Source organism: Lepisma saccharinum, chromosome 27 (genome assembly GCF_977018435.1).
Source record: "Lepisma saccharinum chromosome 27, izLepSacc3.1, whole genome shotgun sequence".
In the NCBI taxonomy this organism is placed as follows: domain Eukaryota; kingdom Metazoa; phylum Arthropoda; class Insecta; order Zygentoma; family Lepismatidae; genus Lepisma; species Lepisma saccharinum.
In genome coordinates, this window is record NC_139255.1 from 34,462,679 (window position 1) to 34,534,767 (window position 72,089).

Sequence of the window (72,089 nt, forward strand, 5' to 3'; positions counted from 1 at the left end):
CAACAAAAAACTGCTAATTGGATCGTATTATCGCCCACATAAGAACTCTCCTATTTCCATCCTTGAAGCCTGCAGGGATTCGGTATTAGCAGCAATGACAAGTGGTGATATTATGTTATTTAGTGATTTCAACCTGTCCATCAATTGGGAAAGCCCAAATACGGGAACTATAAACTGCCAAAATGATCAGTGGTTTATTGATACGTTCATTCACGGAATAGGGTTAAACCAGTTCAACTTGCATAAAACATGTGGTGACAGCAACCTTGACTATGTACTGGCAACCCTGCCTAATATGCAGGTAACTACAGGAAAAAAATCTAACTTCTGACCATGCCTCACTTGACATCACAACGCACCTGCCTACCATGAAGAAAGACCAGGAATCCGTCAAGCAGAACCAACCCCCCCCCCCCTCCCCACACACACACACCACCTATGGCGAAAAGCTCCCCCACTTAAATGCTGTCTGTCCTCACACACTATCTTCAATCAAAACATCCCCCGAGGAAGTAAAATATTTTCTTGCTTCATTGCCCCTCCACCGGTCCCTAGGTCCAGATGAAATCCCCACAATATTCCTACGTAAAACGGCCGACTCCTTGGCTCTTCCTCTGTCTTCCTTACTCAACAAATGTTTCTCTAAGGGTGTGTTTCCGAAAAACTTCAAACGGGCCAACATTGTGCCCATTCACAAAACTAGAGATAAAAAATGTGTAAAATCCTATAGACCAATCTCACTTCTATCACCACTATCAATTATTTGTGAAAAATCATCAAAAACAAGTTACTTCAGGTTACGTCACCACATATCAACACAGCACAACATGGTTTTCTTCCAGGCAGTTCTTGCCTAACAAATATTTCCTTCTTACTTTCGCATGCTGCCAGAGCTATTGATAATAACTCCCAACTTGACACTATATATTTGGACATTTCGAAAGCCTTTGACAAAATTAATCATAAATTATCATCCATGGCAAATTTCTCTCTTTACTCCAGGACTATCTCCATGAGCGTGAACAACGTGTTGTTCTTTCAGGTACCTCTTCTAACTTTCTTCCCGTTTTGTCTGGAGTTCCCCAGGGGACTGCCTTAGGGCCGCTCCTATTCCTTCTGTACATGGATGACCTCCCTGAAAAACTGTCCTCCCTCCCTATCAATATACTTTTGTTTGCGGATGACTGTAAACTCTTTAAGGAGATCTCATCGCATCATGACATGATGATTCTTCAAAATGCTCTCACAGAACTTGTTAAGTGATGTCGTCAGTGGAATTTAGAACTAAACCCTCAGAAATGCTCTTTCCTTACTTATTCCCTAAAAAAGAACAAAGTGCTGTCTACTTATTCTATTGACAACAATCCAATCCAAAACATTTCCACCCAAAAAGACCTAGGTATTATAATGGATGAAAAACTCACTTTTAATTATCATATAGCTACCACTAAAAAAGCCATGCGCCTTCTCAGTCTTCTATACAGATTTAGCGAAATTCAAAACCCATCTTCTCTTGCTTTATTCTTTAAATCTTTCATCTCGCCCATCCTTGAATACTGTTCCCCAATTTGGACAATGGCCTCAAAAACCAATCTCACCAGAATAGATTCTGTTCTCAGTTTCTTTCTTGCAATTGTTTGCCATAGAATACCTTCCTTTCGACATGTATCCAAATCAGACACCATGGCTGCTCTGAATATTCACACTCCATCCTTTCGTCGTGATCTAGCTGACATGAAATTTTTATACAAGATAATAAATGGCAAAATCAGAACAGATCTCGTAATCAGTAAATTCACACTTAGGGTACCCCAAAAGCAAATGCGCAACCTGCAACTCTTCCACAACCCAACCACTAGGCTATCCATTGCACAATGCTCCTTGTTTTACAGGCTCCTAGAAATCTACAACAAACTTCCCCTGAATGTAGATATTTTCCTTCCAGAACGTAATTTTTGTATATTACTGACCAAGAACATGTAAATCTATCCCATCTTGTTATTGTTTTTATCTTTTGTTATCTTGTGTTACTACTTTATGTTGTTTCAGTGTAAAATGGCCAAATAAGACTGTATCTGAAACTCTTGAGTAAATAAATAAATAAATAACAAAAGACTGATCTAGACCTACTGCGGACATGGATGAATTCTGCTATCAGATTTTAGCCAACAAATTGACTTGTGTTGTGTTTCATCGCATTGTGTCACGTGTTGGATCTGGTGTGCGGCTGTCCTAAGGCATCTGCTAAAGTATATATGTGCAAATTTGGTAAATAATAGTTACACTTTCATTGTTTGTATGTTGATATAGTGCATGGGACCATTGGGTGACAGAAATCGAAATAATAATTATTTTTACAGCTGCCAGTAACCAGGTTGCACTTGAAGAAACCAATGAGGAAGAGGAAGAATCTTCGAAGAATGAAAGCACCAATCATGGAGAAGATGGCCCCGGTAATTTGAAAGAGGAAGACAAGAAAGATGAGAATGAAGGTGAAGAAGACATGCCTAACTCTCACCTGACAAGAGGCAGCTCGTCGTCAGGTGACAGTGCGAATGGGAATAGCAACAATGACTCTTCTCCTTGCACGTCCGATACTGGATGATACAAATTGTGTCGCCCAACCATAATCAAACCAAAGAAATTGTTGTAGGTGTTGTGGCGGATGGTACCAAAGGTTGTGTAAGTAAAAGATTCTCAGGGAGTTGCATCTAATGTGTATTAAGTGTTTGTATGTTTATTGGAAGATCCGTTTAATCTAGCTGTTTGTTACATGTTTTTAAAGATGTATAGTTTACGTGTAAGTTTTAAATTGTGTTTATTGATCACATCGTTAGTGTTGTGAATCTCGGATCTCCTGATTGGCTCATGATGAACTTATCATCAATTTCTTCTTTCAGAAATTTCTACCATTCCTGGTTACTAATTCTAATGAAACTGAATAATTCAATTTAGTTAAAATATTTTCTCCAAGATGAACTTTCACCTGGAATCTTATGAAGACAAATCTGTCCCTCTACATAAAAGAGAATCCATCTCCAGTGGAAACTCACATTTAAAATTTGTAGTCAAAATATAAATATATAGCCTTATTTTGACTGACCAAACTTTTACATTAAAAAGGCCTATGTAGAAATTTATTAGGACCACAATTCTGTGATAATGTTAACATATAGTGCTCATATTTCTTTCACATAGTTTGGCCATGCATTTTTACACCTTGTAATGAAGTGCCACTCGTTGGTATTATTGTGTATGTCACAATTACTAGTCATGTTATATTAAAGCTGTGATGAGATTTTGTGTTAGGTAGATATGACTAGTTTCAACATGATACATGATATATATATATAAAAAGAATCTTATATTTTGAATAAAAACATTAGGTAGGCTATAAGATGTATGCATGTGTATAAACTTTGTATAGGGTGTTTTTTTAGAGTGATAGAACTTTGAATTGAAATAAAACACAAAAAAATAAGTTTGAAGCCAATTGTGTTTTCATTTGAAAGATAAGTTTGACATTTACTTTTTGAAAATAATTTCTGACATATGTCCACCACGACTAGCTGTGATGAACCGGATTCGATCAGTCCAATTTTGAACCACTTTTTCAAACCAATAAGTTGCTGACCAAGGCAGTTTATTAAGGTAAAAACACTTAACACGTAACGTTTCGACCCTGTATCAGGGTCTTCCTCAGACGAAGAACTAAACTAAAAAAAAAAAAAAAAAAAAAAAAAAAAAAAAAAAAAAAAAAAAAAGTTAGTTTAGTTCTTCGTCTGAGGAAGACCCTGATACAGGGTCGAAACGTTACGTGTTAAGTGTTTTTACCTTAATAAACTGCCTTGGTCAGCAACTTATTGGTTTCAATATGGAAACAAGGCTTAATTATATTACACTTTTTCAAGTAATTGGGGACGTGTGTCGTTAATAACACGAGTTATGTTGGCTTCCAAAGCATCAATTGTTGCTGGTTTATCAGCATAAACCAGAGACTTTAGATATCCCAAAGAAAATAATCCAGTGGCGTTAGGTCCCATGATCTTGTGAGGCCAATTCACCGACAGCACCGATATTTCCGAAGTGCTCTATACGTTTGGCGAACAGAACATTGATTTTGGAAATATATTTCCACAATTTGTAAACGTTGTTGCGGCGTCAGTCTTTCCATGATCATTTGCTAATGCTCACTGATATGAAATGACAAAACAACATGTCATCAAAACAAAACAAATGACAGCTATCCCTATCGAAAATTCTATCACTCTTAAAAAAACACCCTTTACATTAATTAATAATTTTGCAATTGAATATTCCATTATATATTTCTTTCCGCCTTATTAAAGAATTACAGTCAAAATTACATACTTATTCACATCAACTCATTGAAAGATGCATGAGGATAACTCAGAAAATATGTGCACACACTTAAGTTTCAATCAAGATAATTATTGAAACTAGATTTCAATTTCAAAAGAATGTAACACTGCATGCTTGTTTTGTAAAAAAAAAAAAATTGTGTACTATGAAAGAGATGTGAAATTGGGGATTCCTTGTCATAGAATTTGTGATTGTAACGAAAGCCATATTGCATAAGTGCTGACAAAAATTTAGACAAGAGTAGAGTCCTTCATTATATCAACATTATGTATTCAGTTTCCAAATTATTTCAGATAAATGCCATAACAACTTGAATATTTCATAGATTTAGTTGAATATTATGCAAAACATGGAAATAGCCTTAGAATGTACAAGTAACAAGCTACAAAAGTTAGAATTTTTTTTACACAGTATGCATCATGTATACATGGTGTCCATGTACATTCTTCTAGCATGTGGAAATGGCATTACATGTACACTCCTGTTCACATAAAGTGTACAGTTTAAATGTGTGCCACTTTATCTCAACAAGAGTGTACATAAGCAACGATCACTAGCTCAGTTATTTAAAAAGATTATAAAAATTACACTGGTCGACATTTTTAGATAAAAGTTCGAATATTTTCAAATCAGTAGGTTTTTCAGGAAGTATTTTGAATGCTGACACAAAAATAACATCCATTTTTTCCCATCACGTCAGGATTTTTCACAATTTCACAATCAAAATTCTGATATTCGCCATTGCATTACACCTAAGACTCTACTTTACTTCCTTTTCCTAAGGAATACATGTCATATATCGTTGGAAAGCTTATTGTATAAGGAATTCAACAACGTAAATCCCAAAGCAAGGAAAAATTACCTGGAGGAGGAAATCGATAAAAACCGATGTTGTCCGGATATGCGTAATTGAACGTACTGAAGAAATTTTTAGGGGTGAAATGAGTGCTAATGGAGCCTAACCTAACCTCATAGGCATACCTCGTCCCCGTGAATGGTTCGTGGGGCTACCCGTGCATGGTTTTTGGAGCTAACTTGAATGGTTTGTGGGGCTAACGTGAATGGTTCGTGGGCTACCCATGAGTGGTTGGTGGGGCTATCGTGAACAGAAAGTGTAAAAAGAAATAGGTACTTACCCGAAGAGCACTGCAAGCACTGTTTTGAACGATGCACTAAATTATTACTGGGGATAAACGTATTTTACACTATCTACAAGTTTTTGGAACCTGTTCTTCTTCATGCACCATACACACACAGAATGCAAATGAGCAAAGCACACACATTCACAATGAGGGCACAAAGACAAGCCTGCAGTGTTGTTAACTCCCATCGGTTACCACCAAAAGGTAATAAGGATGTAAAGTAGAGTCTAGCCTTATACCTATTACAGAACTCAAGAAAATAAATTTATACAAGAAAAATTTTGTTTTTTTCCAAATCAATAGGTCATTATGGAAGTATTTTGAATGCTGATCATGCAAATGGCATCCATTTTTCCCATCACGTCGGGCTTTTTCACTAATTTCACAATCAAAATTCTTTTTTTTTAAGCAAAAAATGCAGGCTTGACCAGGATTCAAACCCGGGTCTCTGGCATACCGTGCCATTGCTCTACCACTGAGCTACCGAGCTGGCCTGGCATCACCTGATTTTTCACTGTCGCTGTTTTAGCAAAATGACATCAGTTTCTTCCCATCACTTCAGGAATTTTCCCTATGTTAGGATTTTTCTGCACGTCACTAAGTTCAATCTGCCCACCATATTTTATATCATTGAGTATTGGGCATTTTGTAAAGGAAATTTTCATGAGGGATTTAAAAAATAAAACTATGTAACCGAAGTCCATACAATCTTCATGCCAATATGTTACGTGAATGTGTATGCAATTCTACATGCATTTATCTTTCAAAATTGAAGGATTTGTATTCTAGAAACCCCAATATTTTACCACCATCTATTAGGGAAATTATGGAACTACATATTTTATTTTGAAATTAAGGCAGTTAATATATTGCTGTATTCTGAAAAAAACTAGACACTATGGGTAAAAATGGATTTCATTTTTGGAATCCGCATGCTGAAATTATTCAGAGGCAACACTCATATGCAAGACCAAAACCCATGTCGACCAGTGTTATCTGCACTTCATATTGAATTGGCTCAGGATTCAAATTAAAAATCAGCCCTCAGTAATAAAAGTTAACATGAATTCACTTCTAATTTAAATATACACTAACTGCATTTTACATGTAAAAATGTAATTTATTCATCTACGAATTTCATTGACTCAAGTATATAGTTGATATGCATCCAGGATAGTCTCATATCCAGAACGGGACATCTTATGCATATCCAGGTTGGGATATCCCATAGACGTCCCATGGATATCGAGAGCTGGATATGCATGGAACGTCCATGGGATATCCACAATATCCATGGAAGTGATCTGAACATTGTGGATATTCTCTGGACATCCCTTGAAGGTGTGTGCTGTACGGGTAGGCCCATATCTAAATGTCCTACTTAAAAAAAATCTTGAAAAATTTTTTGGAGGAAAGTGTGACAATGTAAAATTTAAAATTGTAAGAATATAACTCAGATTTTTAACCTTGCGTTAGGCATGGCATTTTCTGTAACATGTATCGACACATGGGCTATACCTGTTCCACATCCCTATAACTATCTTTTAGGTAAGAAATACATTGTGAATTATACTGCGCATGCATGTTGAACATTCTATCTTTGTCTTCCATCTTAGATCGGCTGCAATTTTCTGCTTCACTTTCTATAAATGATGTAATATTATAACGTGAGTCGCATGCTTGGGAACCGAAGCAGTGTCATGGTTACTTTTGTGTTCACTTTTGTCATTAACACATACGTGTCCTACCCTTCCTCACTAACCACTTCATATAACATCTGAATCTGCTGCGTTCTCTTTCTCACTTTGATATTTTTTCTTGTTACGTATTTAGCCCCCAAGCATGCAACAGAACACCATGGCTGAGCTTAGAACAAAGATAAAGAAAGAAATATTTAGCTACACAAAAACACCCATGTGCAGTATAGTTAGGGTGACCATAATATTTTGACCCAAAAATTGGACATCACAAGGAGACAGTCTACCTCCTTTCCTGAAAAATTGGTTAGGTCTAATTATAATTTTATTGTTACTAAGGAATTATTATTATTATTTATTGAATGATGTATTACATAAATGATACATCATAAACAATAAATGATCTCTCGTTATCAAAGGTATTAATTATTATAATTAGGGCCTGGGACTTTGGCTTCGGATCTATTATTGGGGGTGAGATCTTTACATATCTGATGAAAATCAGCCGAAATAGACAAACTTGACAAAGCATATTTTGACATATTTCACCAATTTCACGTTTTTACAACATATTTCTTCAATTTTGTTGTAGTAAGACATATTTCTGCATAATTTCGTAATTCTCTCGCACATAATCGGTTATTTCATAAAAAAAAGAGAATTATGACAGAAAATGTTTTTGAGATTATTTGAAACTAGCTGATTACCCGGCATTGCCCAGGTATTTATTTATCCCAATCTGTATGAGACAGGAAAATAATGAATTGAAGACTAAAATTAGTAAATGCTGTAAGTGCCACAATAAATTCAAACAGTTTTCATTAAACTGTGAAATGTGCCATGCTTTATAATGTGGTAAACGTGAAATGTGGCTGGTAGCCCTCTAAGTAGTTCAAAGGGGGTGTAAGGAGCACTAGTGTGCACATTCTTACGGGCTGATGTGCGGTATGATGTGATTTCCCAACACTTTCGCTTTTGGCACTTACAACGTTTACCACTTTTAGTCCTCAATTCTAACTATAATGTATAATGTAACTAATTTTAAATGTGATCGTGAATGTCACCAATTAGCTTAGAGACTCCAAAAACTATGGATTCGACACTAATCTAGGTCATTTGTGGCATTTTATTTTTCACCCCTCTCACCCCCCATGCCGATAGGTGATGAACTTGGAGATGAACCGCATTGGGGGTGTCACGAAAACTATGGATTCCATTCGCAACACAGCCTGAATGTTAGACAACCCGAGAAACACTATCGTTGTGCAGATTGCATAGAGTCACGGATCTCTGTTTGTGCGGAATTTAATATCAGTGGTTCTCAATTATTTTTACGTCACCCCTTCTCACCGGGGTGCCAGGGGTGTCTTACCCCCCACAATATTTATTTCCAGATTGCAAGTGACATGTGTACCAAGTTTGGTTGAAGTTGCTCCAGGCGCTCGAGAGTTATGCCGGAACAAACAAATACACGCACATACATTCATTTTTATATATACCTAGGTATATATATATATATAGATTACTACTTTGATAGATAAAATAATAGTTTGATATTCAACATGCCCAGTTTTTGAATGTCGCACTAGTGGCACATTGGAAGTGAAAAGTAAACAATAATTTTGAAACTTATATTAGCCTCCCATAATTGCTGGTTTTTAACCTTCAGCATGTTTTGCTTATTGCTCTTAGGTAATAATACAGGGCGAGCAAAAAGTTAAAAGACTGAAAGTTTAAAAAATCATTTTCAAAGTTTGATTCCGTTCCGTAGGACCAAACATGTATGGCTTGTTTGGACAACCCTTGAGAAGGGGAGGAGCCTATTTTGAAAGCAAGGCTGGCATTGTAACTGCAGCAGTGGCTGTTTGTTGACTGCGCAGTGCAAGATGGTTTTTAATCGCAAGAAGCGTGTTGCTTTGTTGGAGGCTTACTTTGAGCTGAAGACCTATACTTTGTGCATTTATTTTCATTATTATCTTTTTTTTTAATATCACACTAAGATATAATAATAGTAATAATAACAATAAACAGCAAATTTCAGGAACAAGACGTATTATTGAATACAGGAAGATACATCCTACATTGTGCATATTTCAATCTGTTGAATTTATAATTTATAAGTATAAATAATAGTTATGAAGAAAAATTCTCTTTTCGCGCACAGTGTACAAAATATATAAATTAATTGTTTATTTATTGTAATCAAGTTTATATTGAGATTATATCGGACACCTGTTCTTCAGACTATATATCAAACAAATATATCTAATATCTACAGACCTCTGAAAAACTTTGGTTACAGGCCCTGTGTATATTTTATGCTTCAGGCCCCACAGCCACCATGGCCCAGCCCTGACTTTCTGGCATTATTTGAGGAACCCCCTCCAGTTCTGCCACACATGGGTAAATTACACATGCTTGCAAACCAATAGAGAACCTAAAGCATGGTGTATAGAGTGATCACAAACAAAACAACCTTTGGCCAAAATACTTCACTCACCTTCCCCTTCATCCATTCAACTCGTGCCATAAGGAAGCATGCCCCCTCCACCCGGGAGGATGATGCACAGGAATCACGGGTTTGCGCAGGTTCTTTTGCGTATAGTTCAACTATACAATCAACTTTTTTGTATTATCAGTCTCTAAAGTGAAGGATAACCAAAGTGACACAAATGCTGTGCTTTTTTTAAAAAATCATATGCTACTTATCCCATCCAAGCTACGCTACTATTGTTCTTTCACTTACCATTGTTTCATATCTTGTTACGAATGAAATATTCAGAAATATCACATTTTCTACATTCAGTTTAGGCACAAAAACTGATTCAGAAATAGCTTACTCTCTACATTCAGTTTAGGCATAAAAACTGATTCAGAAATATCTTACTCTCTACAGTCAGTTTAGGCATAAAAAGTGATTCAGAAATATCTTACTCTCTACATTCAGTTTAGGCACAAAAACTGATTCAGAAATATCTTACTCTATACATTCAGTTTAGGCATAAAAACTAATTCAGAAATATATTACACTATACATTCAGTTTAGGCACAAAAACTGATCCAAAAATTTCTTACTCTTTACATTCAGTTTAGGCACAAAAAGTGATTCAGAAATATCTTACTCTCTACATTCAGTTTAGGCATAAAAACTGATTCAGAAATAGCTTACTCTCTACATTCAGTTTAGGCATAAAAACTGATTCAGAAATATCTTACTCTCTACAGTCAGTTTAGGCATAAAAAGTGATTCAGAAATATCTTACTCTCTACATTCAGTTTAGGCACAAAAACTGATTCAGAAATATCTTACTCTATACATTCAGTTTAGGCATAAAAACTAATTCAGAAATATATTACACTATACATTCAGTTTAGGCACAAAAACTGATCCAAAAATTTCTTACTCTTTACATTCAGTTTAGGCACAAAAAGTGATTCAGAAATATCTTACTCTCTACATTCAGTTTAGGCACAAAAACTGATTCAGAAATATATTACTCTCTACATTCAGTTTAGGCACAAAAACTGATTCAGAAATATCTTACTCTATACATTCAGTTTAGGCATAAAAACTAATTCAGAAATATATTACACTATACATTCAGTTTAGGCACAAAAACTGATCCAAAAATTTCTTACTCTTTACATTCAGTTTAGGCACAAAAAGTGATTCAGAAATATCTTACTCTCTACATTCAGTTTAGGCATAAAAACTGATTCAGAAATAGCTTATTCTCTACATTCAGTTTAGGCATAAAAACTGATTCAGAAATATCTTACTCTCTACAGTCAGTTTAGGCATAAAAAGTGATTCAGAAATATCTTACTCTCTACATTCAGTTTAGGCACAAAAACTGATTCAGAAATATCTTACTCTATACATTCAGTTTAGGCATAAAAACTAATTCAGAAATATATTACACTATACATTCAGTTTAGGCACAAAAACTGATCCAAAAATTTCTTACTCTTTACATTCAGTTTAGGCATAAAAACTGATTCAGAAATAGCTTACTCTCTACATTCAGTTTAGGCATAAAAACTGATTCAGAAATATCTTACTCTCTACAGTCAGTTTAGGCATAAAAAGTGATTCAGAAATATCTTACTCTCTACATTCAGTTTAGGCACAAAAACTGATTCAGAAATATCTTACTCTATACATTCAGTTTAGGCATAAAAACTAATTCAGAAATATATTACACTATACATTCAGTTTAGGCACAAAAACTGATCCAAAAATTTCTTACTCTTTACATTCAGTTTAGGCACAAAAAGTGATTCAGAAATATCTTACTCTCTACATTCAGTTTAGGCATAAAAACTGATTCAGAAATAGCTTACTCTCTACATTCAGTTTAGGCATAAAAACTGATTCAGAAATATCTTACTCTCTACAGTCAGTTTAGGCATAAAAAGTGATTCAGAAATATCTTACTCTCTACATTCAGTTTAGGCACAAAAACTGATTCAGAAATATCTTACTCTATACATTCAGTTTAGGCATAAAAACTAATTCAGAAATATATTACACTATACATTCAGTTTAGGCACAAAAACTGATCCAAAAATTTCTTACTCTTTACATTCAGTTTAGGCATAAAAACTGATTCAGAAATAGCTTACTCTCTACATTCAGTTTAGGCATAAAAACTGATTCAGAAATATCTTACTCTCTACAGTCAGTTTAGGCATAAAAAGTGATTCAGAAATATCTTACTCTCTACATTCAGTTTAGGCACAAAAACTGATTCAGAAATATCTTACTCTATACATTCAGTTTAGGCATAAAAACTAATTCAGAAATATATTACACTATACATTCAGTTTAGGCACAAAAACTGATCCAAAAATTTCTTACTCTTTACATTCAGTTTAGGCACAAAAAGTGATTCAGAAATATCTTACTCTCTACATTCAGTTTAGGCACAAAAACTGATTCAGAAATATCTTACTCTATACATTCAGTTTAGGCATAAAAACTAATTCAGAAATATATTACACTATACATTCAGTTTAGGCACAAAAACTGATCCAAAAATTTCTTACTCTTTACATTCAGTTTAGGCACAAAAAGTGATTCAGAAATATCTTACTCTCTACATTCAGTTTAGGCATAAAAACTGATTCAGAAATATATTACTCTCTACATTCAGTTTAGGCACAAAAACTGATCCAGAAATTTCTTACTCTCTACATTCAGTTTAGGCACAAAAACTGATTCAGAAATATCTTACTCTCTACATTCAGTTTAGGCATAAAAACTGATTCAGAAATATCTTACTCTCTACATTCAGTTTAGGCATAAAAACTAATTCAGAAATATATTACTCTATACATTCAGTTTAGGCACAAAAACTGATCCAAAAATTTCTTACTTTCTACATTCAGTTTAGGCACAAAAAGTGATTCAGAAATATCTTACTCTCTACATTCAGTTTAGGCATAAAAACTGATTCAGAAATATCTTACTCCCTACATTCAGTTTAGGCATAAAAACTAATTCAGAAATATATTACTCTATACATTCAGTTGAGGCACAAAAACTGATCCAAAAATTTCTTACTTTCTACATTCAGTTTAGGCACAAAAAGTGATTCAGAAATATCTTACTCTCTACATTCAGTTTAGGCACAAAAACTACTCAGCTTGGTGAAAATAGCATTGTAGATGCACCAAGGCGTTTGAAACCCTGGGATGGGAGCTGTGGTGCTAGTGTTGCTAGGCTAAGTTTCGGGGAAGTCTGTAGTTTGCATATTTTCCGAGGTTTCAGAAAGCTACTGCAGAATAGCACACAATTATCGGAAAAGTTTGGAAATTTTCCCCTATTAACACATTATGGCAGACAGTTTTGTCAGAGTTCTTCCTTAAAATAATAAAATTAGGAAAAGACATTCTAGCTTTTACACAAAGATGGGCATTTTAAAGCAAGGTATGGTTGTGATCGTGAAAAAATCTTTTAATCAAGTGCACAAGTTGCTCAAGAATCATTGATTCTTCAATATGCTTCCAAGTGTTTCTTCAGTAAGATATAGAGAACCCCTTGATTTTATTGAAGTGTTTCACATTAGTTTTGACAATCATCAGATTGTAGATTCTTTTAAATATATGTAACACCTATCTTCTGTTTTGAAATTATTTCCTGTTATTATCGTATTCATGAAAGTGCATGAATCGTAATATGTATATGTACAATTTGCTGGTGGTGATATAGGTTGTTCATTTATTGTATTAAGCTTATGTTATAATCTTGTACTGGTATAGAATTCAGATTCATGTGTTTTGCAAAATATTAGGGATGGGCCGATATGAAATTTTGGCTGATACCGATACAGTACCGATATAAAATTTACCGATACCGATAACCGATATTCTACCGATCCAATATAAAATTAGAAATTGTCCTTGAAGACCCTGAAATTTTCATTGATCTCCGTAATAAATGTGCGTTTCGAGCTGATTGCAATGCAAAAGAAGTTGAATATTGAGACATTTACTTTTTCAGAGAGTAGGGCATGGAGATTATCCACAAAAATTACAACAAAATGGCAGAATTTTGCACTAAATTATAAGATATTTATCAATATATTGGATCGGTAAAATAATCGGTAATTTTACCGATACAGCGATATGCCTATATCGGCCAATACTGATAGAGTACCGATTAATCGGTCCCATCCCTACAAAATATACAGGTCTTTGCTGTTGGCCATAAGAACAAATTTTGTTTAAATGCTTTTTCCCAGAGATTAAACTAATGTTTTAGAATTTCAGGGTTGAAAAAAGGTCAGAAATGTCTGTATTTTTTTTTCATTACTGCATTTTGGGGTACATGATAACTCTTCGATGAAAATTTATCACATTAGGAAAGCTACTGAGGAAAATTATTATGCAAGTCAACATGGCACAGCTTGTGCTAGGATAGACTCTCAAATAGCATAGTGGTAATGTCATCACCTTGTTATCAAGATTACCAACTTGTTACCAAGTTTGATACCTGGAGGAGGCACATAGTGGTTCAGATCACACTTTAAACTAGGTCCAGTCCTGATGGGTCTATCTGTGCATAATGTGGACTTGAAGAAAAAAGCCTTATGATAGAAAGAGCAAATTAAGTTTGTTTTAGATTTTTTTATGTCATGTTCAGTGTTTGTATTTACGTGCTCATTTTTGAGATTTAGTAGTACATACCAAAAACTTGATCACATGGAAAATAAAAGTTTGCAAAGTTAAGTGCACTTTATATTCAGACAGGACAATCTACAGTTTTAAGCGAGATCAAAAACATTATGCAATGTGCCTCCAGCAGGAATAGAACCTGGGACCCCTTGATTACAGCATTACCACTACTCCATCAGGGAAGTCTGCATGACGTGGCACCCAAAACATACAAAAGAGCCTAATTAACCCCATGTGGTACAGTATATGTGGAGACTACATATACCTGGGGCACTCAAAAATATTCATGTATTGACTTGTTCTTGCCCTAATACCTAGATATGGAGAACTGAAAAGGTTGTACTGTTATGAATGTATTTCAAGCAATTAAATCCCAGCTAAATGAAATAAAAGTAAAGATCATGTGATAAAGGTAAAGTGCTTCCGTGTGCTTTGCACCACGCCATGAAGACATATAGGGGGTGTGGAGTTAGGGCCCCACACTTTCATGATCTCAGCAGAAGCTAGGGGTGATGTGATCAGCACCACACCCCTGGCTGCCTTTACCCCCCAGAGTTTCCTCCAGTTACCCACTTTATACGACGTTGGGTGGGTGCCGGAGCTGCTTGAACAGGTGGAAAAAATCCCTGTTCTTCCCTGCTGGGAATCAAACCTGGGCCTCTCGCATGATAGTCAGATGCCCTAACGCTACCGTGGCTCTTATCATGTGGCATTCATGAATTGAACATAGTGTGTTCATAGGTCTAAATGCATACATGCAATATCCCAGGTTATTTGTAGTAATAATATATTGGATTCAGTGGCGCAATTTAATTTACTTTACTAGTACAAAATGCCAAGCAACAAGATATTCATTCCACGAGAAGATTATTATTGATGTTATGGGAATTTAGATGTCTTAAGATATTACATTAAGAAACATGCTTATGTATCCGCGTACATGTGGTAAGCACGTTTCATGTGTATTTAAAAGTACAGGGTATCTATAAAAGGACTCCTGGGTTTTGAAGCTAAATATTTTATTAAAAACTGAAACTCTGGGAAAAAGTAAATACATATTTTTGAAGGTAATGTTATCAAGTTTTGTTTACAATTTAGTAAATTCCAATGTGTGCCCTGTTTGTAGCACGGCACATACCAAACAATAATAGACTTCTTGCCACGATCCTGGCCAGCATGTCTGGGGTGATAGTTGCCACAGATGTGATAATTCTTTGCCTTAGATGGTTGACATCTTGAATTTTCTCCGCATAAACCATGTTCTTCACATGTCCCCATAGGAAAAAGTCTAAGGGAGTAAGGTCCGGAATTCTTGGAGGCCATGGAATAGGCCCTTTCCTTCCAATTCACACTTCCATTTTCTTTAAACGCCTTAAGCCATTGACAAATGGTTTTGTCCGAAGGCTAAACACCGCCATTCTCGCGCCGTTCCACTGAACTGCACTGTCTGTGTTTGGCTCGGCTAAGCCACTTCAAGGTCAACACTGCGCATTGTTGCGAAGCTTTGTTGGAATAAACTCCAAACGGCGTGAATAAAACTTGATGAGCTACTGATTTCAAAGTAATTAACTAATCTCAGTTATCTAATACCGTTTGCGCACTATGATTGTTTAAAACCCCAGGAGTTCTTTTATAGATACCCTGTATTATGATTTCTTTACAGGGATTTCTAAGATGATTTAGTTCATCATATCTTGAAGTACCACTGAGACACATTTTTCAAAACAGTTATTTCTTACACCATGGTCTTAATATTTAGCCGAACAATGATGAATTCTTTTAGAATTGTAATACAATTTTTTCTTGCAATTGTCATACTGAATTTGCAAGTGTTGAGCTCAATGAATGACAGACAATATATTTTTGTCACGGAAACAATTATTACCAGTCATGATGCCAGCACAAAAACTGTTGGAAGGCAATCATCTTAGTATACCCATAATATTCATTGGGTATTTGGACTAAAAGAACATTTATTGGTCTATCTTTACTCCTTTACCGGTGCAAACTAAGGCTGTCTCTTGCCCCACTCTCATTGGTAGTGTCAGTGATTATTATTAGCAAAGAGGAAACCTGCCAGAAAATAGGGCTATGTGTAGAGCAGTTAATCTGAATGTACCGTGCGTCCATTTCGATCTGCAGCCGAGAGATCGGGAGAAGTGTGGCGGGCGGCGCTGACGGAGAAGCCGACATTTGCAGCCTGTAATGCCCGCTTATTTTTATAGACATATGCAGACATTTATATAAATATTGCAAAACGATCACTAACCTGTGTTATAACACGCAAAAGTTCTTCTGTAATTCATCCAAGTTCTGCTCTTATATACACAAATAAATACGCTATAGAAACTATGTTAAGAGCCACAGATAAAAAAGCATTTTAATCATGGTTTTGATCAGTAACGTCCTGCTTAAGTTTATATCCTTGAAAGAGTTTTGTGGCGATGGGAATCGTTTGGAGGTTTCGAATGTGCAACACTGTATCAGGATTACACTGCAGACGAAACCGATAAAAGTGAATGGTTTTCGTGAGCTTCCTCGCAATCCGAAATATCCGAGCTCGAGTTTTTTGTTCCTTCGCGACTAGATGAAGACAGAGTTGTAAATATAGTGGCGAGCAATGTAAACCAAGAGCATGTTAATTTCGTACTGTGCGCAAGAGTGTTATTCTTGGTTACTTGCAGTTACTTGTTTGTGTTATTGTAGTGTGTATGTGTGACGTGTCAGTGAGACGATTGGAATGCCAGCCGCAAGATTCACGTTAGAACAAAGATTTTTTATGTATGACACGTACCTACGTGAAAACAAACTCGTGTAGAGACGTGTGTAGGTAATTTGTACAGAAATTCCCATGCGTTTCAACTCCACACAGAGATACGGTTAGATATCTTGTCCTTAAATTACGAGAAACTGTATCGTTAAATTTTAAAACACCTAAGCAAAAACGACGGATTCTAACCGAAGCAAAACTCGATGATATTGGTGCAGCGTTAGAACGTTCTCCAAACAAACCTCTACGCCGTGTTTCACAAGAGGTGGGCGTGTCAAAATCATCGGCACATACAGTCACTAAGCTACTAAAATTAATACCATACTCTTATAACACAGGTTAGTGCTCGTTTTGCAATATTTATATAAATGTCTGCATATGTCCATAAAAATAATCGGGCATTTCAGGCCGCAAATGTCGGCATCTCCGTCAGTGCCGCCCGCCACGCTTCTCCCGATCTCTCGGCTGCAGATCGAAATGGACGCACGGTACTTAGAAAACTTATTGAAAATTTATATGAACATGCTACATCTCCCTGAGGGCAGAAGTTGATTTGGTAGAACATTCACATGGAATACAAGCTACCCAGGTTCAAGCCACAGGTTTCATGTTACTTTTCAATAAGTTATAAAATATATTAATGTTGAGATCATCACTTTTTTTTACCATAAAGGTATTTGATATTTGCAAGATTTAGCATACATGACATGTGCATAATTTGAAGTACATTTTTGTGAGACATGGTTCCATCATATGTTTCTCAAATAATGAATTGCATGCTCACACATCTAGGGTAAGGGTACATATATTATAGAGTGAAAGAGTGATGTGTTTTCATAGTGCTTCCACTCTTGCATGAAACAAAATGAAGCAGAAGTCAAAATTTGAACAACATTTTTGCATCTAGTATGTAGTTCTTGGACCAATAATGACCTTCTTTCAAACGTAAATATATGGTATATCAAAAGTGGAAATAGTGCTTGCTTAGCTTAGCATTCTGCATTTGTGTACTTATCACTGTTGATAGCAGTCTGTTCATTTCTAAGAATTGTACGTAACATCTTGAAATATTGATGTGTTTTACCATGTCATAACCTTGTAATGAATTGTTACCAACCTTTAGAATAGCAGATTTAAGAAAAAAGTATGATGGTGTTGAACAATGATGGTTATTAAGATTTTTTTTTTTTTTTTTTTTAATTTGAGTTGAAAATCACATTATTATGAACAAAGACATAATTTTTCAGCAAACATGTTTTCTTGAGAGCTAGAAGTACACATACTAGTTCATTGTAGAAATATGTAAGTTAATTCATAATTCATGTTGCCTTATTCTGCTGAGCACTTTCATTTTTATTACAAACAAAGACATAGATATTAATTTTTCAATTATGAGTTTGATAATATGCCAGATTTCAATGTATTTGTTTTGTTATAATGCAATCTAATGAAGACAGAATACATTACATGGATGTACGTATATAAAATATGGAATTATATATAGTATCATGAAATTGAGTGTCAACAAATTTTTGCCTAGGTGATGAGGAGGTCATGTGGTTAAACTATGTCCAGGATTTTCTGATAGAAATATATATATTTTGTACATGTTGAAGTTGCAGTGATGTATAGTGTATATGTAGTTTAAAAAAAATAATAAAAATATCAAAATTACCTCGCTTGTTTATTATTTGTGTTCTGTTTTTCTCACACTCTATGTTTGTGTTTATTTGTTTATTTTTTCATAAGCAGATATATTTAATGTCCTCCTCCGTGGCAGTGTGGTCTAAGGCACTGTGCTTTCGGCTCCGACTGCAGGACAGAATGGGTTCAGTCTCTGGGTTCTCGGTCTGTGTATAGGACCGGTGGCAACCCACCATCGTGAGGAAATTGGGGCGCTACAAGTGAGTAGCGTAACCCAGTCATAAAAATCTATAACAGCTGGGGGTTCGACGTGTTGACCCCACCTCACTCCATTACTGGTTGAAGAACTCCACACCTCTAATGGCCGTGTGCACGAAAAAAGATCAAATTTTAAACTCGGATCAGGAAAGGATCATTGGAAAATTCCATTGCAGGAAGACGGTTCAACACTTGATCGCGATCTAGGAACATCAAAACGAGTTTATCTTCTGATCGGCCATTCGCCACCGTTTTGGTGGCTGATCCTGGTTCACGATACTGACGCTTCGACTGCAGGCAGTTGTTTTTTAATATAAAAAGAGCGGAAAGTGATATCGAGGGCGTGCAAACGCTAGAGATGTTGGATGTAAATGCTGATAATTCGAGAACTATGTAAACTAAAAACTGCCAAAATAGTAATAATAATTTGTGGTTCTGTGATGCAAAGTCGTAATGTTTCTAAATACTGTACTTTCTATCCCAGAACACAAAACATATATATGATTGTATAAATTTACGAAAATACATGTTACTGGCTGTTGGAGAATTATCTCTAAAAACTAACCACGATATATCTTTTTATATATTCTTGTATTCGCAAATAACAGAACTTTTCTCTTGCTCATTTTTGCTATGCATTTGTTTCTATATAACCAATTGCTTATATTGTGTATATCCAATGCTTTAAGAAACCTGCACTCCCATTGGTCAGTTCATATCGGGTGCGGTGCCTAGTTGCCGCCATCTTTGCGTGGAAGCTTACTTCCGCCAGTGTTCGTGCAGAAGTCACTCCGGCAACAGCCGAAAGTCACCGCGTTGCGAATATTCATCAAAAACGTAAGCCTAACGTGGCTACGTTTCATTCGGCATATGAGTGAAGTGCAGTGATATTTAGTTCAGTTTCACAGGAACATTACAGTGCTGATATCATTCAGTGAAGAACTAGTGACGTGTTATTGTAAAACCGGCTTCCAATTTCATATAAACAGTTTACTGAGGCAGGAGTGCAGGACAGTGTAATTACGTGTCATGTGTACATATTTATTATTAATATAACGTTATAGTTTTAGTAAGTGCCTTCATTTTCTTTACACCTTAAGAAGATCGCGGTGAACTTTGCCCTGTAGCGACACAATCCATACCAGAGAGATGTAAGTGGTACCTACAATTTCACTTACATTTAGATCCTACCGGTTCGGATCATCATTCATTTCTGGTCCTTCACAGCCGGACAGGTTCTACATTCAGTTTTGGTCCTGTACGGTCCGGTACGCATAATTTATGGTCCTCCGCAGGCCGTGATCTCCTTTGTATTGAACATGAGGTACGTTACCATCAGTGATTTTAGTGACATTGTGTTGTGCAAACATTGTTTTCAAGTGCAGTAACTACAAGTTGTTGAAAGCATTACGTCATTCATTGTAGTGCGCGAGATATTTTCCACGTGGCTGAAGGACGATCGGGACTTCCCCGACCGACAGCGCTCTCGCAGTTCGCTTGTCAGTGACGTTTCACACTCCTCTCCCTTCTCTCCTCCTGCTGTGTGAGGAACAGTCGGCGACCAGTGACATGACGTCATACACCGGTGGTGTGTCGCTGAGTTATTTTTAGACTGCAGTTTTCTGTTCCTTCACGGGACTGGCTTTCTCGTTCGTTTTCGTGCGAGGAGAAACGTATCGCGGAGAGGTGAATAGTAGCCCACTCGTGCAGACGTGACATCACTATAGCAACCGTGCATCAGCTGTTCCAGTACACGTCAGTGTCAACGACTACCCGCAGTGTTGCAGCCTACCTAGGATTTCAGATGCGCAGATGGTCCAGTGAATGCCAGATCGGTGAGTACAACAGTGTTTGGTTCAATATTTCCTCATTTTTTCCTTTCATTTCAATACGCATTGCTTGTCCCTCCCACCTTGAGGCATGGCAGACTTAGCACATCTTCTAAAGCAACGTGCCGCCTACAGGGGGCAAATAACGAGATTGCAGTCGTATATTAGCAGTGTTGATCCAGAGGCGCCGAACGTTCAACAGATCAAGGTTCGGCTGGAGCAACTGAACACATTATGGCCCAAGCTGGAAGAAATTCAGGATTGCATTGAATTTGAAGCCACAGACGATGAACACACGGCGGTTCGAGAGACAATCGAACTTTCATATTTCGATCTCAAGTCGCAGATGCTAACATTAATTGAGGGAAATCATTCAAATACAGACGGCGCGGAAAATGAACACAGGGCTTCGTGCAAGTCTCAAGTCAAGTTTCCATTAATAGAGCTTCCACATTTCAGTGGAAATTACACCCAATGGGTATCATTCAAATACACATTTTCTTCGCTCATACATGATAATTCGGATATTTCAGATATTCAGAAATTCCAGTATTTACGTGTCGCACTGAAGGGTGAGGCATTGCAAATCATTGAAAGCATACCAATTACAGCATCCAACTACGGTGTAGCGTGGAAACAACTCCAAGACCGTTTTGACAACAAGCGTCTCATAGCTGCTTCACACGTCAATGATATTTTGCATATAAAACCAGTGTCGAGAGAAAACGCAGAAGAGTTGCGAGCGTTCACAAACACAGCAATCAGTTCCATCTCAGCATTAAAATTATTAGCAGGAGATAGTTCACTATCAGATATAGTGTTAGTTCAACATCTTACCTCTCAGCTTGATGCCACCACACGAAAAGCTTTTGAATTAGAAGTGAATGATTCTGAATTCACCACTCTTGACAGTTTGTTTAAATTTCTAGAGCACAGAACCAAGGCTTTAGAGAATTTCAAACCAATTTCCAATGAAAAATCAATATTCAAACCACAGTTTAGTGGCAACACCAAACAACAAAGTCACAAACCTGCGCATCCTTCTCCTTCAAGATCGTATGTTTCTACTGTATCTCCTTCATGCCTGTATTGCAAGGATACTATGAAGAATAATAAGCATCCGCTGTTTGCGTGCAGTTCTTTCAAAGCAGCTACTATAGCTCAGAAGTACAAATTTCTTCGAGAAAACCAGATCTGTTTCAATTGTCTTGGACAGTCAGATCACCAGGGATTTAGGTCAGGATGCAAGGCAGGATCTTGCAAGTATTGCGGCGAGAAACATAATTCCCTTCTTCATGAAGATAAGAACAACAGAGAACGTCAAACACAGAAGCAGCCCAGTAAATCCAGAAGTAAATCGGCAGTAGGCGATGATACTCGTTTTCAGGATAATGATGCCCAGACTAAAGCAACATATTGTTCTGTCAAGAACAGAGAAACTTCGCAAGTTCTCCTAGCCAGAGCAGTCATAAAAATCAAGAACGCATACGGCGAGTGGCTCCCATGTCGTGCACTTTTGGATGGAGCCTCGCAGAGTAATATTATGACAGAGCATCTTGCTCAGCAGCTACGCATCAAGAAACAAAAACGCCGAATTCCAATCCAAGGGATAAATGAAGCTACAGTGCAAGCCTTTCACACCATGGAGACGCAGATTAAATCCAGCATAAGTGGATTCACCATGGATATATCTTGTTCCATCTTGCCAAACATCACAGGTTCGATGCCAGCGCAGAGGCTCGAAACTTCCACATGGGGAATTCGAAGTGACATACATTTAGCAGATCCTAGCTTCCATACACCTGGCAACATTGACCTACTTCTGTCTGCAGATGTGTTCTACACGATTCTCAAGCCAGAAAAACTTTCAAGACCAGGAAACTATCCAGCGTTGCAAAACACTGAATTTGGATGGATTGTAGCAGGAAGGATTCCCAATGCACCATCTACGAACGGACCTTCGAAGTCATTCTTTGTTCGCAAAGAAGATACAGTCAATTTCCATTTACAGAGATTTTGGGATTTGGAGATTTCTTCACCAGAAGAAATCGCCTGTGAAAAACATTTCCAGGAAACTACATCTCGTGATCGAGAAGGTCGATACACAGTCAAGCTACCCTTGAAGAAGGACAGATCCGTTCTTGGGGAGTCTCTGCAAACAGCGATTTCACGATTTAACCAATTAGAAAGAAGACTTGATCGGAACGTGGAATTGAAAAGAGAGTACCCAGAATTCATGGTCGAGTACCAACAACTCAAACACATGCAACCAATTGGGACATTGGAAGATGTATCCAGAGACAAGGAGACAAGGTACTACATTCCACATCACTGTGTGATCAAGGAATCAAGCAAAACTACACGTTTAAGAGTGGTTTTTGATGGAAGCTCGCCCACAACTACGGGGGAATCGTTGAACAGTATACAGATGATTGGTCCCACGATTCAAGAAGAATTGTTTTCAATCCTGCTCAGGTTTCGTAGACACAAAATCGCACTGACAGCAGACACGGCTAAAATGTATAGGCAAATTAACATACATTCAGAAGACAGACCACTTCAATGCATCTTATGGAGAGCATCACGTGACGAACCGATCCATGTTTAAAGTTTGAACACAGTCACTTATGGATTAACTTCAAGTTCATTCTTGGCCACAAGATGCCTCAAACAGTTGGCAGAAGATGAATCATCAAATTTCACAGTAGCCACTCATGTCTTGACACATGACTTCTACGTTGACGATTTTCTGGGAGGAAATCATTGCATTGAAGGTGCAATAAAGCTGCGTGAAAGTCTCACAGAATTACTCCAGAAGGGAGGATTCAATCTACATAAATGGTGCTCCAATAGCAAGGCAGTGTTACAATCTATTCCAGAAGAATTAAAGGCAGTACAGGATCTAGTACAATTCGACACAGAAGGCACAAAAACATTAGGAATTTCATGGCGCCCATCCACGGACGAATTTCTTATGGACAGCAAGGTCACCACAACAGTGGATGTAGGCTCGTTGAAGATCTTCTCAAAGCGCCTAGTTGCCAGCATAATTGCACAAGTGTTCGATCCAATCGGACTAATATCGCCAGTGGTGATCACATACAAGTCATTCCTGCAGCAGTTATGGCTCCACAATGTAGGATGGGATGATCCGCTTCCTATAGATTTGCAGAAAACATGGCGTCGTCTTCATTCGCAGCTCACATGTATTAACGAAGTAAAAGTACCACGGTTCGTTTTGGCTCCAGGAGACATACATAAAGTTCAAATTCACGATTTCTCTGATGCATCAGAGAGAAACTATGGCAGTGTTCTCTTCGTAAGATCAATTGATTCAGAGGGTCACATAGTGTGAACTTATTGTGTTCAAAGTCCAAGGTGGCTCCTGTGAAGAGAACCACTCTTCCACGTTTAGAATTATGTGCGGCAGTTCTACTAGCCAAACTGGTACACAAAGCATTGTCCATACTGCGTCTATGTATAGACACCATTCACCTATGGACCGACTCAAAAATCGTTCTAGCTTGGCTGGCGTCACCAGCCAGTAAATGGAAACCTTTTGTTGCCAACCGAGTTGCTATGGTACAGGAACTCACACAAGTCAGTGATTGGAAGCACATTCCGTCAAAAGACAATCCTGCAGATCTGATCTCACGAGGAGTCGATGCAAAAACTATCAGATCACTTCAGCTTTGGTGGCACGGACCCACCTGGCTCCAAGAAGACGAGACACAGTGGCCATCATCCAGTTTAGCATTCCGTCCAGACGACGACACTATTCCAGAGCAGCATAAGGTAGCAGCTACCACATTGGTCACTCATGTAACAACTGAAGAAGAAATCATATCTAGATATTCAAGTTTATCCAAGCTACTGAGAGTAGTGTCACTCTGCAAAAGGTTCGTCAGCAATTGCAGAAACTCAAGAGAGAAAAGGAGTGAAGACCTTACCATCTTTGAAATTCAAGGCGCCACATTTGCCTGCATCAAGATAACACAACGTGCATTCTTCTCTCAGGAAATCAAAGATTTGTCTGACAAGCAGCAAGTACACAACAAAAGCATTTTGAGGAACCTTCATCCATTTCTCGACAATGAAAAAGTAATTCGTGTCGGAGGAAGATTGGAAAACAGTGAATTGGAGTTTCAAAGCAAACATCAAATTATTCTTCATCCGAAGAGTCATTTCGCGAAAATTCTGATAGCATCAGAACACACGAGACTTATGCATGCTGGTCCACAGCTTCTCATATCATCACTTCGTGAGAAATACTGGATACCTCGCATACGACAGGTGGTCTAACAGATCATTCACCAGTGCAACATATGCTATCGTTTGAAGGCTTCAGCCGCCCAGCAGCTGATGGGGCAGTTACCCTCCAGTAGAGTGAGACCCAGCAAGGCATTCCATCACGTAGGCGTTGATTACGCAGGGCCATACCACATCAAGACCGGAGCCGCAAGAAGCAGATCCACAAGAAAATGCTACATTGCAGTTTTCACTTGTCTTGCCTCAAGGGCAATTCATCTAGAGATTGTCTCAGACTTGACATCACAAGCCTTCATCGCAGCTCTACTACGCTTCACCGCGAGAAGAGGAAAGTGTGCAAGTATTTTTAGCGACAATGCTACGACGTTCCATGGTGCTAAAAATGAATTGCAGGAATTACGTAAACTCTTTCAATCACAAGAATTCAACAAGGACATCAACAGTTTTGCAGCAGAAGAGAATTTCCAATGGAAGTATTCTCCACCACGCAGTCCATCATTCGGTGGGATTTTTGAAAGTGCAGTGAAGTCTATGAAATACCATCTTCGCAGAGTAGCAGGAAACGCCGTGCTAACATACGAAGAACTAGTAACTCTGCTATGCGAAATAGAGGCCAGCCTCAACTCCCGTCCTCTTTCCACACTCCCTGATTCTCATGATGAATTCAGCTACATTACCCCTGGTCATTTTCTTATTGGAGGTCCTCTAACCTCATTTCCTGAACCAAACATTACAGATTTGGCTGCCAACAGATTATCCAGATGGCAGCGCATACAGCAGTTCCAGCAGCGAGTCTGGAGGAAGTGGTCTCAGGATTACCTACATAGTCTGCAGCAGCGACAGAAATGGACAGCCGTTCAGTCGAATTTGAAGCCTGGCACACCAGTGCTATTGAAGGGGGACAATCTTCCACCACTCTCGTGGAGAGTCGGCGTCATCCAAGAAGTGTTTCCGGGAAGGGATAACCTAGTGCGCGTAGTCACCATTCGTACTAGAGACGGAGTCTACAAGAGAGCATTAAGCAAAATTGTGCCTTTACCACATTGGGAAGAAGACGCTCCATGAGCTAAATTATTGACAATATATCCCCTAGTGTTAGGTTGGATGTGAACATTCCAACGGGGGGGAGTATGTTGGAGAATTATCTCTAAAAACTAACCACGATATATCTTTTTATATATTCTTGTATTCGCAAATAACAGAACTTTTCTCTTGCTCATTTTTGCTATGCATTTGTTTCTATATAACCAATTGCTTATATTGTGTATATCCAATGCTTTAAGAAACCTGCACTCCCATTGGTCAGTTCATATCGGGTGCGGTGCCTAGTTGCCGCCATCTTTGCGTGGAAGCTTACTTCCGCCAGTGTTCGTGCAGAAGTCACTCCGGCAACAGCCGAAAGTCACCGCGTTGCGGATATTCATCAAAAACGTAAGCCTAACGTGGCTACGTTTCATTCGGCATATGAGTGAAGTGCAGTGATATTTAGTTCAGTTTCACAGGAACATTACAGTGCTGATATCATTCAGTGAAGAACTAGTGACGTGTTATTGTAAAACCGGCTTCCAATTTCATATAAACAGTTTACTGAGGCAGGAGTGCAGGACAGTGTAATTACGTGTCATGTGTACATATTTATTATTAATATAACGTTATAGTTTTAGTAAGTGCCTTCATTTTCTTTACACCTTAAGAAGATCGCGGTGAACTCAGCTCTATGGTGATACAATTCATTCCAGGGAGACAATCAGGGTCCTACCGGGCAGCAAACGCAACATCTATGGATATATTTAATGTCCTCCTCCGTGGCAGTGTGGTCTAAGGCACTGTGCTTTCGGCTCCAACTGCAGGACAGAATGGGTTCAGTCTCTGGGTTCTCGGTCTGTGTATAGGACCGGTGGCAACCCACCATCGTGAGGAAATTGGGGCGCTACAAGTGAGTAGCGTAACCCAGTCATAAAAATCTATAACAGGTGGGGGTTCGACGTGCTGACCCCACGTCACTCCATTACTGGTTGAAGAACTCCACACCTCTAATGGCCGTGTGCACGAAAAAAGATCAAATTTTAAACTCGGATCAGGAAAGGATCATTGGAAAATTCCATTGCAGGAAGACGGTTCAACACTTGATCGCGATCTAGGAACATCAAAACGAGTTTATCTTCTGATCGGCCATTCGCCACCGTTTTGGTGGCTGATCCTGGTTCACGATACTGACGCTTCGACTGCAGGCAGTTGTTTTTTAATATAAAAAGAGCGGAAAGTGATGTCGAGGGCGTGCAAACGCTAGATGTTGGATGTAAATGCTGATAATTCGAGAACTATGTAAACTAAAAACTGCCAAAATAGTAATAATAATTTGTGGTTCTGTGATGCAAAGTCGTAATGTTTCTAAATACTGTACTTTCTATCCCAGAACACAAAACATATATATGATTGTATAAATTTACGAAAATACATGTTACTGGCTATTTACACTACACGACAATATAAATATATAAGAATTAAGAAATGAAAAATTCAAATACTCGCCACAATACAGTAATAATAGAAATAATAATAATATATCTTTATTGAGTGGGCGAGGTTCAGCCTCAGCGTATGCTGTTTTCTCAAAAACCAATGCATTTCGTAAGGCATTAAAGTCCCGTAGATGAAGGTTCCTTGCTTCCTCCTCCTCCTTTTGTGTTGTGCCGTCAGTTCTTTTTTAATATCATTATTTTTTTACACTCCACTACATCCTTATACATATTGACAAGGTTGATTAGTACATCTCTCAAATTCAGAGAAGTTTGCAGCCTGAATTATTTTCTTCTACATGTTCATACTTTAACACGTCACATTACTCTATGGGGTTCTTGATTGTCATTTGTTTTGGCCAACCAATCAGGTATAACCTTACAAATTAATCTTGGATCAGTTGAACGGAATCTCCTGAACGTCGTTTTTCGTTGGTGCAATGCAAATCTTTAAACCAAGTTCATTTAGAGTGGATTAAAATTGATCTCGTTCATCTGAACTTCGAAATAATCGGTGTTGGTGCACGCAGCCATTAGTAGGACTGCGGGAGGGAGACTGGTAGTCTGGAGACCAAGGCCCTTACGGGCTGTAGAGCCACAGGTTATTATTATTATTATTATTATTATAGATATATTTAACATACAAAGCACTTCTGGATAATGTGTTAGCAGGCCCATTATCAGGCAGGGGTCAGGCTCAGCCCCTTTGACATTAGGTATAACTATTTTGTATGATTTGTTTGCAGTGAAGAGTAAAAATGTAGACAGCTCACAACTTTACAGATAAATCCACAGAACATGAACAGCAGCTATTACATTCGCTCATCTTCTTTATGAGCTGAAGTCTAGCTGCAAGTATTTAGAAGATCATCTAGACTTAGGAAGTTCTTTCATGGGGGAGCTTCTTTATCTGTACCTACACTGTCCCTGTTTCGATCTCCCATTTAGACAGAAATCTGTGACTTTAATGTCACCATGCAAATTCCCTTCGCATCTGCATCAAAGGTCAACAGCTCCCAAGTTTTGGGAACGAAGGAGAGTTTCATTGCTTCAGCCGGAGGTATGTCATGCAGGAACCGCGATTGAATATTGTGCATTGTGTGTGTGTGTGATATAAATATCTGTATCATCAAAAGTAGTGTGGGGTGTGGAAGGGACGAGTTCAGTATCAGTCAATTAACACTTCAAGAAATGTTTTAAAAGATGTAGAAAAATGTAGTATTTGTATGATATTTATACATTTTATAGAACTTAATGACCCCCCCCCCCCCAACACACACACAATTTACCTTCATTTAATACTGTTAATTTTTTTTGGAAAATGGCCTTGGTTTACAAAACTTCCCCTGGAGATCAATTCTAGGTATGGGCCTGTGTGTTAGGTTTGTAAAGTACAAACTGTAATGTACAGCTTTTTTCTCTGCTATATATAAATATAAATTTTACGTGTGTGTATAGATATGTTTTACATTGGCCTGCCTCGTTGCTCGCTCTCTCTGCCGGTTGAGAAACGCGTTGTTCGGCTACAGGAATGCTTTTTATTGCGAAATCCACTTTTCCCAATTTCACGGGTACGGGGGGAATTCTTTCTAAATATCGGCATGCACCGTTATTCCACCCCAATCATGCGCTAGCCTCTCCCGGTCTTCAACCAAATTCTGTTTTTTGTATTAAAAAGGGAGGCTAAGTCCTTCGTTACTGACGACATGTCACAACGTAGGACCGACGCCTGATCTGTTCTTGAACCTAAGCGCCGGTGGGCATCGTTTTGCCGCTTCTCCTGTCCAGAAATGTATAGGGAAGCCTTGATTCATTGCTTTCCGCACTTGCGTCCAAGGAGGGGTCTGTTTTTTTTTTGCTGAAAGGTCCCATGCCAGTGTTGCCAACCACGTTTCGCTTGCCCACATCAGCGATCGCAAACCCCCTTAGAAATGCACCATCTACATATCTAAATTATACTTCATATTCCGTGTTGAAAACGTTCCTTCAATCACAATCGGCATAAGTTCAGTGTATAAGAGTATTAATATTGTGTTTAGGAGTAGTTCAGCTTGTTAATGAGAATCATGTATTTGTTATTAAAGGGGGGACTTTGATATTGTATGGAAGATGTGTGTATTGTTTTATTGATAAAGGGGGAACATTTATGTTCAATGAAACAGTGCATTTGGGGGTGATATTTAATTATATAACTGCACAAGATATGCAAATGGAATAGTGGGGATGAAGATTTTGTTCATCGGTGTGTGCGTGTTTGCGTGGAGGAGTCCCTAGACGGCAGCACCGGACGGTAAGGACATCTTTGGGGCCCCGACGAGCAAAAGCCCCAGGGCCGCCTTCAGCAGTACCACGGGTCCGAGTGTGTCTATTGGTCCCCATTTAGATTCGGTGGTCATTCCAAAGGAGGGGATGACGCCAAAATATGTCGCAACCCCGGAATCGAAGGTGACCATGGGAGGACGATGATTGAGAGAGAGGACCTATTTCTAATCTGTGGAGAGGACAGTTGACTTGGAACTGCGGTGAGATAGAGAAGGGAGTTTCTGGACACTTGATGTACTACCGCGAAGTCATACTCAAGTAGTTCAGGGTGATATCACTTGGGTGATATAAAGAAGTACGTTTCCGAATTGGCTAGGAACTGTCGGTTACATATGTGTTCGAGTGACCGAGGACTGTGACACCGTACGGAATTATAACACCATTAAGCCTTGTTTCCATTATAATGAAAAAATATAAATATGCTGACCAAGGCAGTAATTTATTTTATTAAAAACATAAACTAAACGTAACGTTTCAACCTTCTAGCAAGGTCTTCATCAGACTCTGTATCAAGTACAAAAGTACGGAAGTGTAACCTCGCGCACTGACCACAGTCGTGGTGTCGTTGCCCGAGCTTCCTTTCCCATGCTGTCGGGACTCGACCCGAGGACCCCACCGTGACCCTGCACACGGACCAGCGCTGGACGGAGGACGACGTACATACATCGGCCGGACCAAGGTAGGATTGTGGCCACCACCCCCACAACAGTGATTTCGTGAGTGATAGCGCGCAACACTATTTTGGGCCCGGGGGGGGGGGAAATGTGTTGGGGTACGTTGGCCAACGTAGATGGTTGCTTTATGTGTGCGTATATATATTGTGTAATAGGGTCTGTACAGTATTTTAGTGTGTGTATATAATATATGTATAAAGTCGACGTTTTGCTTTTTTCCAATGCATCACCCTCTTCTAACGCAGAGCTCGTGGGCATTGGCTGGCGACTTGGTGAGGTATTTCAACTCCGACGACTTTTCGCTTAGAATCCATGCTCTACCGGCGCGTCTACCGAGCTACAGCCGCAGCCGTGCATCACAAAACATTATTAAATCAATATAATGACATAATGATGTAAACCAAATACAAGAAAAGTCTAAAAAAAATGAAATGCTTAATATTGATTTAATGAAAAAATTTTCATCACCCTCTCTCACACCCTGGTGAACATTTACAACAAATTTATGGTTGGCAGAGACCTCAGACCTGTACAGTAAGACTCGCATCGTTATATAAATCATCTAACAACAAACACTGCTACCAGGCTTGCTTCTACTAGTAACATTTTTTTTCAATTAGAGATCACAAGTAGAAATATGGTAAAGACATTGTTAATGCATCTCCATATCCTTCAATGTATTGAGAATTCTGGAAAACAGCTTAAATACATTTAGAGTTCATATGGAAACCCTACGTTCACCAAAATATATTTTTTTAGCCCTGGTAATTATGGAGATAATGACAGTTGACACAACCTACACTGGGGATGCAATGGGCATCCGGAAGAGCTTGAGGGGGGGGGGGTGGAGATCATTGTCCTTGTTATGGATGAACAGTGTGGTATTTCTCCCCCTCTCTGCTTGATAAATTTTATCCCCGGGGAGGGGGGAACAAAAAATTATTGGCAATTTAGTAACTTTTTCCCACTTCGCCATTCAATTGCAACATTTTCTGTCAGACAACTGGAAGCTCCATTTGGCGAATACAGATGTGGCCTCAAGCGTTGCTCTATTCTTGGAACTGTCAAACAAGTGGCCAGGGTTGAAAATCACCTCCCCTCTTTTCTCTTCTTTGTCCACGGAATTTGGCAGGCAAATGCATGTGAAAGTTGCGATTTAGTTTTCACGTGAATCGAACTTGTCACCTCAGAATGTCTCTATTTGTATGAGTGGAACAATAGTACACGAAGATAGCCTATATGGAATTTTTGAAGCAAGTGCGATAGCCCTTTACGAAGTCATTTTTTAAAGAACAGTGTTTTTTTTTTTGTTAATAATGAGCTAGATTTCTTTGTGAAGCTAGAATGTTAGTGGAAAAAGTGAGCATTACGAGTTCCAGATACTGCTATATCAGGAATCTGCCTTCAAAATTAATGAAATCTGATAAAACTGGTGGCAGTGAAGGCTGTGTTGATCAAAGGATCGGTTTTGAAAATTTGCAAGTGCATTTACACAAGAAGGAGGTAGTAATAAAGTGTTGAGTTTCTTTGCTAACAAATGTAAAATTACGTGGCCATGGGATGGCTTGATGTATCTAGTGATAAAGTTACATATACATTATCTTTCATTGCCCACCTAACAAATTTTCAGAATTAACAAGGTAATAGAACTTGTGTTAATCTCCTGAGCCCTGAGAAGCAAGTTAATGTGTAATTTTTATGATTTATCAAATGTAACAGTAATTTAGCAAAGTAGTCTTGGTCGTCATTCTTATATGGTAGAAAACTTTTTGATTCTACCTCCCCCCCAAAAGTTATGCCCAAATTTGATTCAGATCCCCACAAGTTAGGTCCCAGACTAGATTTCTGGGGGTGGGTGTCAAAATCTCACTTTAAAAACTGCAGGCAAAGTCCCGATTAGCTGTTCTGATCATAATGTGGATTTGACCATTTCTTTCTGTCAAGATACAAATTTACATTGGCAATTTTTCATCAATTATTAAAAACATGTTTTGTTGGAAGCTTTTTAAAAAAGCTCAGTGACATAAATCAAAGTGTGGAGTGACCCCATTTACCAATTAAAATTGTCACCTTGTAATCAAGGGATTCCGGGTTCGATACCCGGTGGAGGCACAGTGAGGTTCAGTTTCCACTTTACAACTGTAGGTCCAGTCCCGATTGGCCTTACTGTGCATAAAGATGCACTTAAAACACCAAATCAACCAACCATTATATATATATATACAAAATATAAATACATACATGCGTAATATATGCAGAGCATTCCCTGACATTCACTACGAGACTCTGCGGCAAGCGGTCCGGCATCAGCACTTGTCTTTCCCGGTGAATGGGTCAGCGACAGTCGCTAGAGTCGGCTATGAAAATTACAGTTTTCATATTGTGTACTAACCTTGACTACAGAAGGTGTTGAAAATGATGTCCCTCTGCTGCAACATATTCCTGGCATCTCCGAAGGAAATTGGCATTTATACGTGCAAGTTCGTCTACTGTAATTCTCGTACAATACTCTCTTTTTAACTCACGGATGGTGTGCGGATTGTCTTTGTATACTTTATTTTTTAGATTTCCCATTTTTCTTTCGAGGTTTAATATAGTGGTCCTATGTGGAACGGGAACACCAGGAAATTTCGTTGCAAAACGTCGTCGCACTTCTCCACAATTCCTCTTTCCGAAGTAACACTCGATAAGATAAATCCTTTGTTGTAATATAAACTTTTGTGGTGCCATATTAAGCCACAATCTTCAACACACGGACACGACACAACATAACTTCCGAGGGAGGATTATACTGGCGTCAGTCTGCAACGTCAACAGAAAGGGAAAGAAAGAGAAGGCAGGGAGAGCGAAAAAAAACAGACTGTAGCGTGCGACTGTCGCGGACCCGTTCACCGGGAAAGACAAGCGCTGATGCCGGGCCGCTTTCCGCCGAGTCTCGTAGCGAATGTCAGGGAATGCTCTGTGTATATACAGGTATTATATTATTACATATATATTATATCGGTTCACGCAACAATATATAAGCATGATCTCATTCTGTCTAGACAGTCGGTAGAATTCCCCCCTGTAAATTTCTTAAATACCACACTGGGGATGAATGAAACGCACGCTGATATTCCTAAAACTTATGCCGCATTCTGAAAAACAATTTCTCTCTTGATTTTTAACACATCTAGCTTGTCTACCGAAAAGGGATATAATTATAAGGATTTTAGAATACCGAATTCTTCTAACAATATTCTCCTGATATAACATGTGTTCTGTTTTTTGCTTTGGACTTTTTATTTAAAGTAAGTTGCTTCCATTAATATTCTCATTTTCCATGTAATCGTAAATCACTTTTCATAGGCTTGAATTACTACAGTATTAGATCATTTGAGGTTAGTGTTCTTAGCATCCAGGTATTTCAATAGGTTAGCTCAGAGGTTTTCAACTCCAAAAGGTCCGAGGGCCAAAATTATATCCAGCAGTTGATTGGCGGGCCGCATTTTTTTGGGGGGGGGATTAAAAATTACAAAAAATGTAAGTACTGAACTGAAAATGTAGAACTTTCTCATCATCTAAATTTCTAAAATGAGGTAATAAAAACAATGGAATCACAATTCAAAATTGTATAATTACAATATATTTCACAAAAACTCAATACTTATGGATGAATTGAAAGAAATGAAAAACACACCATACAAATAAGAATCCTTCATGATAAGTGTTCAATTGAGGCCGATCTGATTTTTTTATTAAAGTTGGAATGTCCACTTTAATTTCTGTATTTGAAAGTCTCAGAAGGTGAAGCAGTGAAGAATCTGAAAGTCGGCTTCTGCAGCTTTGTTTTGATGAACTTCATTGAAGAAAAAAGACTTTCACACGTGAATGTGCTGCCGAACATCGATGCCATTCTTTGCCCAAAACTACGAAGGTTTAGAAAGCGTTCCTTTGAAAGGTATTTGAAAAACTCTGGCCCCTTTGCTTGCCTACCTTGAAGGAACACATCGCCTTGCAAATCACACAATTCAAGTTGGAGAGAAGCTTCTTGTTCTTCGATGTTGAAGCCAAGAGGATTGCTAAATAGCTGGATGCTGCTTTTAAGTTCTTCAAATTCTTTAAATCTGGAGTCAAACTCGTCCATTATTTCTTTAATATTTGCACTGAATTCAGAAAAGTCCAGTGTTACTTCATCTCCTGCTAGCCGCCGACAGCTTGGAAAATGGACCAGGTTATTCCTCTCCAAAGTAACGTTGAAAATCTTCAGTTTATTACGAAACCCATTTATGTTTCCCATTAAATCTGACACCAGCTGGTTTTCCCTGCAGTCTCAAGTTCAGGTCGTTCAGATGACCTGTGATATCTGTCCAGTTGTGTGTGTGGGAAGCGGGCGAGTTCATTCCGCATAGCGAAGGGGTGGAATGCATGGTGTGAAGTGAAAGTGACGTCACTTTAGATTCTTCTGATGATCATTATTGACTGCAAAATCAATTCTACCTCTGATATTGTCTTTCTTCACAGAACTTACGTTCTATTTTTACTGAAGGAACGGATTTTAATAAAAATAATGTATTTTGCAAACTAGCTTTGCGGGCCGCCAGTTGGAAACCCCTGGGTCAGCTTATACGTTTGTTGCATTTGTGTGTATCAGGCGCGGATCCACGGGGGGGGGGGGGGCAAAGGTAAGATCGCCCCTCCCAACTGTCATATTTTTGTATATATAATTATGCCTAATAGTATTCAAGACTCATTCGTTCTGTATTTTTATCACCATGTTTTACAGGCTCGAGAAGTCTACTACACTGTATGCTCATGATAGGCTAATCGGACCTGAGACCACTGCAGGGAATGCGTTTTTATTTCTTTGTTTATTATTTTTACTCCTCATATCTCACCTTCAGTTTACCGTGACAATGATTGGAATTATGACAACAACACAGGCGTGGCAACGGGTGGGCGAAGGGGCCTCGCGTCACATGGGCTTATTATGTGATAAACAGAGGTGAGAAAAATAGATGGAAAGGGCTAATTTTTGTGAGCGATAAAACTACAACATTATGTTGCTAACCAGTTATAAATTATATTGAAACATTACAATTTGGATGAATACGTCAACTATTTAGTATTTTAAATGAACCGGGTGGTAGCCGTCTGATTTTAGAATATTCAGGAAGCCAAACAACAACAATGAAACGTTTTCTTACAAAGGTTGATACCTAAACACAATTTTTGACTTCTGATAATTTAGAGTTTCCAGAACATTTAAGAAACATTATTCACAGTAGAGACGACAGAAAATTAAGGAAACTTCACAGATTTGGTTAAATTTGTTTCGAAATATGGCCAATTACCACAAGAAGATTTCAGCGTACACAATAAAATGAGATTAACAATAGTTCTGAAATTCCAAATGAACTGATACAGGTAAAGAGCTACAATGTCAAAATGGCTATATTAAAATATGTAAAATTAGCTAAGTCCAGAGATTTACTAACTTCACGTAGTTTCAATATTTACTTTCTTTAAGTTCGAAGCTGCTTCTTTTACATTCTATATTATTTTGTAGGTGAACGTGACCTCACACAAAAAGCACAACAATGTTTAACATGCAACAGTTATTTTTCATTGTTGAAGCTCGTGACAGTAGCTATGAAACTACATCCAAAAACTTACGACCAGACACGCATAAGAATTATATGGTACTAAAGCTTCAACACATGATTTCCATTCAAAAATGGAGATAGTACGTAAGTTTTTGAATTTTATTATTTTCGGTTGCTTTTCTATAATTTCTGGCTAATAGTGATGATGAGAAAAGACACTTACAAGGACACCCATGCCCTGATCGAGATTCAAACACGGGAACTCCTGCGGCAAGATCGAAAGTCGGCCACTTAACACACTCGGTCACCGAACCGGCGTGTTTATGCTCTTAATGCTACATTGATTTGGCTTATTTTTCTTCGCATTTCTGCCTCTTTTGGCTACTGCGAAGATGAAGATGCCTTAAGACTGCCAAAGCCTGGCAACCAGATTTTAGTTAGATGGCGCCTAGTGAACTTATAGAATCCCATCACCGCTGCTGTATACAGCTTGATAGATTCGATTGCAGAATGAATGCTAGTTATTCTCTTTGTCTGCTATTTTATCTACTAGTTATATCCTGTGTGTTATATTTTGTTAGCACAAAATATAACACACAGGATTTTCCTGAAGTAACTTGGATTCTTGTTGTAACAAGATTATGCCTTGTTTCCATATTAAACACCTATACAGGGAGGCTCAATAAGTCACTTAACCCTTTCAGCCCTGGTGTTGTTCGTGAACAACGAGATGTTTAAAAATGTATTCTGTGTAAAATAAGATTATGCCGCCATTTATTCCGATTTTGTTTTCATAAGAGAAGAATGGAAATTGGTCTCTTGCAAGAAAAACAGCCTGTGTCTTCATATTGCCAATTTTTTACGCTGTTTCTTGGTTGTGTGTTTCTCGTGTTAAAAATGGCCTTGCAGGTTGACTAAAATTTGTGGCATTGTTGGGTCACCTTTCCATTTATTGTCGAGAAACATATATTCTTACAAAACAAAGACTCGCTGGACTGTTGAAGTATGTTTGTCATTGTTTCATTTTTATTTTGCTGTGCGATGTTGCCAAATTTGTTGTTGTTCACAGACAACATTGGGTTATAATGTTTACGTTTCTGTGCGATTCCGAACAGCACAGTTCTTTGTCAGCGAGGAATGTGCAGTGAGTGAATCTCTTCAACTTTGAGAGAATCGTTCCCTATACTGGCAATATAGCAAGATGAAACCTCTTGGATTATCTGTAGAAGATATAGGGGTAATTATAGCAGATGGTAACCTGTCGGAAGTGGGTGACATTGGTTCTGACATTACCGACGACGAACTTGATAGGTTACTTGAGGAAACGTTCCAACGGATAAAGTGCAAGATACTGAAGATTATGGCTGTGACTTGGAAAATATTTCTGGACATATTGTGCCTAGTAGTCCAGATTCTCCTCAACCCAGTACGTACTGAGGCTAGTTCGTTACAAGATTCTCCAATAGTTGGATGTAACCAATCTTCCTCAGACAAAGTACGATCACAAAAAGACTCCAGAATGAACAAGTGGAGGTTCAGGAAGTTGGACTTCGAGTCGCCTGATGTAAGTTGGAAAGGCTGTATGCCTACTCCTTCTGATAATGATTTTACACCATATCAGTATTTTAAGAAATTTATTCCTTACTGTATTTTGAAATAAATATCGGAACAAACAAATCTGTATGCAGATCAAAAAGATGGCATCCTGTTGAAATGTTCGAAAGATGAGATCGAACAGTTACTAGGAATATGGTTGGAAACTGGCACAGTAAAGATGTCAAACCTTAGGATGTATTGGTCTTCTCAATGCAGGTACCCACCTGTCGCTGAAATAATGAGCGGACAAAGATTTGAGCAACTAATGAGGTATTTTCATATTAGTGACAACAGCCAACAGAAACCAGCAAGTGATCCAACCCATGACAAACTTTTCAAAGTCCGTCTCCTTCTAAATGCAATTTTGACTGCCATGCATTCTCTTCCACCTGAAGAATATCAGTCTGTGGATGAACAGATGATACCTTTCAAAGGACGCAGTCACCTAAAGCAATATGTGAAAAACAAACCACGCAAGTGGGGTTACAAAGTATTTATGCGAGCAGGAGCTTCTGGAATCATGTACAATTTCAAAATATATACTGGAAAAGGCACTTGCGAGGAAACCGGTCTAGGAATGTCAGGGGACATAGTGATGGCTTTACGTGCTACACTTCCGTCGGGTCAGAATTTCAAAGTTTACTTTGACAACTGGTTTTCGTCACTTCAATTGGCAGTGGCTCTCAAGAAAAGACAGATATTTTGCGTTGGAACCGTTCGAGCAGATAGAATTGGAAAATGCCCTTTGGACAGTGAAGAAACTTTGAAGAAGAGGGGCCGTGGAAGTCAAGACTGGAAAGTGGAACTGGAAAACAATATTGCTTTGGTGCGGTGGTATGATAGGAAGGCGATCAACTTTATTTCCACCTATGCAGCTATTGAACCAGAAGGTAAAGCTAAGAGGTGGTGCAAATCTGGAAGAGCACATGTGGAAGTAAGTCAACCGTTTGTCGTCAAAGAGTATAACAAATTTATGGGAGGAGTGGACAAAGCGGATATGTTGCTTGAGCTCTACAGAATTGATCTACGGTCAAGAAAATGGTACATGAGGATTGTGTATTGGTGCATTAGTGTAGCTGTGGTGAATGGTTGGCTCATCTATAAGCAACAACGTGCACAATTAGGTCAAAAGAGCGAATACTAACTGTGTCAATTTCAGTCATCGATTGCAAGTGTCTTAGTGAAAGTAGGTAAAGCAGAAAGGAAGAGAGGCTGCCCAAGTGAAGAGGAGAATGTCCAGAAGAAAAGAGTGAAGGGAACACAGTCTCCAGTGTCTGAAGTGAGACATGATAACGTTGGTCATTGGCCCGAATATGATGCAAAGCAGGGAAGATGTAAATTCTGTCCAAATGGTTATGCTCACATAATCTGTAGAAAATGTAAAGTTAAATTGTGTTTGACAGCGAAGAAGAACTGCTTTCTCGACTTTCATACGAAATAATTGAATGAAACTAATAAAATATTAAGATTGTGATTATGTTTACCTGTTATGTTAAATGCAACCAAATTGTGAATCATTATTAGTGCCACAATAATATTTATACATGATTTGTACTTCATTTTGTAATAAAGAAACAATTTGCTCAAAACAGAACATTAAATCCTGAAGTTGTTTCTGAACAACAAGTAAATTATTGACAAAATGTACCTTAAGGTCCAATGTTGTTCAGGAACAACATTACGTCACACCCCCAACTTTTGAGATTTTGGGGGGAAAATTGTTATTTTGCATTAAGGGGACCCAAAGTATAATGAAAATTCAATTTTTTTTCACAAATACAATCATTGTTTGGTCCTGAAAGGGTTAACACCCAAAGTACAAGGCCACTGCGGCATGGAACGTAAACATGGCGATGACCAATCGTTGCCTGGTCAAAGGGGAACCACATTAACGTCACCTGCATGGTCGGCAGCCATCTTGATGTCCACCATCTTGAATTCAACTTCAGAAATTTAAATGGGAAGGAGGTCATGCGACATATCAAAATGGGTTAGGATTTTACCAGGAAAACAACTGTGACATTTGTTTTCACCTAACTTTAATTGTTGCAGAGTTAACAATACCACAAAGTTATAACACATGTTCAATATGACGTCCCTCTTGCGCAACACACAAGTTTAATCGTCTCTCTCATGACCTTACCACATTCTGAAGAACCTCAGGAGTTATTGCAGTACTGGCATCCACAATGCGTGTGCGTAAATGGGCCAGATCCCTGATTTTCGTAGCATACACCATGGCTTTCAGATGTCCCCAGAGGTAAAAGTCCAATGATGTCAGTTCAGGTGAGCGTGCAGGCCATTCCACAGTCCCTCGACGACCAATCCAGTGGTGAGGGAATTGTTGATCCAGGTACTGACGGACTATCATCCCATAGTGCGGTGGAGCACCATCTTGCTGGAACCATTCAGGATAGCTCCCATCCTCGGACAGTAAGGATGGTAAGATCTGCTCCCGTAGCAGAAGCAAGTAGCCCTCTGCATTGAAGTTGCCCTCAATGAAAAATGGACCAACAAGTCGGAAACCCCAAGTACCACACCACACCATTAGCTCCCCGCCTCCCGTCACCTTGCTGGGATCTGTTCAATGTGGATTTTCGGGTGACCAGTACCGCAGATTTTGCTTATTCACCTCCCCCGACACATAAAAACGACACATCACTGAACAGAATCTTGCTACCGACGGCAGGGTACACGTTGCAGTTGTGCTATAGCCCACTCACAAAACTGCAAACGCCTGTCTGGATCGTCCTCACTAAGGTGATGCTGCAGCTGTATCTTATACGGATGCCAGTGGTGGTCACGTACAATCCTTTGAATTGAACCCCTGCTGACACTGCTTTCCAGCGCCAGTCTCCCTGTGCTACGGGTTGGGAACTTTGCAAATGATGCCAACACTGCTACAGCAGTACCCTCATCCGTGGTTGTTTTCGGACGTCCATGTCGCGGCTTATCGTTCACAGATCCAGTATCTTGAAACTTTGCCAGCAACTGGCTGACGGCCACATATGACACCGGTTCACTTGCAGGATTGCGGTTGTTGAAGTCTGCGTCAATGTCACGCGCAGTTCTCTCCCCTGACATTAATATGATGGCAATCCGTTCCTCACGTGTTAGTGGCATTTTCGTTCAGATCAGTGAAAAAGGAAATGTGCTACTCTTGACACGATCAATTCACATCATCACTCTTTTAAATCTTTATGTAAATACAAAACACAATCGTAATTCCCATGTCTACCAATACTACAAGATATGTACATACCGGTAAGTCAATATCCGGACATTTTCAGTGATTGGTCTAAACAATAAATACCACATAATCACATACTAACGATAATTTGAACAATAAACATTTAAGCAAAAAGGAAAGGACGTGTCACTCTCCCATGCGGGAATCGCCCTTAAATTTAAAGTTAGGTGAAAACAAATGTCACAGTTGTTTTTCTGGTGAAATTCTAGCCCATTTGATATGTCGCACGACCCCCTTCCCATTTAAATTTCTGAAGTTGATTTCAAGATCGCGGACATCAAGATGGCTGCCGACCATGCGGATGATGTCAATGTGGTTCCCCCTTGGCCAGGCAACGATTGGTCATCGCCATGTTTACGTTCCATGCCGCAGTGGCCTTGTACTGGGGGTGTTAAGTGACTTATTGAGCCACCCTGTAGTTGCTAACCAAGGCAGTTTTATTTTAATTAAAAGCAAATTACACGTTACCTTTCCACCCTATATCTCATGGATTCTTGTTTTTCGGATGACAAGAAAAACTGTAGGATCTCTCCCGATCAGGTTTCTCATTACCGTTTGGTAGGAGACCTCGTGGAAGTTGCACCTAGGACAATGGGCCTGACTCTGCGTTGGTGGCCCTATACTAGGTGTGATAGTACATGAGGTTTTCCGAGCTGTACGAGTTTGTCTGCTCTGGAATATTGCTGGGTTGGGAAGGTCCTATCTGTGGCTCACCATCCACTGTTGTTATGCTGGGGTGAACTTGGCCAGCTTACCACGGTACAATTACAGTAATAGCAGTAATTCCTGAGATCTTCCATGTCACTTCAGGGAATTATAGGTTTGTAATTAAGTAAGTCTCGATAGTCAGTATGTATGTAGGTATGCAGATAGTAGGTATGTAATGTAGGACCACTAACGGTTCATCCTTTTGGGTCTGCGAAGTAATTCCTTAAGCTTGTAGGTTAGGTTGAGTGATAGGTATTTCAAGTGCTTTGTGCAATTTTTATTACCTTAGATTTTAACATGTCAGTATTTGCAGATTCGAAAGGAATAATGGTGTATTATAACTTATAAGAGATCGCTGTGGACATGCAGCGAGATCTTGTTATACACAGATGCAATCGACATTTATATCGAGTGTATTTGCAAGCGATATATCAAGTCGATTGCAGTTGGTTCTCCGGCGCAAGGCTGTAAGGTACAAATAGCCTTGCGTCCCTCTTCCAACTTTAAAAAAGAGGCCCTCACAGATGGTAGAGACGTTGGCGGCGTTGTGAGGCTATGAACTGACATCTACCTGTACCGACGCTAGTTGGCCCCATCTTTTCAGGACCTTGAGAGACATGCACTGCTCGCCATTAAAATTGCAACATCCAGAAGGAAATGAGATAGAAACACGAAACTTGGCAAATATGTAGTTCATAATAAGATAAGAAAATGATTACAGTTAGAGCTCGGTGGTGTGACATGTGACACGTAGAACATGGTTGCATAACCCCAAGGAGCTAGTAGCTTGTACAGCCTACACGTGCGGCAATAACTGCTGCAACACGGCGAGGCATGGACAGAATGAGTCTATCGATGTCTGCTTGCGGTATGGCGTCCCAAGCGGCTTCCACACGGTGCCAGAGATCTTCAACATTACGTGCCGGAAACCTGAGTTGGTCCAGCCGGCGACCCACCATGGATCAGACATGTTCAATTGGCGACATATCCGGCGAACGTGCTAGCCAAGGAAGCAGGGACACGTGGTTAGCTTCCATAAATGCGAGGACATTCCTTGCAACATGGGGGCGCGCGTTATCCTGTTGAAAAGTGGCATTATGCAGTGCGTGGATTAATGGGACAGCAACAGGGGTGAGAACCTGTGTGATGTACCGTTGGCTGTTCAATGTCCCTTGAATGCGTACGAGACGCGAACGAACACCTATGGCGATGGCACCCCATACCATGATAACCTATGAAGGCCCTGTGTGATGATGCATGATGCAGGCGTCATGAAGCCTAGTGCCACGGTGCCGCCACACGCGTGTACGTCCATCATGATGTTGTATACAGAAGCGGGATTCATCAGAGAACACTACAGCATTCCACTCCGCCATCCATGCACGACGGTCTTGGCACCATCTCAGACGCAAACGCCTATGCTCTAGCGTCAGAGGAATCCGCAACATTGGGCGCCGGGAAAAAAAATCCCCGGTTCGCCAAACGACGAAGCACGGTTCGTGGGGACACTGGACGTTGTAAAACATCCCGTACTTCATGCGCAATCCTCGTTGACGTGGCCGTTCTGTCTGTAAGGGCCATGCGTATCAGACGTCTGTCCTCTCGTTCCGTCGTCCGACGCGGACGTTGTGAACCTCTACGTCGCTCTACAGTGCCTTTCTGGACCCACTGGTTCCATACACGGATCACTGTGGATGCATTCCGTCCTACACGGGCACCGATCTCACGGTAGGATAATCCGTATTCACGGTATGCAACAATTCGGCCGCGATCGAACTGGGAAACCTGCTGGAATCGCTGCCGTATTCGACGACGTGGCATTGCTGACCGATTTTAACACACTACACTCACGACCATGCACTTTCACTGCTCTTCTGCACCTATCTGACCTGCTACAGGTACCACTTACCAGATGGCATGACAGGCGCACATGACGCATGACGGCCTTGAACACCTAATCATTTCCTTCTGCACCTCTCCTCTACACACTGTGCACATTTCGTCCGATTCCGATTACTCCTTCTGGGTGTTGCATTTTTAATGGCGAGCAGTTTAGATTGCCCCCGAACCATATCAGATGGAAAGCACATCAGACGTCTAACTTCACGGCACCAAAATCAACAACGCAAGGATCCATTCTAGGTTTCGAGTTGTGGAATCTAAACTTGGAGCCATCTCTAAAAAAATTAGGAAATATTTCGAAGCACAACTGACTTTGAAGATCACGTAATACGTAATTGTTATGGAAGGTAATTCAAGAACAGAGTTGGAAAAAATTACCAGTATTGCGATAAACTCTCTCGAAGACTTGTGTGATACGGCGAAATTGACGATTGCCACCCAGAAAGCCCACTTTATAATCCTAAAGGGTAAGGTGAATGCTAATAAAGACCCACAGCTAAAACTCAGAGAAAAATCTTAGAAGAGTAAAGGAAGCTAAATATCTAGGTGTGAAATTACGAGAAATGCAACGATGACAAGGATTATGTAACTTCAAAAGCTGAGCCTGTAATAAATAAATTGGTAGCAATAGGTTCGAACGCATTCAGACTCCCTATGTCGCTTATAAACTCATACATATTTATAATCTACAACGCTATAGTTTCTTTCGTCGGACCAATCTGAGAAGACTACTTAAAATATACAATATATGTAACAAAAATAACATCACAAATGAAGACCAAATATTCAAACGCAGAATCGCTATGTACTGATGCAAGGAAGGCCAAGAAGAGAGAATTTACAAAGTAATTAGCAGATATACCCCTACCATTGCAGAATTAGCTCCCAGATCATCCAGGAGTGGTAGGAGGAATGGACTAACAACAGCCTCCACGGCAGGAGACTGTACCACTTCTTCCCATGTATAAGAGAGAGGCTGATAAAAACAGATTGCTTTCGTTGACGTCTCCAACGATGAACGGACACTTCACTTACGGTATATGGTCGACCGGATTCACAGTTTCCAAATCCTTCAGCACACAAAACAACTTTATGTTTAAATGCTGCATCATATGAGTGATGCTTCTGTCTCTCCATGTTTAATGTCCGTCCACTTCGCAAAAGCTGTCTCACTGACCACCTCTTTACAGGAACACCAACATAAGAACAAATCACAGAGCTCACTACTAAAAATAGACTGACTCTTTGTTGTGAAATGTTGATTGTACTATCACTATCACAAAACATTTAAAGGAAACAAAATTTCGTTAAGGGTCATATTTTTACCAATACTTGTACCTCGGTAAAACATCGAGGAGAAAAATTTGATTATTGAAATTTGCAAATACTTCATTCTATATTACACTAATACCATGGTATATTTACCCATAGGGTTAGAATTCAGGCACCAGCCGCTCTTCCTCAGGAGCACTGGCGTACGCAGGATTTCCTTTCGGGAGGGGCTGGAATTGTACACACACATATACAGTACGATATTTCATATTATAAGAATTTTCCTCTCTCAAAATGGATGAATCCAACAATGATAAAGCTACACAGTTTGAAATATGATCTTAAATCATTTTAATTTATTAATTGAATTGGATTTAAAGTAACTAATTGTTGCGCGAGAAAGGCTTCCTCAAGAAGACTCAACTAATATCAGAATGAAAAAACTATGCCATAATTCTAAGATATCGCCGACTCTACCATATCGTCACAGATTTTAAAATTCTGGTAGCAACAGTGAGAAAGATAAAATGGCACGTTTATTATTATGATGTAATGTTACACGTGATACAGAAAACATACAAACATTAAAAAACACATACTGTGCTCGTTATTTTTTTAAGAAAAATATAATGGAAATTTCCATAAGGGAACTAGAAATATTAAAAAAAAAAACATTTTTTAGCACTGAATTTGAAATTTGAGGCAGCAGGTGACCTGATCTTGTATTCTGATATATCCATCTAGCTATCTATTCCGCCCTGGACCCTTTAAAAGAGCTAACCATAGACAGTATCAGCGATTAGGGGGCAAGGGGGGCCGTTGCCCCTCCCACACATTTCGCCACTTTTGCCCCCGCACTATGCTAAACCTGATCTACAAAGGGAAATATACTGTCTTTGCCTCACCCCCAGTTTTGGCACATTTCCCTCCCGGTTTGGGAACCCAATCGCCGCCACTGTCCTTAGAGCATAGTTGTTTCCTGCTAAAAGAACCATATAGCTATTGTTAATATAAAACAGTGCAATTGTAGGTTCGGTGAGGTGCCCAACTCTGAAATTTGGCCCTCCCAACAGTAATTTCTGGATCCGCCACTGGTGTGTATACACTTTCTCTCTTTGCTTGATGTAAAATTTTTAATACAAAAAAATTGTAACCTACAACCAAACCAGTCAAATTTGTGCAGTCAAATATTTACTGGATTTCTATAAAATTAAAAATTAATTAAAATTACACACGGGAATTGAGTTTCCAAAGTTGGAAAGTTTATTTAATACGAAATTCCAATCTTACAAGCTCTTTCCTCAACCTTCTGTACGTAAACGTTTACAAAATTATCTTGCATGCATAACTTGTATCTTATCTATTCCACACCAATTCAACAGCAATTTTACTAACGATGATAATCCTTTACGAATTTAGAGTAAATTTCAAATGTAGGATAAAATCTTATCTCTATCGCATTTTTTCCTTCGTTAATTTGAGAAAGGTAAAGATTGGATTTTACTTTTATCAATATTATTTACATATTTTCTAATGTCGTATAACATTTGAAATGTTCTTGAGGTGAAAGCAACGTTCTGAACGAATAAGGAAGGGCGATTCACTCAGAAAAATAAATACTATACTCTTACAATGCACTTTGTTAAATGCTGTAAATGGACTATCCTTTACTAATCCTGTGACGTCACGGAAGCTGGTGTGAGGCCCGTATATAAGTATCTCGGAGGCCCCGCTTGAATTCCGTATGTTTACAAGAACTGGCCACCATAATTGCTGATCGATCCCACAATGCAACAGTGTGTGACGTAGGTGAACCACCACCCAATCCAATCTATAGCTGAAAAGAAGTTAATTTTCTCATGCTTGAAATGAAGGACAGGCTAATTTTGTAGCCCGTTATTTAAAGATTTTAAATATATATATATAATACTTTCCAAATACATTTGTATCCGTACACCCTCACCCACGCCCCCTTTCTCTGGACTTTGAAGCCTGCTATCTAGGTTGACCGTAGAGAAGCAATTCGATACTGGGGAACACAACGTTCCAACCAGTGACGAAGGCGACAGTATACAGGGTGCTCGGAAATTCCCCTTACAAACTCCTAGGGCAAGTAGAGGGTAGTGAGTAGACAATATTTGGAATAGGAACCCATGTCCGGAAACGTTCCGTTTCCGTGCTACAACCATGACAATGTGTTGGATGTGCCTGTGCTGGTATGCAACCTGGTAGGCAGTACATGACGTCAGAAGTTCAACTGATGGCACGTGACGTCTACAAATTGTTGCGTAACACTGTCGACACAGGTGTTGATCAATGAATAGTAATTTCTTTTTTGTTCCCTTAGCATTGTTACCAAATACATTTCTTTGTATTATGGACTGAGCCACACGTCATTCATTTCTGTACCTTACGTAACACCTCATTTGACATGGTTGTAATAAATGATTACACTTTAGGTCAGCAGGTGATCTTCTGACGTCATGTACTGCCTACCCGGTTGCATACCAACACAGACACATCCGCACATTCTCATGGTTGTAGCACGGAAACGGTACGTTTCCGGACATGGGTTGCTTTTCCAAATATTGTCTACTCAGTCCCCTCTACTTGCCCTAGGAGTTTGTAAGGGGAATTTCCGAGCAAGGATCTCTCGTCCCACCCGTCGAAAAGAGCTCATTTTAACTCGACTTCGTATTGGACACAACCGTCTCACTCAGCAAGGGCTGGAGCCTCCAACGCAGGTAAGTTAGAAGACGGAGTTAAAAGCGGGTGTCGGTTGCCGAGTGCTATACTCCGTCCCAGCTAACTCTGAAGCAGGCAAACGAAAACATGTATCTGCGCAGGTAGTGACGCGAGACGGCTCCACCAATGAACACGTGCGAGGAACGGAATTGCGTGGAGTGGGGAAAGCGACTGCTTCGGTCTGGCCAATAGATTTCCCTCGCTTCTCGGCCTTGCTCCACAATTAGCTGGGACAGGGTATAGATGCTGTGCCTACCGCAATTCACAATACAGCATTTTTGCCCAATTTCGGTCGAACTGCTGCTTGCACAAAAATGCCGTATAACGAAGTGAATTGTGGCACTACTAAATGAGGCTACATACTTCATATTTTGTACCAATCTGAAAACTATGCACTCTAATAGGTACAAATTGATAATATACCTAGGTAGTAGGCCGTATGAAACACACCCTCCTGAAAAAAGAATATCCGCGTATAATTATACATTTTCTACACATATTTTACACATGAAATTTCATTTCAGTCATGATAATTTCTATTAGGACTGATAATTATAAGTAGGGAGACAAATTTATTGTAAATAAAAACTGATTTGATTTTTCATTTGATTTAGTTTATTTTACTTCGCGTTTTGTGCCTCTTGGCTAATTTGCGAAGATGGATGAGTGATGAAATGATGAAATTGATTTATGGACATTCACAAACAACCAAGCCCGACCGGGATTCGAACCCGGGACCCTTGGCGTCGCAGCGCGATGTACTAACCACTCGGCCACAGGGTCGGGCTAAATAAAAACTGAGGAGAACGGTAAATAAAATGTTAGATCAGCGGTATATACTAGCTGTGAAAAAAAAATGACACACACTTTTTCATCATGAGAGGAAACAGCATACAAAAGAGCTATAAATTGATAAACTACTTCATTTTTATATACTGTACACATACACAAGTACTTAGTTGTCCAACCAAAAAGAAAACATCAACACAAAATCACTTCATTTCTAAATGGCATATCTCAAGTGACATATTCATTGTATGTATTTAAAGGATATCCTTGCTGTCCAACAAATAAAATAATCACTACTGCACATACACAAACACATGTTGAAAATCACATGATGATAAATAAAATTCATTCACGACTGAACACAAATGACACCATTGTTTCCCTTGATGTGCGGGAACAGACTAATCTTATCGCTGCTACAGCTAGCAAGTTCAATGAAACTGGAAGTTAAGTGGACATTCGGTGGAAGAAAGGAATGCAGCTTGACAGGGAACGAAGTTTTCGAACTGAGATTATGTGCATGGGAAAATCCCAATTTGCAGCGTCTTCCTGATGTGATCGAAGATAAAACGTTCTTCAGGTGCAAGTGGTAGGAAACTTTAGGCAAACGTTTCGTTACAAATCGACAGTTTGCGCGCACAACCTCGATTGCCGGTTTTTGCGTGTTTTCTACTTAATTTGATGATATTTCACGGTTATTTCGCGAAAAAGCGTTAATTTCGTGGAAAAGCACAAATTTCGCATTACTTCGCGAATAAAACTCATGCATATTTCATCATTGGGGATGTAGTTACGTGCAGAATGTTCACAATTGCATCTTTTTTTTCACATTTCGCGCATCGCAAAAATTAAATGTCCCTAATTAAAAGTAAGAACTTGATACATCTTATTGTAACAATGTGTTTCGACGGCCTTCTTAACCCCCTTCCTCCGCCACCTATTCGTGCATGTCCAAGGTCACAGATACATACCAATCTAGTACTTCTTATATATGAACTTTAGCAGTATAGTGCTGGTAATAGTACACCCTCACAACTGAGATGAACTCGAGAAAAAGGTAACCGTCCCTTGTGGGGTTTGAACCCACGACCTTTGGATTAACAGTCCAACGCGCTTACCACTGCGCCAAAGGAACATACGTACGACATGTAGTAAAGAGGGGAAGTTATTCTAGTGCGATAACGAAGATTTGCCCGGTCTCGTAGCGAGAAATTTTCAGTTTTTCCATAGGCGATCCCCCAGATGGTTTAAGGGTGCCCAAGCCAGGACGCACATATTTAGAAATGTATATCGGGGAGCGAGGGGTCCGAACCAAGTGCCTCAGAAATAATAATGATATAAACGTTTAAATTAAAATAATTATATTAAATTAAAATAATATTAATTAATAAATATCAAATTACTATTGTATTGCTGTTACTACATTAATAGGTAAAAAACGTTGTAAGAATAGAGATGTAAAAGCATGTATTCATTATCAAACGTAGGGGTGTAAGGGATGCTCCTTCCACGTAGTACACCCTGCACTGAAGACTAACGAGGCTCTGGCGATTGGCCCCATGGCCAGTATAATTCTGTGTCGTCCTGTTTTTTGTCCTTATTTGTGCTGGGTGCCCTTTTTAGCCTCAGCTTTTAACCAAGGTAAGGAAATTTTAGTTTTCAGACACGCTTTTATTTTTGTTATGATAAGGGGCTGGACCCCTTATAGTGTGATGGGTGCAAAATAGACTCAGTTCTGACGCACACAAATATAAGATAATTCAAAAAGATTCAAATTATCAAGCGTATAGTTAAGATATCTACAATTTTGCTCTGGCAAGAAAATCAGTGTAAAATAGATAAAGAATTGAATATTCATTAAATAACAAGAAATAATGTTAGATCCTGTTAAAGTTTGTTTAATCTCCTTCGTACTGTCATTCAAAGTTCGACAGAAGAAAATAACCCTCGATTATGCATAAAATGCTAAACAAGTATATTTTCATTGTTTCTTTAATGTCAGAACTTGGTAAGCCTTTCGGGAGGTGGGGAGAGGGGTGCGGACCCTTGGATTTCGCCTCTAAATACGTCCTTGACAATGTAAAATAATTATGTTGTTATGCAACAATGGAGACATTGTACAACTTTAGCTTTTGTTTAGACACACATCAAACTAATGTTAGCTAAATAAAGGAATTATAAAAATTAAATATTTACTGCCTTCAAATAAGTTGAAATTAATAACCCTCGATTAGATAACAAATGTTAAACAATGCACACTTTCATTATTTTTGGACCCCCCCTCCCCAAATACGTCCTTGGCCGAATCCAGAGGGGCCGGGGGACTCAATCCCCCCATAATCCGGTCGCCCCCATTCGGCAAGGGGCCTAACATATTGAACACAATGGCTCGTTTTTCTTTCAACTTTGAACCTTATACAATTGTCTCTCGCTTTGTTCCAATTATTATTATATACCGATAAATGAATTGATTTAGTTTATTTTACTTCGCGTTTTGTGCATCTTGGGAATGAGTGATGAAATTGATGAATGGACATTCACAAACTACTAAAGCCCGCGGGATTCGAACCCGGGACCCTTGGCGTCGCACCGCGATGTGCTAACCACTTTTTTTTAAAGATATTTATTTACAATTTTTCTTTCATACAGTAATTTTTACATTTTTTTTTGGATAACAATAGTTCTTTGTACTTTAACATTCCATCAGCACCTTTAAAAAATGTGCGAATAATATTTTTCTTTTATCTTGAGACACTTTATTATATTCCTGTTTAACATATATTAAAAATTGATCATGAAAATCTATACTTTTATATATGCAGACAAACAATATAAAATGTCCAACCAACCATTGTACACTACGCAATTTAGTACATGGAAAATACGAAAACGTAGGTAACATTATGTTATGCACAGTAAACGCATTGGGATGGGTGCGACAAATTTTACCTACTAACACACATAGATATTTCCATGTTTCACGTGTCCGTATGCATTCACTTAGCCAGTGTGAAATCGAACCATTTTGTTTACACCTACCACATAGTGGGTCTTGTAACAGTTTTAATTTATGTAATTTCTCTTCCGTCACCACTATATCCTGTACCACACAGTACCACGCAGATTTTACCAAGGGCGATAAATGTGGTGCTTGAACATTGTGTCATATCTTGTGCCAGGTATGGGTTGGTTGTTTAATTGTTATCTTGCAGCTAGGCAGTGTTGCCAAACAACGTGCTTTGTATAATTGAGATACTTTTGGTATTTCAAGAGGTTTCGCTGAAAGTAGGATATAACAAATTTCTAGCACTGATTCTTGTAAATATTTATAATGCGGTGGCACCGTTGCTATCGCGATCGGAGACTGCAATGGTATGGTGTCCAAAATCTGCTTAAGTATTACACCCGTTAAACTGTCTGGGAAGTTTACTAACATTGACATATCTGCTTGTACGCGGAGCGCTTGGCTCTTTAACTCGACGTGCGTCAGGCCAAGTCCACCGCACAGTACTGGTAGACATACATTCTCGTGACTCACCCGCAGCATTTGGTGTGCCCAAACAAACCTGTTTATCGCACTCCTTATCTGTACAAAATCCAATTTCCTCATCGGAAGCACTCGTGCCACAAACCAGAGCTTTGAAGTAGCATAAATATTTACAAAGGCTACCCTGGCAACCAAGCTAAGGGCACGAAGTTTGTTTTGTTTAAGCACACTTTTCAGTCCAGCAATACATGTTGAATAATTTTGCGCAATCATTTCAGGTAAAGAGTGGGTAAAAATAATTCCAAGTATTTTCAGTGCATTTACTTTTTGAATTTTATCGTTTTGATACGAGTAGCATCTAAGTGCATTAATTGAGTTTTATTATAGTTAAGCTTTAGGCCCGCCACCGAGCTGTATTTTTCTATCACATTTTCAAGTATTTCCATATCTGTCGGCAATTTCACAAACACAGTGACATCATCAGCATAACCTAATAATTTTATCGTTGTTGAGTGAATATTTAACCCCTGCAATTGCATTTCAAGTACCTTTAAAAATGGCATTAACGCTACACAAAAACTTATCATGGACATGGGATCACCTTGTCTGACACCCCTTTGTATAGGAAATGTCTTAGTTAAAAACCATTGATTTTTACACACGATTTGGCATCAGTATATAAACTCTTAATCGCATTTACAAATTGTGGACTACAACCCATCCTTAAAAATACAGCATATACAAATTCGTGCTGTACAGTATCAAAAGCATTTTGAAAATCCAATGCCACTACACCATGGTGACCTTGTATGTTCGTATGTCTATAACTAGTTATGACATCACGAATTGTCTGTAAAACAGTAAAGATCGACCTATTATTACCATAACAGTATTGATGGACACCGATCATTCTTTCCATATAGGGAAAAAGACGACGAAGTAAACATCGTGCAAAAATTTTATAATCCGTGCACAACAAAGATATAGGTCTATAGTGTTTTACTATCGTAGGGTTAGGAACTTTGTGAACCAGCAATACACCTGTATTGCTCGTCCTTCCCAAGCAGTGTTGATTATATACTGCATTTATCCAGTCTGTCACAATATTACCTACAAGTGACCAAAATCTTTTATAAAATTCTATGGGAATACCATCTATTCCTGGCGATGAGTTATTCTTCATTCCTAGAATCGCTTCGTACACCTCAGCAGCTGTAAAGGTTTTTTCAATCCGCAAGTTGTCATTAACAGTAAAAATTTCCGGAACTTCTTGTAAAAATATTTGTTCCTGAGCTGGATCATAACTTGTTCCTTGAAATCTAGAGTGATAAGCGCGGTAAAAGATTTCCTTTATGTCAGTCACATTACTATGTTCAGAATTATCTTCGTCTATTATCTTATTAATCGTTTGGCGTTTTCCACGATTACGTTCATGTAGAACATGACTAATATTGGCCATTTCAAGAGGGTCAAAAGGCAAGAGTTTACTACGTATTCTGCACCCACTTCTTTTTTGCGCGTGCAATTGCAACAATATTGCCTGTACTTGTTTAATGTTCTGTTGCACTTTTCCCCCCTCTTACCCCTTCATCAGTTAACTCTCTCAACACTTTATAATAAAAATTGTATTTATTATTCCAATCCTGGTTCCTTTCCCTACTATATTGTCTACAAAATCGTTTGATAGCTGGCTTTAGATATTCATCCCACCACTTAATTATATTTATTTGTTTCGCCCTTAATCGTTCCCAATACTTCCATTTCTCTTGGAATTTGTCAGCAAAAAGTGGATCATCAAATAAAGATATATATTCATTTTCCAATATCCATACCCATATTGTATATTTGGCAGTTGCATGTTTACCGCCATTATAATTGCACTATGATATGAGAAGCAACTTGGCACCATATTAACATTAGTGATATTAGGGATAATTGATGGTGAAACATAAAATCTATCTAACCGTGAAGCACCCCCATCCTTTACATATGTGAAGCCTGCACTTGTTGGGTGCAAAGTGTCCCATGCATCTTTCCATTGAAACCCAGTTACCAACTGTTGCAGCGCATTGGATGTATTAAATCCAGGGCGCTGGTCTTTTGGCAACAAAACACAATTAAAATCGCCTCCACAAACAATATGTTGCTTATTACCTTGAAGTTCCCTCGCTACTTCAGTTGCAAAAAATTCATTACGTTGCTGCCTTTGATTACTACCAGAAGGCGCATACAGATTACATATCCACAGGTTTTCCACTTGCACAGTTGTAATTCTACCACTCGGATGGTATTCTACATTTGATACAGGTATATTGTCTCGAACTGTTCCTTGCACTGAATATGTGGAATTATTATAGACAATATAACTAGAGGGTAACTCATAATTAGTTATTGCTACTTCTTGAATGAGAGCAATATCTATAGCGGACTGAATTAGAAAGTCCCCCAATGCACTTTGTTTTGTTTTGTTTTGTAGTTTGTTTATGTTTATACTAGCAAGTCTAATGGTGGTAAGCATCACATGGATATGTAAACACTTGCTTTTACAATACTGTTAAATATATACATTGTTTTACTGTTTTTAGGTCTACCTTACACACAACGATTCTTAACAGGAAAAAAATAGCTATACGTTATACTCTGGCTATATATGGAATATTTTACACCAATCACCTGATCAAACATCATATACCTGGTATTCAAATCTAGGTTATTCGTGACAAGTAATATAAATACACACCAAAAAGTGCCCGTTACTAACATTTCTGTTAAATATATCTCTTAATTCAACCCATAAACAAAACCTTCTCTTACACTCAATACCAACAAAAGGGGGCGAGAGAAGGGAACATGAACACTTCTAGTTAATAACACATCTTTTATGTCAAATGTTGTATAACAAAAGTACTTAAAAACTTTCTGTAGAGCCATTCTTCATATGTTTATCATCAAGAGCAAGGGTTGTTTCCAAATTGTTGGGTACACTTTGGGACAGGTTATCCTTCACTTGCGAAGGGGAACGTTGTTCACTTGGTTTCTTTGCTGGAGGGCCATTGATCGATTCGACGCGACGATTCCTCCTCCGTCTCTGCCTCCCCACTGTAGGTGATGATGCGATCTGCACTGATGAACGTGCTGGAGACTGGTCCCTGGTAGTCATCTGCAAGGAATTTTCATCTATTGTCGGTGCATCTTCAAGTGTTTCCCTTGGTTCTCTTTCCTTAAAAGTGTTGGTGACCGACAAACTGGGATCCTCGTCTTTGGTTGACACTGAACTCTCCATAAATTCAGTACTTTCATCATTTGACGCGATTTGTTCTTTTCTGGTCGACATTTGTGGAACACCCTGTATTATCTCATCACTGACACATGCAGGTGGTTCATTTTGTTTCTTGGTCGTTACAACTGAGAGTATTGTAGGCTCACTGGTGATCACTTCTTCTGTGTTGTTCAGGTTATACGGGCTGGGTCGGATTTTTCCTGCATACGAATTGTCACCCACTCTTGCTGATGATCGCTGTCGATTGGGGCATTGATTGAAGAACTGTTCCTGGGAATCGCACGCTGAACAAGTCTTAGCTTGACCATTATGTGTGACCCAATACCTCCCTCCACTTATAGACACGTAAGAAGGTATTGAACGGGTCAAGGTCTTCTTTACAATTTTTCTGCCCGTACGTACTGGATATATATGATCATCATTATACTTCTCATCTACTAATGTATGTATGGTTCCATATTGGTTCAAAACTACTAGTATCCGGTCATCGTCTAATTCACTTGGGATCACATGAAGTCGAACTATTACTGTTGCACTGTCCGCCCATGTCATTAAAACCTCATGGGCACCTTCCGAATCATTATACACATAACATCCATTCGATTGATTCAACAACCGTTCACACACAAGATTCGAAACTAGCTTCAGATACAAACATTTTCTAAAGTGATCTAACTCGATACTCACGACCTGATCCGGTGTTAGTTTCAATGTGTCGTTTATCCATTGGGGTAATCCCGTCGACGAGGGTTTGTCTCTGATGTTGCTGAAATTAATTTTAAGAGTGTTGACCCTTTTAATAGCCATTTGACTCCTATGTATTAAACTTCCACAAGACACTTACGTAAAGCACTGGCTACGCGTACGCGTGGTCGGGAGTTGTACGAGCGAGCGATCGCACAACTTCGTTGTATCGCAGCTGTCGCCAGACTACCACCCGGCCACAGGGCCAGGCTATATACCGATAAATGTATTGCAAAACAGCAATAATACCGCTAACAGGTTAATTTTTAAAATCATTAAGGAGCATGTTTAAGAGAGTTAATGCAAATATCTTGTATTTTCAATGTACAAATCCTACACGTTATCAACGGTGACTTGTCCATTCATCATTTTACAAAACAATTTATCATTCTTTTTAAACAAACGCAAAATTTATGGTAGTTTTGACTCGAAATTTAACCTTACACCCTTCAAACACGAACTTACATACTGCCGGGTGCAAAATTCAGAATAAATCCAGAAAAAGTTACCGTCCCTTGTAGGGGTTGTTACGAAGGGATTCATTCATTAGCGACCGGTTTTGAGTTCCACGGCAGACAGTAACCATATGAAAAATCCTGGAAAATGAATAACAGCGTAGAATTGTACAGGGTTAGTCTTTCCCAGTTTTGAAGCACTTATTTCACGAAAATCAGGGAAAGTCTTTATGTTCACCCTGTATATTTCACACATGACATTTCATTTCAGTCATGATAATTTCTATCAGGACTGATAGATACAATAAGTAAGAATTGTACACGGTCGTCGTAAGAACTTGATAACTTCTAATTGTAACAGTGTATGCCGAGGGCATTCTTAACCCCCCTCCCCCGCCACCTACTCGTGAATGTCCAAGGTCACAGATACATACCAATCGTTTTTTAAGCATAGGAGCATGCCCATTCTAGTATTTCTTATCTATGAACTTCAGCAGTATAGTGCTGGTAATTTTTACGGCATCACTGAGGTGAGCTCGAGAAAAAGGTCACCGTCCCTTGCGGGAATCGAACCCACGACCTTTGGATTAACAGTCCAACGCGCTTACCACCGCGCCAAAGGGACACCCGTACGACACGTAGTAAAGAGGGGAAGTTATTCAAGTGTGAAAACGAAGATTTGCCTGGTCTCCTAACGAGAAACTTTCAGTTTTTGCAGAACCGATTCCCCAGGATAGATTTGATTTGGTTGATTTGTTGTTTTAAGTCCACTTTATGCACAGTAAGGCTAATTGGGACTGGACCTACAGTTTAAAGTGGGATCCGAACCACTTGTGCCTCCACCGGGTATCGAACCCGGGACCCCTTGATTACAAGGCGACGACGCTACCACTGCGCCATCGGGGAGGCCCTCCCCAGGATAGAGTAACGGCTAATTCACACATACGGTACCGTGCCCATGCCGTTCCTCGTACGTGCCGTGGACCATGACATTGAAAATGCATTGACTTGTCGTTTTCAATTATCACATGACGTGCCATCCTTTGCCATGCACCGACAGTGCAGTCTTGAAAAGAAACCATCCCGGTCGCGTATTTACAAATAACCCTTTAGTGATGCAGAACCTCCAGCCATATTTGGCTCCTGATTGGCTATCTTCCGGAAGTTAATGCAGTGTTCTTCAAATTAGCGCTAGATGGCAGAGTTCAAGTTGGCATTGTAGATTTCAGACATGCATCCCAACAAGATGAGAAACTCCTTTAAACTGAGGTTTATTTTCAGCACATTTTTAAAATTATTTAAAAAATGGTATTATTTAGGACACGTCAAGTGAAATTTCTCCTATAATGTAGTAATCACTTCACATAGGTTACAAGCGCTTTTAGAAATATTTAACATTAGTGTCTATTGTTTTTCGATGGTTTAATATTGATTTTTATCGTTAAGAAAGATTCATTGTATTTTTAACATTTTCCATATTTTTATATATTTCTTAATATAATTTCGACAATTTGATTACAAACTATATTAATAGATAAATCAAGAGTCTAATTTTCTTGTAAACGACCAAGTAAGAAACGACTGACACGGAACATAAACACTTCCAGTGTTCGCAGCTAATATGAAAGCATTATATACCTCTGGTTCTGCAGCACTCCAGGGTTGTAAATACTCACGGTCGTTGGCTGCCGAGTGCTATACTCCGTCCCAGCTAACTGTGAAGCACGCAAACGAAAACAAGTCGCTGCGCAAGTAGTGACACGCGAGACGGCTCCACCAACGAACAATTGCGAGGAACGGAATTGCGTGGAGTGGGGGAAAGCGACTGCTTCTCTCTGGCCAATAGACTTCCCTCGCTTCTCGGCCTTGCTCCAAAGTTAGCTGGGACAGGGTATAGATGCTGTGCCTACCGCAATTCACTTCTTTATACAGCATTTTTGCCCAATGTTGGTCGAACTGCTGCTTGGACAAAAATGCGGTATAACGAAGTGAATTGTGGCACTACTAAATGAGGCGAGCGTACATACTTCATATTTTGTACCAGCCTGAAAAGTATGCACTCTAATAGGTACAAATTGATAATATAGTAGTGCCAGGAAGAAGGGCGTATGAAACACATCCTCCTGAAAAATGAATATCCGCCTATACAGGGTGAGCATAAAATTTTCCCGTTTTCAAGCATTTATTTCACGAAAATCAGGGAAAGTCTTTATGTTCACCCTGTATATATTACACACGAAATTTCATTTCAGTCATGATAATTTCTATTAGGACTGATAATTATAAGTAAGAACTTGATAACATCTTATTGTAACTATGTGTTTCGACGGCCTTCTTAACCCCCTTCCTCATCCACCTACTCGTGCATGTCCAAGGTCACAGATACATACCAATCTAGTATTTCTTATACACTATGTGGAAGAAAGTCATTGGACACCACATGTCAGCGGATACCATCAGTTTTCTTGCAATCAGTAGGAGGTCGGTCTGCCTTTGGCAGCAATAACAGCAGCCACTCGTCGTGGTAAACTGGTCACAAGGTCGTGTAGAACAGCGAGTGGGATATTCCGCCATTCCTCCTGCAGTACAGTCACCAACTCTGGAAGTGTAGAAGGCCGAGCCGATCGCGACCTCAATCGGCGCTCCAGTTCGTCCCATAGATGTTTGATAGGGTTGAGGTCAGGGGTCTGAGCAGGCCAATCCAGTCGGGTGACATTTTCTGCATACCACTCCATGGTAGCCCTGGAAACATGACAAGTCGCATTATCGTCTTGGAACACATATTCTTCGTTTCCATAGAAACGGCACAATGTGGGGAGCATGGAGTTGTCGAGAAAATATCGGTAGGACGCAGACGTCATGTGGCCATATACCGGTACCAGTGGACCCACGCCATGACAGCTGAAACAATCCCAGAACATGATGCCCCCACCACCATATTTCACTGTGGGCACTACACACTCGGGTAACAGACGTTCTCCGGGTAATCGTCATACCCACACTCTCCCATCTGATCGAAACAGTGTGAAGCTTGATTCATCGCTCCATAGAACCTTCCGCCATTGCTCCACCGTCCATTTTCTCCGCTCTTTACACCAGCGTAGTCTCTGCTGTTTTTTTGAAATTTTTTTATTAGGGGTTTGTGGGCAGCGGCTCGACCATGATAACCGAGCGCCTGGGCCTCCTTGCGAAGTGTCTTGGTCGAAACAGTCAAATTGGTCGCACTTTGAAACTCTTCTGCAATCGAATGCATCGGACGGCTCCTGCCTTTCCGAATATCCCTCTTCAGCACTCTCCTGCCCCGGTCGTTCGTGGGTCTTCCACTTCGTGGTGCATTGCTGCAGTGTCCCTTTTCCTTCAACTTCTTGATGAAAAAGGTTACAGTTGATTTAGGGACCTGTCGGGCATCAGCTATGCTACCTATACTCATGCCTCCTATGGAGCAGCCTACTATGATCCCTCTTTCAAACATGCTGAGCTCTTTTCTGTCCGTCGTTTTATCAGCGAATAATCTGAGAAGCCTCCTACTGCCGTATATATACACACCCGTCTGTACTCTCTTTTCCACGAGGAGATCGTTTCAGTGTTGAAACCGGGGTGTCCAATGACTTTCTTCCACATAGTGTATATGAAATTTAGCAGTATAGTGCTGGTAATAGTACACCCTCACAACTGACATGAGCTCGAGAAAAAAGGTCAACGTCCCTTGTGGGGTTTGAACCCACGACCTTTGGATTAACAGTTCAACGCGCTTACCACTGCGCCAAAGGAACACCCGTGCGTCAAGTAGTAAAGAGGAGAAGTTATTCAAGTGTGACAACAAAGATTTGCCTGTCTCGTAGCGAGAAATTTTCAGTTTTTCCATAGTCGATCCCCCGGGTGGTGTAAGGGTGCCGAAGTCAGAACGCACGTATTTAGAATTATTTATTTGGGGGGGGGGGGCTCCGAACCAAGTGTCTCAGAAATAATAATAATAATAATAATATGAACGTTTAAATTAAAATAATTATATTAAAATTATATTAAATTAAAATAATATTAATTAATAAATATTAAATTACTATTTTATTGCTGTTACTACATTAATAGATAAAAAACGGTGTAAGAAAAGAGATGTAAAAGCATGTATTCATTATCAAACATAGCGGTGTAAGAGGTGCTCCTTCCATGTAGTACACCCTGGACTGAAGACTAACGAGGCTCTGTCTCTGTGTCGTCCTGTGTTTTGTCCTTATTTATGCGGAGCGCCCTTTTTAGCCTCAGCTTTTAACCAAGGTAAGGAAATTTTAGTTTTCAGACACGCTTTTATTTTTGTTATGATAAGGGGCTGGACCCCGTATAGTGTGACGGGTGCAAAATAGCCTCAGTGCTGACGCACCAAAATAAAATTTAATTTAAAAAAACTCAAATTATCAAGCGCATAGTTAAGATCGCTAAAAATTTTGATCTGGCAAGAAAATCAGTGTAAAATAGATAAAGAATTGAATATTCATTAAATAACAATAAATAATGTTAGATCCTGTTAACGAAAATTAAAGTTTGATTAATGTCCTTCGTACTGTCATTCAAAGTTCGGCAGAAGTAAATAAACCTCGATTATGCATAAAATGCTAAACAAGTATATTTTTATTGTTTCTTTAATGTCAGAACTTGGTAAGCCTTTCGGGAGGTGGGGGGGAGGGGTGCGGACCCTTGGACTTCGCCCCTAAATACGTCCTCGACAATGTAAAAATAATTATGTTGTTATTCAACAATGGAGACATTGTTCACCCTTAGCTTTTGTTTAAACACACACATCAAACTAATGTTAGCTAAATAAAGGAATTATAAAAGTTAAATATTTACTGCCTTCAAATAAGTTGAAATTAATAACCCTGGATTAGATAACAAATGTTAAACAATGCACACTTTCATTATTTTTTGTACCCCCTGGACTTCCCCCTCAAATACGTCCTTGGCCGAATCCAGAGGGGCCGGGGGACCCAACCCCCCCATAATCCGGTCGCCCCCATTCCGCAAGGGGCCTAACATATTGAACACAATGGCTCGTTTTTCTTTCAACTTTGAACCGTATACAAGTTTTTCTCGCTTTGTTCAAATTATTATTATATACCGATAAATTAATTGATTTAGTTTATTTTACTTCGCGTTTTGTGCCTCTTTTGAATGAGTGATGAAATTGATGAATGGACATTCACAAACAACTAAAGCCCGCGGGATTCGAACCCGGGACCCTTGGCGTCGCAGCGCGATGTTCTAACCACTCGGCCACAGGGCCAGGCTATATACCGATAAATGTATTGCAAAACAGCAATAATTCCAGTAACAGGTAAATTTTTAAAATCATTAAGGAGCATGTTTAAGAGAGTTAATGCAAATATCTTGTATTTTCAATGTACACATCCTATTATAACACTATTAAGCCTTGTTTCCATTATTATGAAAAAATATAAATATGCTGACCAAGGCAGTAATTTATTTTATTAAAAACATAAACTAAACGTAACGTTTCAACCTTCTAGCAAGGTCTTCATCAGACTCTGTATCAAGTACAAAAGTAACAAGATACCAAAAACAGGGCATTATATATACACAAAACATTACTCCCCCAAGACTATTAGAAAGTTGTTTTGGAACTTTCTAGCAGGTAGCTTTCACTATTGAACTGTACTTTCACCTAAAAGGCGAAAAATATATACTTTCATATAGAATGTGGATTGGGCTTTATATCTCACCCTCTTTTTCCTTCATTTTCTTCCTTCTCCTCTCCTCTTTCTCTCTTGTCCTTTCCACTCTTTCTAACACTTTCTTCCATTCTTTGTTTAACTTCAGTCCCCCATTCCAGTTCATTGTGTCTTCTTCACCTTTCTTCTCTATTTCCTTGGCTTCCTTCCATTTTCTTACTAGCATTCTATTCTCCCTTCTCCCTTTGTTGGTCAGCATATTTATATTTTTTCATAATGTACACATCCTACACGTTATCAACGGTGACTTGTCCATTCATCATTTAACAAAACAATTTTTCAATTTTTTTTAAACAAACGCAAAATTTATGGTCGTTTTGGCTCGAAATTTAACCTTACACCCTTCAAACACGAACTTGCATACTGCCGGGTGCAAAATTCTGAATAAATCCAGAAAAAGTTACCGTCCCTTGTGGGGGTTGTTACGAAGGGATTCATTCATTAGCGACCTGTTTTGAGTTCCACGGAGACAGTAACCAAATGAAAAATCCTGGAAAATGAATAACAGCGTAGAATTATACAGGGTGAGCATAAAGTCTTTCCCAGTTTTCAAGCATTTATTTCACGAAAATCAGGGAAAATCTTTATGTTCACCCTGTATATTTCACACATGACATTTCATTCCAGTCATGATAATTTCTATCAGGACTGATAGATACAATAAGTAAGAATTGTACACGGTCGTCGTAAGAACTTGATAACTTCTAATTGTAACAGTGTGTGTCGAGGGCCCCCTCCCCTGCCAACTACTTGTGCATGTCCAAGTTCACAGATACATACCAATCGTTTTTTAAGCATAGGAGAATGCACATTCTAATATTTCTTATCTATGAACTTCAACAGTATAGTGCTGGTTATTAGTACGCCATCACAAGTGAGATGAGCTCGAGAAAAAGGTCACCGTCCCCTGCGGGAATCGAACCCACGACCTTTGGATTAACAGTCCAACGCGCTTACCACCGTGACAAAGGGACACCCGTACGACACGTAGTAAAGAGGGGAAGTTATTCTAGTGTGACAACAAAGATTTGCCTGGTCTCGCAGCGAGAAATTTTCAGTTTTTGCAGAGCTGAATCCCCCGGATAGAGTAAAGGCTAATTCACACATACGGTGTCGTGCCCATGCCGTGGACCATGAAGTTTCTTTTCAGACTGTGACATTGAAAATGCATGAGTTGTCGATTTCAATTCTCACATGACGTGCCGTGCATAAATACCTAACCAAACAACTACTTATTTTTAGAGAGGCTTCAATATATCAGCCTCTGCAATGGCACAAACTTTCAGCACAATCCTGACAAGGTCCAATAAATATATCATGTCAAATTTTAAAGGGCTATTCTGAAGAAATGAAACATCAGACATAGAACATTTTCATTTTCAGTGGACGATATGCATGACTGGCCATAGTTAGGACCTGGATTTGAATTCCATTGGGATCTCAATTTCCTCAAAGTGCAGCGTTGTTGCTCTTAGATCAAAGCCACAGACTGGAAGGTAGGACATGGGGAGTTGGGAGCCTTTGGAAAATGAGTATCAGGCTAAAGTCCAGTCATGGTAATTTGCATAACTTACTATAAGGGACTGGGAAAGAAGAGTTTACAGGATTCTTGTTGGGAAACCTGATGGTAAGAGACCTGTAAGAAGGCCAAAACGAAGATGGAGGGATAACGTTGAAATGGGCTTAAAGAAAATCGATAAGGATGGAAAATATTGTCTTGATCTTGGCCAGGATAGGGAAAAATGGAAGTCTTGTGTTGCTGCAGCCATAAACCCTCGGGTTTTAGAATGCTAGAGAGTTAGTTACTGTAAGGGACTGATAATTGTAAGACGCGGTTGTCTTTGGAGCTCGGTACCTTCAAATTGAAACAGTGTTTTCTTTAGCAACTAGACGCTGCTCAGGAGGCAGACATGTACTTGTCACTTTTAAAGTCTATGCTGCACATTGTAATATTTCCGCAGCCTAATGCTAGTAAACAGTATGCCATCACAACTAACGGAGTGGAACTTGATCGTGTCTTTTTCGTTACTTCGTCCTTGTGAGTAGAGAAAAGTCACCGTCCCTTGTGGGACTAGAAGTCCATCGCGCTTTCCCCTGCGCCAAAGGGACAGTAGTATTATATGATATGATATGATTTACTTGCATCCAAGGACTACAATTTTATACAAGTAGGTACGTACATCTGTAGTATAGGACATGTCAAGTTGAAGTACATTGTAACGAACCTGAGAGTTTAAGGTTTTATATTTGTAGAAGTTAAGATTTTTAAAATGTTTGTTACTTCAAATAATGTGCAAGTTGTCACAGACAATTATAGTTAGATTGATACAGTTGTGATTGGAACTTGTATATATGTTTATAAATACGTCAAAATCTGTTCGTGTTGACGTCACTTTCTCATCTCAGCAGAGTAAGTGAACAACCCACCTGAATGTTTCTCACCTGACGACAGACTGAGTTTGGAAAACAGGTGAAGGTGAAGAATCAATAAGAACTTGGAAACGGAGAGAATTCAAGTATAGATTTTTAGGTTTTCAAGTTTTCTTCTTGCCGATAAGTTGAAAGTAAGCAATTAATTATGTAATTTGACTTTCGCTATATGTGAGTGAATTGCCCAACGTTAGTATTGAATGTTCTAGTGTTTTATTGGTAAGTGATTGTGAAATATACGCGATTATAAAACTGCGTTTAACTTTGAAAACAGTGTTGTGTTTCTTTTCTACCCAGCAAGCCCTGATGATTTGCAAAGATTCTCATGTTCCCGACTAAAGGAGTAGCGGACTAACTTTGTGACGACTGGTGGACAATCGGGGGGGGGGGGGGGACGTTGCATAGTTATTTTGGCATACCAACGCGGGGCCAGAGTACATAGTTATTTTGGTACAATCGTGGGAGCTCGAGCGCAAATTATTTTATCAATTCAAACGTGATGCCCGATTTAGTGCATACTGAAAGTGTTCGTCCATAGATTTCAGGAAGGTCATATTGACAGTCAGTCCTTGGAATTCACGAAGGTAAAAGTATGATAGTGAAGTGAAGGTATTAACTGGGAAGAGCCATAGACGGTGTTGTAGAATGGAGAAAGACGCGACAGGAATGAATCTGCGAAGCAGAGGAAGAACAATAATGGATGCAGAAACCAACTTTGGATGCTGTGATGATCTTACCAATGACAGGGAATTCTTCCAGTGTTTGCAGAGGTTTCATAGTAGTTGTGATGGGCAGGAAGTAACGTCGGTATCAAATAAAGAGATGCGATGCACATCATGCTTGTCAGCACCAGAAACAGAACCAGAAACGTGCGTTCCTACCAAACCCTCATAAGATCACTGGTTACTTGATTGGTTGATGAAAGATAAAGCAGAACGAAACCAGAAAGAAAAGGAGAAACAGCGTAAGAAAGAGATGGCTCAGATAGAGAAAGTTCGAAAAAAGGAGATGATGGAGTTTAAACTCATAGTTGAGTCTATAGAAGAAAAGAGACGGAAAGAGAAAGAAGAAGAAGAAGAAAAGAGAAGGAAAGAGAAAGAGAAGGAAGAGGAAAGGAGAAAGAAGGAAAAAGAGGACGAAGAAGAAAAGAGAAGGAGAGAGGAAGAGGAAATGAGAAAGAAGGAAAAAGAAGAGGAAGAAGAAAAGAGACGAAAAGAGAAAGAAGAAGAAAAGAGAAGGAAGGAGGAAGAGGAAGGGAGAAAGAAGGAAAAAGAAGAGGAAGAAGAAAAGAGAAAGAGGAGGAAGAGAGAAAGAGAAAAGAAGACTTAGATATTTTCCGTGCATTAATTGAAAACCAGGAAGAAAGGAGGATACAGGAAGATATAAAACTAATGTCAGAGTTACAGGCTCTATTTTCTCAGCACAAACTTGAACAGGTAGAGAGCATCAGAGGAGAGATAGAAAAACTTAGTATTAAAGTCATTGAAAAGGTGGACGAAAGGGTAAAGGAAATTGTGGAAGAACAGCTAGAGTTCTTAACAGTTCGACAAGGACTGGTAGAGAAGGAACAGGAGCAATTGAAGAAGAATATGGAAACCTGTCTTGAAATTATCCAGTCTGGAAGAGAAACTGAATGTGACCCTCCACAGAGAGTTCAAGAATTGAAGATTTCTGTAGAGTCTGTTAATGTAGCACTAAAAACCTTTGGTGAACCAACATAACTCATAGAAAATATAGTGCAAGAACAGAAAGTTGAAATAAAGGCAGCTGGAGAAAAGGTTAATTTTCTCCATCAGAAGGCTAAAAAGATGGAAGTATCTCTTCGCCAAGAAATTCAGGAACAGACAGGTACAATTATAAGTAGGGTCAGTGAACTGCAGGAAGGGATCCATAATTTACAGATTCGACCAGTAACCTCTTCCGATATACTGCCTGATCCAATCCGAGGACTGAATCCAGAAGCTACTGCCTATGAACCTCCTGTTGTACTTCCAAACCCATTCTTCCCCGGTAATACCACAACTTCTGATAGATGCAAGAGGCCTAGAGAAAATAATAGTAATGACGGTTTTTCTCCTAGACGCAGAACAGAGTTTAAGATGCCCAGAATGGCTGATATCGCGAACATTCCGAAATTTAAAGGCGATATCGAAGCTCAATCTGCCGAAAGATATCTGCGTGAATTAAATGTCGGTTTCGACTTAATGCAAGTGTCTGAGCACTATAGATTGGAATTATTATCTAGGGTTTTCACCGGCAAGGCTGAGCATTGGTTACCTGGTAATATGGACAACTTTGTGAACTATGCTGATTTCTGCGCACACTTTAAGGATGAATTTGCATCAGAAAAGGCGAAACATAGACAATTAGCGGTTGTGAGGAACCGAAGGTATTCTCGCCTGGTCCACGACAACTTAGAGAGTTTTGCCTGGAGTGTGTACACAGCGTACAGAAACCTATATGACAATTTTAATGAGAGTGAAGTTCTTAATTTGATCATTGGACAGTTGCCGTATCGCATTCGGAATCTTTGTCTGGCGCACGCTCCACGAAGTGTGGATGAATTGACACATTTCTTGAAGGACTTCGATATTTATGATGACCCTGATGCCTGGAAGAATAAAGAAGACCCTAAGAATAAAGAGGCTGCAGGCAATAAAAGTTTTAAGATCCGGAATATCCAGACGGATTCAGAGAGTCGAGGAGGAAATTTCTCACGACCTCGAAGATTCAACACAGGATTAGGCAGGAGAGGCTTTAACCGAGATCAGAACGAAAGACAGAGAAACTCCTACAGGCCTCGTCCAGAACAAAGGCAAAGTTCTCCAGGCAGATGGCGTTACGAAGAACGACGTAGCCGTAGTCCGCTCAGACGGTATTCTCCACGACGTAGAGGCGATAATTGTGGTTCTTTCTCACCAAGACAAGACGTTGCCTCCGAGCAAGAAAAAGCAGTGGAGAGTTTCTGCACAACCAGCGATCCCAATCATGTCAAACAAACCTATACCTTTTCTAAGTGCCTCCTCTTCGTTTAGGCAAGTGAGCTCGAAGGGTCGTAAAATACAAGAATAATATGTAAATTATTTTTGCTGACCAAAAATATATCTTCAGGCAGTAAAGTGCCAAAAAAAAATCCGAATGTAAAACTGGTAGATTTTCCGGAAGACTCAAGACTCAAGAAGAGAGTGATGATGATAGAGAAGTAGAACTGGAAATCGGTGGTCTGTATTTTAGCACCAAAGTATTCATGTTTAGAAGGTTTTGGTTCTGACTTCCTCTGGCGTATGCTTTTCATAAAAATTGCACCAGGCAGAAATAAGTATTAAGAAAAATGCAGTTGATGTGTTGTTTGTTACCACTCCTGATATATTTTCCAGATATATATTTAATGCGGTACCCCCACACCCCTATACGCCTTCATGGCGTGGTGCTATGCACAGGGGAGCGCTTTACCTTTTTACATCCCAAAGGTCCAGGATAAGGATAGTACTCTCCTATAGCACTTCAAACTCAACACTCTTCTTGATTCTGTGCTTCTAGAATAATGCCTTTAAATTCCACACCAGCAATATAATAACTCCTGCTTATAGGAATCAATCCAAATATTTACTATAAGGTCCATATAGTAAATATTTGGATTGATTCCTATAAGCAGGAGTTATTATATTGCTGGTGTGGAATTTAAAGGCATTATTCTAGAAGCACAGAAGCAAGAAGAGTGTTGAGTTTGAAGTGCTATAGGAGAGTACTGATTCAGTTCACCGCTTATCGAACTCTATACCGTTTTCTACATAGTCTTTCTGGAGAAGATACTAGATATATGGAAGCCTACTGTTCTATTAAACCATCATGGAATCAATCATTTCCTGAATTCACTGTTTATTGGCTGACTATTATCAGGAAGAATTGTAGAAAGTGGTGCAGGAACTGGTTGAACAGTGTATCCTCCCCTATCTGCAGGAATTGCACTAACTATCCTGGATTGTATTATGTTTTGGATACCACAAACTATGTTCCTTCCGAGTTGTTGTCGAATGAAGAGAAGCATTGGTTGGTGAAGTTGACTTAGTGTCAAGATAATTTCTGTATTTAAAGTTTCATGGTATACTCAAAAAATTTTCAGAACTTGTAAATTTCAATTTCTTCAAAAATTATAACGAACCTGAGAGTTTAAGGTTTTATATTTGTAGAAGTTAAGATTTTTAAAATGTTTGTTACTTCAAATAATGTGCAAGTTGTCACAGACAATTATAGTTAGATTGATACAGTTGTGATTGGAACTTGTATATATGTTTATAAATACGTCAAAATCTGTTCGTGTTGACGTCACTTTCTCATCTCAGCAGAGTAAGTGAACAACCCACCTGAATGTTTCTCACCTGACGACAGACTGAGTTTGGAAAACAGGTGAAGGTGAAGAATCAATAAGAACTTGGAAACGGAGAGAATTCAAGTACAGATTTTCGGTTTTCAAGTTTTCTTCTTGCCGATAAGTTGAAAGTAAGCAATTAATTATGTAATTTGACTTTCGCTATATGTGAGTGAATTGCCCAACGTTAGTATTGAATGTTCTAGTGTTTTATTGGTAAGTGATTGTGAAATATACGCGATTATAAAACTGCATTTAACTTTGAAAACAGTGTTGTGTTTCCTTTCTACCCAGCAAGCCCTGATGATTTGCAAAGATTCTCATGTTCCCGACTAAAGGAGTAGCAGACTAAGTTTGTGACGACTGGTGTACAACCGGAGGGACGTTGCAACATCATAATAAAGTTTGGTATATTTAACATAAGATACACGCATATATATATATTGGTGTACTCGTATTATAACCCTTGGATATCAAGGTATTATATTATACAATTTCAGTTTGATGTGCAACAGCAAGCCTTGCATGTATGGTAACTAACTATACCTTTTAACATTTATTCTGGTTACAGATACACAAGACCTTCAAAAGATGAGTGTTGCTTCTGTATATGCTTGTATTCTGTAAAATGAATGTTTAATTAGCATGGTTTTGATTTTATTTTTTAACTTTTCCACTTTTGGTTCGTGTCTTAACTCTCTGGGCAACTTGTTATACAGGTCAACTGCTGGGTTTTTAGGTTCCTTCTTGTAGAGAGTAATGTCTTCATTCGAATTTTATCTTTATTTCTCGTGTTCAGGCTATGGATATCTTCATTGGTTTTGAAAGTACTAATATTTTGTTTGATGCATACCACACATTCATAGATATACAAACAGGGTAATGTCAGCAAGCGGACGTTGCGGAAGAGATTTCTGCACGAATATTTCCCATTGACCCCTGCCACAATTCGAAGTGCTCTTTTTTGTATTTTAAAGAGTATGGAGCTATGTGCATTGTTTCCCCAGCTCATGATTGATTGATTCAAAGTTTTCTACATAGAGACTTCTGACAGACCAAAAACTGGTAATGTTTACCATTACACGCAGTGCAAAACAGAATTTACTTAATGTTTGTTGAAGCATGTCTATGTGGTTTGAGAATTTCAAGTGTTCATCTAAAAAAATACCCAGAAATGTAGCTTCTTTTGCGTGCATTAAGTCTGTATTTTGGGACAACATTAATATTTAAGTGTTTCTTTGTTTGAGAGGCTGGCAGTTATGCTAGTAAGGGAACTAACATTTGTCTGAATGCGTGCGAGAAATTTCGAGTTGTTTCAGAGACTTTGCCCCGAGCAAAGAATGGGAGCCAAAATCATAGAGCAGAGAGGCTGTGTCTGTGGGTACCAAGACACTCCATAAAAGAAAATGTCCCTATTTATTTCAATATTATCACTTCGTGGTCTTCCGCCGCTAATAGGTTTTTTACCAAAATCTCTGGCCGTGGGTCCAGACGCCAGAGCCTCGATGGTCTGCAAAATTCAGTCCAGGGTGTACTACGTGGAAGGAAGGTTGACATTTGGATGGGTCACCCCCTTATGCCCGTAAGTATAGGAAGAAGGCAAAATACAGGTTTAAATTTGGCCGTTGGTTTCAACTACAACGCGTTGAATTTTCAACAGACGCTCGCACATGAGAATCATAATCAATCCCTAAACACGAGAAAATTCTCTGCGGAGCCTCGACAACTTCTTCCTCTTGAAGGATTTCCTGCGCATCTCTTGTATTGTTAGTCTTTCGTACATCTTCCGTATGAACATTATAATGTTCTGTGAGGAGTTGACGTTCAGGTATTCAAATACCTGGGAGAAACAACTTTTTTGTGTGGTTGGACTTTTAGGAATAAGGGTGAACCCAGTCAGAAGATAGATACGGGGAAAGAACGTTGGATTAGGCTACAAGTGTCTAGGAGATGTCTATATAACCCCTATCTAAGGTACAGAATTATGTTATCGCCTCTAACGGTTATTTCTTCTCTCGTCTGAAAAAATCAGGTCCATCCTTACAAATACGACGAGTTCTTTTATATGCCCTGTCGCTTAGGTACAGTGGAATGCATATACATTGCAAGTTACCCTTTCTTGTTTTCAACCTTACCTACGCATCTTGCGTTTTTGTAATTTAGTGCGTGTATTAATGGAATGGCTGAACCCACGTGGGGAACGTCCTGTACTCGTAACCTTCGGGTTATTTGATTGATTCGGGAAGATGGAGAAATGATGCAGAAGTACAGGATAAACGTAATCTTACAAGTTTTATAAGAACGTGTGGAATTCGTACATTGCAAATAAAATATATTTTAATTAACTCTCGTAAGTTAAATAGATGATATTTAAGAAAATAAAATAACAGGTATAATTGTAGTTTTTGCAATACGTCTAACGAACAAAAGTAATAAATTGAAAAAATGAGGAAATTTTATAAAGTAGTTGCACAAATTATGAGATGAGATGAAAAGGAAGAGGAGGACAGGCAAATCCATTTCAATTTAGGCAGATTTGAGAAAATCTGTCAGGGTAATGTCACAGATATCCATGAAACTGAAATATATTATTCTAGATACAAAATTGTGAGATACATATTCTTTTGTATTAATTTTTTTTGGCAGAATTATGTTGCTTCAAAGTTTGAGGCCAAATTTTCACAAATTGTGGCGCCAAAAATTGTAAACGGCTGTTTCTCAGTAACTATTAAAGATACTTGCATTCTGTTTTTTTTATATCTGAAACTTTATTGAAAGCCTTTTCATATGCATATACAACGAACATTATATGCAGCTTTTCACAAGTTCAATAAAACACTGGAGTGAAACGAAACTACTCACGTTAAGGGGCTCAATAATTGTCGTCTAACGAACTCGATCTTTTCAAATTGAAAAACTGTAGTCTTTTCTAGAAACCAGCACTGTTCTGGAGGGAAACCCCCACACATAGAGCGCCAATGACTGCAGTTACATGCTTGTCACTGTTAAAGTGACATTCATAGCAATACGTATTTTTCGTATATACA

The 72,089-nt window shown here is 39.1% G+C and overlaps 2 protein-coding genes and 4 non-coding genes across 7 annotated transcripts in view; 2 read left to right on the plus strand and 4 right to left on the minus strand.

The window, feature by feature from the left end:
- The window catches only part of LOC145979964 (kxDL motif-containing protein CG10681), a 21,155-nt gene extending 17,557 nt beyond the window's left edge, over positions 1–3,598 (plus strand). Inside the window, exons 3-4 of one of the 2 annotated variants that reach the window (XR_014440820.1) lie at positions 2,361–2,682; positions 2,901–3,598. Coding sequence is in view for 1 of the 2 variants with exons in the window: in XM_083112903.1 (XP_082969029.1) it covers positions 2,361–2,605 (245 nt within the window). In the remaining variant the exon portion in view is untranslated. Of the gene's footprint in view, positions 1–2,360 lie in introns of both variants that reach the window. The other variant, XM_083112903.1, reaches the window with a different exon arrangement.
- Positions 3,599–25,702: 22,104 nt separating this feature from the next.
- On the plus strand, positions 25,703–26,236 carry LOC145980221 (uncharacterized). Its single transcript, XM_083113242.1, has one exon. It carries the CDS (start codon positions 25,703–25,705, stop codon positions 26,234–26,236), a length of 534 nt encoding a protein of 177 aa, XP_082969368.1.
- A 23,359-nt stretch (positions 26,237–49,595) lies between these two features.
- Positions 49,596–49,668, minus strand: TRNAN-GUU (transfer RNA asparagine (anticodon GUU)). The gene has a single exon. It is a non-coding gene; the product is annotated as a tRNA-Asn (tRNA).
- Positions 49,669–57,051: 7,383 nt separating this feature from the next.
- On the minus strand, positions 57,052–57,124 carry TRNAN-GUU (transfer RNA asparagine (anticodon GUU)). Its single transcript has one exon. It is a non-coding gene; the product is annotated as a tRNA-Asn (tRNA).
- Positions 57,125–60,199: 3,075 nt separating this feature from the next.
- On the minus strand, positions 60,200–60,272 carry TRNAN-GUU (transfer RNA asparagine (anticodon GUU)). Its single transcript has one exon. It is a non-coding gene; the product is annotated as a tRNA-Asn (tRNA).
- A 2,872-nt stretch (positions 60,273–63,144) lies between these two features.
- Positions 63,145–63,217, minus strand: TRNAN-GUU (transfer RNA asparagine (anticodon GUU)). The gene has a single exon. It is a non-coding gene; the product is annotated as a tRNA-Asn (tRNA).
- Between the last annotated feature and the right edge of the window lie 8,872 nt (positions 63,218–72,089).

What these genes read in the sequence shown, in the direction of transcription:
- LOC145980221 (XM_083113242.1), top strand. Translation starts at nt 25,703, where the DNA reads ATGAAATACCATCTTCGCAGAGTAGCAGGAAACGCCGTGCTAACATAC.